The 63,654-nt window shown below is 28.3% G+C and overlaps 5 protein-coding genes and 4 pseudogenes across 5 annotated transcripts; 6 read left to right on the forward strand and 3 right to left on the reverse strand.

Moving 5' to 3' along the window:
- Positions 1 to 20,140: 20,140 nt before the first annotated feature.
- Positions 20,141 to 21,202, reverse strand: LOC126553264 (uncharacterized). Its single transcript, XM_050208412.1, has 4 exons — positions 21,080 to 21,202; positions 20,698 to 20,856; positions 20,340 to 20,475; positions 20,141 to 20,259 (listed from the first exon to the last, which is right to left on the reverse strand). Exons 1-4 carry the CDS (start codon positions 21,200 to 21,202, stop codon positions 20,141 to 20,143), a joined length of 537 nt encoding a protein of 178 aa, XP_050064369.1.
- A 1,176-nt stretch (positions 21,203 to 22,378) lies between these two features.
- LOC126553259 (uncharacterized) lies at positions 22,379 to 22,912 on the reverse strand. The gene has a single exon (XM_050208408.1). The coding sequence runs from the start codon at positions 22,910 to 22,912 to the stop codon at positions 22,379 to 22,381; it is 534 nt and encodes a 177-aa protein (XP_050064365.1).
- A 7,832-nt stretch (positions 22,913 to 30,744) lies between these two features.
- LOC126553256 (uncharacterized) lies at positions 30,745 to 31,384 on the forward strand (the record flags this gene model as incomplete). The annotated part of the gene is made up of 2 exons (XM_050208406.1): positions 30,745 to 30,935; positions 31,178 to 31,384. Coding segments are annotated over 2 exons (282 nt in total), but the record flags the coding sequence as incomplete, so codon positions are not given.
- An 8,310-nt stretch (positions 31,385 to 39,694) lies between these two features.
- Positions 39,695 to 41,713, reverse strand: LOC126553263 (uncharacterized; annotated as a pseudogene).
- Positions 41,714 to 42,028: 315 nt separating this feature from the next.
- On the forward strand, positions 42,029 to 43,585 carry LOC126553260 (uncharacterized). Its single transcript, XM_050208409.1, has 3 exons — positions 42,029 to 42,567; positions 43,087 to 43,200; positions 43,501 to 43,585. The coding sequence occupies exons 1-3, from the start codon at positions 42,074 to 42,076 to the stop codon at positions 43,583 to 43,585; spliced, it is 693 nt and encodes a 230-aa protein (XP_050064366.1). The 5' UTR covers positions 42,029 to 42,073.
- Positions 43,586 to 43,916: 331 nt separating this feature from the next.
- Positions 43,917 to 45,260, forward strand: LOC126553262 (uncharacterized; annotated as a pseudogene).
- Positions 45,261 to 45,341: 81 nt separating this feature from the next.
- Positions 45,342 to 47,187, forward strand: LOC126553257 (uncharacterized). Its single transcript, XM_050208407.1, has 5 exons — positions 45,342 to 45,556; positions 45,739 to 46,002; positions 46,071 to 46,448; positions 46,825 to 47,007; positions 47,125 to 47,187. Exons 1-3 carry the CDS (start codon positions 45,457 to 45,459, stop codon positions 46,373 to 46,375), a joined length of 669 nt encoding a protein of 222 aa, XP_050064364.1. The 5' UTR covers positions 45,342 to 45,456; the 3' UTR covers positions 46,376 to 46,448; positions 46,825 to 47,007; positions 47,125 to 47,187.
- Positions 47,188 to 47,212: 25 nt separating this feature from the next.
- On the forward strand, positions 47,213 to 48,114 carry LOC126553258 (uncharacterized; annotated as a pseudogene).
- A 13,974-nt stretch (positions 48,115 to 62,088) lies between these two features.
- On the forward strand, positions 62,089 to 62,810 carry LOC126553255 (uncharacterized; annotated as a pseudogene).
- The last annotated feature ends 844 nt before the right edge of the window (positions 62,811 to 63,654 follow it).

A 63,654-nucleotide genomic window follows, 5' to 3' on the forward strand; every position in this document is an offset into this window, starting at 1 on the left:
GTGGTTACATACACTAACCACCGTCCACCATGCATACATAAACAACATATTTTTTTTTTATAACTCAAACTTCTTATTAACAAACGTAATATAATAAAAATAGATAATAACAACTTATGAATTCTGTTGGATAGGTACTTGAATAACCAATTAATAATCAAACATCTGAAAATGTAAATTCACCCAGATAGCAAAGAAATTTATTATCAACATTGCATTTAAGTTTTTTTACTAACGATTACAGTAAATACACATTGAATGGATGTTTCTTTTTGATTTTTTAATGTCTCCACAATATGCATGCAACTTTTATTGGCCACAGTTTTAATATTCATGCCATTTTAAACAATGAACATGCATATAATGATACATGTGTGTTGTATAACATGCCAGTGATATTTGTCTAATGCATTAAACATTTTTTGTAACCTATATGTAGTATACGATAAGTGTCGATTTAGAATGTATATAACATTTATATAATGTTTTATTCTCAAATGTTAATATAAATGTAATGAAGGGACAATATTGACAATTAACTATAGTAATTCGTAATATTGTAGTATTTTAATGTAGAATTATAATAATAATACGATTCAACATTCCTAAAATATATTATAAATAAAGTTAGATAAAAAAAGTCAAGTGGCACTCGGGGACTGCCGCGATAAAGCTATTGCAGTATTACATATTAACACGAAATAAGAAGTTAATAAAATTTAATAAAAAAATAATAATAATAATATAATATAATATTATTATATTATTATATTATTATATTATTTTTATTATTATACTGTATATCGTCGCTGAAACTGCAACACCGCATATCTCAAGATTTGACAAAATGCATTTGTTTTGTTGGTAGATAACAGTGAATAATATTAAACTAAAATAATAAATAAATGATAACGATTATTATTATTATTATTTTATTTTCGGTAACCATGGTAACAATTAACGGGTAACGGTCACGCTTTTTCGTTACGAAAAATATATTTTCAGTCACCACGCCTGCGATAAAAGCTATGCAATAGCTTAATATACAATAATATACCATTGCTTATTAAAAGGATTTTTTTGTCTTTTGAAGTGCACATTATTTTTGTGATAAACCCATAGGCTTATATATATATATACAAATACAACTCACATGGTCTGCCCACCTCACTATAAATAATAATTGTCTTCCATACCCACTGTATTTTTAATTTAAACTTCATAATTGTCTAAATAATAAAAATAAAATATCATAATTTTGCAAACCTTAGGTACAATAAAATAGAATATGAAAAAAAAAAGCTATTTTTATAATATGACATTATATATTATAACAAATCATATTAAAACAAAAAAAAAAAAAAAAAATCAAAATTGAGTAACTCACAATTTGTAACAAATTATACAAAATATTATTATTAACAATATATAAATCATTTTCTTGATAGTTATAATATTTATAGTAAACATAATAAAAAATAATAAGAGATGCATGAGAAAAAATAAAATTTTAAAAGAAAAAGGAAAGTTTTTATCATGTTTATATAATACATACAGCTGCATTATTACAATATTTAAAATTTAAAAACATATCATATTATACATATAATCAATATTATTATGCGACCCGCAGTTTGTATTACATACATTATACAAAATATAAAATTAAATTAGAATTAACTTTCTTGGTAGGTAAATACTGATAAAAAATAATTATAAAAAAAGATTATCGTTAAATAATATAAATGTATGCATATATATTTTTATAATAAAACAGCAAATATTTTAATTGGATGTAGTACCAATAATATTCTAACATTTTTGTTGTTCTCTTTGGAGTCTGAATGGCGCTTGAGACAAATATATCTTAATACAGTCTTCTATATCATTTAGTTGTACTTCAGAATATTTTGAATCTTTCTTTATAGATTCTTTAATGTGAATAACAATATTATATTATATTAGTATATGAACTAAAACTATTAAAATGAAATACTTATACAAATTACAATTGTATTATTATAAATAGTGTGTACCTAAAATCACTGCACAGATATTCAGTGTTGAAAATGGATCTTTCTTTCTAATTCCATGATAAGAAAAATGGCACAAAATGTCATCATGAAACAGTTTTTGAAAAATTATTTTTACAGATTGTTTGATTGTCTTCCCAGTTTGTTTAGATAGGCTATAAACCTATATAATAACATAAAAATATTTTTTTAAATTTAATGTATAATGCAGTGTAAATAACAAAAGTAATTTTTTTAATACCAATTGATTACGATAATCAGGATATAAATTTCCATGATTGACAATTTTTCGCTTTACCAAATTAAGAGAATCCATATCAGAAATATATTCGATTGTGAATTGTTCATAAAAACTATTATTAGTCATATTTGGATTTTTTGAAGCATTCAACTTATCTTCAATTATGTCAACAGCTTCCAGAACTCTACGAATATCATATGACATATTTGTGACCTGCCTATAGAGTTGTGAAATTTGACTATCTGAAAATGTTAATATAATAAATAACGAATTATATTTTATTTAGTTAATTAACATCTATAAAAATAAGTACATTTTTTTTCTAAATTTTTTAAAACATGTCCTATTTTAATTAATATTCTATAGAATATACATATAATTGTATTATTAATTATTATACATATAATAGCATATACAATAACTTACTCATTTTGGTTAACATTTGCATCTTTATTCCAACTTCATTTTCATCCGAAAGTACTGTTTTTATGCTTTGATTAGGAAGTAAAGGTGAAGATGATAGAATTATATTATCATTATTAACATTAGAGTTAACATTATCATAAAAGTTTTGGAGTATTTCAGATTGACCTAGTCATGTGACAAACAATACATTTTTATTTAATTATATTCTCAATAACAGATAAATAAGTAGTGTATTTTTTTTTTTTAATGTAAATTTAGTATTGATATTACTTGTATGTTTTGAAGTATTAACACAATCCAAGCCATTATTTTGAGATATTATTATTGAGTCTACATTTTTAGGAATAGTGGGATCATCAAACTTTTGTACAACTGCAGCATTAGAACTATGAATTGATGAATTGCTGCTTGAAATAGATTTTTGATCTTTTAAAGTAAACGTTGTATCTTCATCTGTATCATCTTTAAAAATAATAATATAGAAATATAGTTTAAACAATTTTATTTAATATAAAATATAAAATCAAATTATTTATTGATTTATACCTAATGATATAATAATATGATATAAAATATTAAACATAATATAATAATAAGTCAAACCAAAATTTGCAATCATGCAATGTTCAAAATTTTAAATACCAGCTATGATAATATAGCATTATAATTCATGTAAAACAGTGATTGATCATGGTATAAATTAAAATAATTAAAATTGTATATTATATAATATGTAGATATACATATATTATATTGTATAACACAATTTTCTTCAAATTTGTACAGCATCAGTGCCGGCGGTAGAGTCATTGGCGCCCTGGGCGAGTAAACAAAAATGCGCCCTTGGCCCCTCCCTATATAAATAGTAGTCGTTTTATTTTAAATTAAATATTGTAATTAAAAATTCAAGTGCCATGATTTTATGGTTTCTTTACTTACGTCAACTCATATTTAAAAAACATCACTTATGCTTGTAAATAAACATTTACTATATTATTTTAATTAAAAAAAAAAAAAAAAACAAAAACAAAAACAATCAAAAAAATTCAAATCATATTACAATTAACATTTAGTTATTTATTTATACTAATTTTAATAAAAAAAAAAGATTCTAACCCTTGATAAAAACTTTTTTGCTTTTAATTTTGCAAAATTTTTAATAATTTCTGAGAAATCCATCATTTGAGCTATTTCATTTTCAATAGAAAGAATAGCTAGAGATGTCAGCTTTTCGTTCCCCAATGTCGAACGCAGATACGTTTTAATAAGTTTTAATTTTGAAAAACTTCTCTCACCACTGGCAACAGTAACAGGAATTGTTAATACAATTCTCAAGGATATCCAGATGTTTGGGAATAGATCAGATGTATTAGATTGTAACATATATTCCAATACTGCTTTTGGAGAAGATACATTTTTTGGTAATAGAGTTTTAATATGTTCTAACTCAACACATAAATCTATTCCGTTAATATCATTTTGGTCTTCATTCTTAAGTGTACTATGTAAATCCATACAATGTTTTACCAAAGTATCATGATCAGGCAAATCAGAAATATTATATAAGAATACCCATGTATTTTTATGAGCTTCAAACTGTTCAAAACGTGACTGTATTGATGTTACACTTGTATCTATAAGACGATAGAAAAAATCTCTTTTAAATTCCTCTTCTAGGGTAGGTTCATAATTGTCTAAGCTTTCATATTGAAATTGTCTTTTAATTAGTCTATGTCTTTTTGGTTTAATACTTGGTTCCACATTTTAAGTTTCAGCGATGTCTTTAGCAGATGAAACAGCGGAAATATATCCTGTAATACGATAAGAAATAATATAATTTAAACAACCTTTAACAATTGAAATTGCTGTGATGATGTCCATAGTGATTCCTCGCATTGCTTTACTGGCTACATTGATTTGAAATAGTAAATCGTACCAAACAACAAGTGATATAAGAAATTCAAATTCACATAGGTTATCGACTAAACATTGAGCTTCATGACGAAGACCGGCTTCAGCATTTGATGATTCAGAAATTTCTATTAAAGCATTAACTATGTTATTAGTTTCATAACGCATTGCTTTAACGGCACTTACGCGGCTTTCCCAACGAGTTGTACATACTTGCTTAACTGTAAATCCTGATATATGACTTTTAAGAATTTCCCAACGATTCACAGACGCCGAAAATAATACATATACCCGTATATAAATGTATATAAATTAACCATCGTCTTATAATTGTTTCACCGTTTTCACAATTACGATATATATGCAAATTAGAAAAATGCCTTTTATACTCATCTAGTGGATAAGATATATTTTCAAATATACTTTTTGGACCGATCATTACTAATCTATCTATAATATGACGTTATATCATAACGTTCATATTTATTGCTAATGGCCACTTGGCTGGATTTTCTAAATAACTGACATCACAAACAGTACTTTCATTTAAAACACCTAAGCCGTCGTCAAATATGAGTTTATCAGATTGTGTTTGAATTTCTTTTTTTTCTATGTCTACATTAGGTTTTTGTTCATGGGTACCACTATCAATTAAATCGAAATCAGAAGTTTTTTTAGATTTTTCAAAAAATTCTTTTGGTTTATTATCAATGGGCTTAATGAACTTTTTTATACTATTTTGTTCCTTTTTTATAGCAGCAATTTCCTCTGCCTTTCGTTTTCTATTCTGGGCTCCCGAAAGCTTTTTTCCCATTTTAATTAAATATTCTGTAATATTATATGGAAAGTAATAAAAATATTTATTATAGAGAGGGGTAAACTGAAATAAATTATAATGAGTATTTTTATATTTAAATATAAATACCTACATACGTGTGAGCTTTACATAATCATTTGACATTTAACTTATTAGTATAACTTATGTAATAATGTTAATGATTTATGCTGAATAAATAAAAACTAAATACTAAAATATTACCCATGTATTTTGTAATTAATTAAAATTAAACTATATTTTGTATAGAAAAAAAATGTTATTGAATAAGAAAATAACTTAGTACGTATTAAGTATAAAATTAAATTTTAAAATATTTTCCTGTACTGGCTATCAATATCGTATTACCAGCAATAATATAATACAATATTTACGTTTTGCTAAATTTAACGGCAATATGTCGGAATACCGATGAAACTAATATTAAATAAACTTGAACGCACCTTTTCAATCCAATTGTAGTTGAGGTAGAAAAAAATTGAAATCGTAGTCAAGGTAGAGAAAAACAGTGAAACAGTAAACGTGTAAAACAAAATTGTACAAGATTTAATAATAACGCATGGCAGTATGATACTAGTACTCGTACAGTCGTACACTGTACACAACCATACACAAAACATACATGTTTAATCTATGACATAACTTACTAAATAACCAAATATGATATTATGTGTTATATACTTATATGTTATATTACAGAAATAATCGATAATGTTAATCGCAATGGTCAATGCATTTTATCGCGTCAGTTGTTATCTGATGCTACTAATATATATATATATATATATATATATATATATATATATATATATATTCCAAATAAATAGCGATTACGAACGGTGAATGACAATAATAATCATTTATCATCTATATTCTATACTATATTTTTTTCAGTTTTAAGTTTTAACATTATATCATTGAGGCGCCCCCCTTTCAACAAGCGCCCTGGGCGTAGGCCCAGGTCGCCCACCCCTAACGCCGGCCCTGTACAGCATACATTATAAATTAATACAAGATAGTTAGTTACCTATTTCTGAAGATGATGTTATAGTAGGTGATTTATATATAGGAGGTGAACACTTTTTTAAAAGCTTAGTTTTGTAAGAATTATGTTTGCTAGACATTTGTTGTCCTTTACGTTTTTTTTCAAAATTATTGAATTTGAAGTCGGATAAATCAGATTCTTCTTTTGCTTTTTCTCGTGCCTCTAGTAAGGAACCTATAATTATAATAACAAAATATAAAATAATGGTGTTTTTTAAAAATATATTATATAATATTGAAGCAAATAATTGAAATCAATCTGTGCAGGTGAAAAAGAATGAGAAATCAAATTGATGACCTAGGACAAAAATAGCTATTAATTATAATAAATTAAAAACAAAATTCTGTTTTTTTTTTTTTTAATATAGTGGATAAGTATACATATATTTTGCATTCAACAGATTAATGTTTAGTCATTATTAGGTATAATAAACACCAAAATTAATGTATAAATATTAAATAATGTACATACCAATATTTTTTGATAATAGTTTTGCTTTTATTCTTTTAAATTCCAATTCATTAAATGGAGTTTTTCTTTCAATATATTTATTCACGTTTTTTTTTTAAGTTGGCCATGCACACATTTTATCTTTGTACCAGGATGATGGAATAGCACATATCCCATCTTCAAACTGAACTACTGAGCACATTTTTGATCTGCATAGATTAAATATTAACTTACACTAAAGTAGTTGGAAAGGAGGTAATTATTTATTGATTATTTATATATTATATCTAGCTAGCTATATGATGTATAATATAACTTAGAAGATATGAGAAATATTTTTATTTAAGTATCCTACTAAAATTTATAAAAACAAATAAAATAATATACATTATTTACATATGACAAATTATTTAGATGAAAATTATTTTTATATAATTTACTCGGTATGAAATAAAGGCATTGCTATTTTTTCATTTTCAAAATGAAATAAAATATATTTTCTAGATATTACATTTAAACAATAAAAATTTATTGAGGATGATAAATTATTTACAATAAAAATTCCCAATTTACTTGATTTAATTGGAGTTTCATACAAGTTTTTTTTTCAGTAAAATATTTACCTAAGACAATGACCGATTCTCCTTAACAATATTAAAAACTTTAACAATATGGCCATCATTTGTTCCAAAGTAGGAATCAGAATCTTGGTTTATTTTTAAAGTAAAACCTTTAAGTTCCAAAATCATAACATTGTACTGTACACCATAAACATTTCCTGGTAAAGGTCCTTTTTTGTGTTCATTTTTTAAAATAATGTTATCGGGGTTGTGTATAGTAGATACATTACATTGAAGTTTGTTAATTGTATGTCGTGTTTCATTATATCTTTTTACAACTTGCTCTAAAGGTTTATCAGGTTTTCTTATCATTTTTTAAGAGTTTTCATAAAATTTTCAAATGGAAAACAGCTAGAATTGTCCAGTGGTCCAAATATTCTGTACTCATCTACCAAATGTAAAACGCCATGAATATTGTGAGAAATAAACAGTGTTCCATATTCTTCACCAAAAGACTTGACAAAATGTCTTAATAAAATGTTAGCAAAATTTAAATACTTTCCTAAATTACTACTCAATAAAATTATCATTGAAATATTTAAACACATAAAATTTGTGTAGCATGATTTGGTTAATATGTTTTTTAAAACTATAGGGCCAGTATACAGTAACAATTGTCTCAACTCGGTTGCTTTCCATCTATTTATTTCTTGGATATCTCTAGGTTTTCTACAAAATTCTATTGGTATATATTTTTTAATTAAACTTAGATTTGTCGATATGCATTTAAGTTTTGCACTATTAAGACGTACATTTAATGGGCCCTTATTCATCCACAGTAAAACAAGCTTACGCATCACCCCCAGACATGTTAAATGCATATAATCTAAGGGGAAAATATCAATTATATTTATGTTGGGAAGTTCGAGAAGTATTGTATTTGTTTCACTTATATGATATTCTTCATTAGTTCTAGATACAAAATCAGCATGAGTTCTTTTAGTAGAATGATCAGTATATGCAAAGACTGTACGCCAATGTAAATATTCACCTTCTATTGTACATTTAGAGCAAGAATTAAGATCTGTATGGCCTTTTGTTTTGAGAACAAAAGACTTTGCAGGGACATAGCAATAAATTCCATTAATCACAACAGTTACATGATTATTATTAAATTCAAAACCATGAAGTAATAATTCAGTAGCTTCTGTTACAAAGTCTTTTAAAAATGTATTACTGTCTTTTGGTTTACCATGACCCCCACCACAAACCAATTATGAACACATTTAATTTCAATGAATGGGAAATTTGATCTTTAGGTCGTATATATCCTAGAATGGGCCAAAATTGACTGGAACTACTATGCGATATAGGTAGTCCGTCAATACCAATTACAACATTTATTTTAGTTATATTTTCAGTGATATTTATGAATAATTTAATATTTTCTAATAATCCAAAATGAAAATACTTTCCTGGTTCTACAATGCGAATTGAATTAATGCTTATAGGCGTTCTCAATAAAGTTCTGGTATCCTTAGGGAAATGGTTAAAACAATCATGGGTTTTCAACAATAATAGTAATTTATTAAGAGAACTATGAGAGATATTCTCTTTAAGAGCCCACTCGGCTAGTGATTCTAGATTAAAATTTACATTGTCACACTGCTGAAACTGTGAACTTGTAATGTTCAATGTCGAGTTAATAAGACTAGGAAATGTATATGGTTCAATAATAGGTTCAATATTTTGTGGTACTTCATTTGTTACAATATTTAATAAATTGTTAAAGCCATTATTAGTTTCTAAAATTAAAGGTAGGTTAGTGGCAGTATTATAATCAATTTCAGAATTTAATGGATGTTTTTGGCTTTGATGAGTTTCAACTGTTGTATTTATTTCATCATTTAAACGATTAAATTGACTCGTTACGTCACGACGTTGGGTTCGTGTTGACGGGACATGAGAGTTAGTAGATCTACTTATTTTTAATTTTGGCATACCAAAGTATTAAAATTATTAAACACACAAAAACAGTTGTCACTTATACTTTATAGTTACTGTCGCGCTCAGCTCTTAACAAAAATATAAATACAAAAATACATCTTAGCTAAGGATGCCTTCACGACTGGCCGTTGGGAGAAAATATTTGCAGCGCTAACGGCCTGAATAATAAAAGAAATAATAGATTACCAGAATATCATATGTTTAAAGGGTATTTGGTACTAATAAAAACAAATAACAATATTATATAAAAAAAGGCTATGCTATATTATGGCAACATGTAATGAAAATGTTTGGTAAAACTTACAAAGAAATAATAATAATTCATGCTTGATTAGCAGATAAATATAAAACATGATATATAAATTAATGATTGATTATCATACATGAATGCAAAACAGAATAAGTGCAAGCTGCCATGTGGCATGATTAGCATGCAGTTAATATAAATTAAAATACTTGATTAGCACATGGCAATGTATATAATGTATACTAATATAAGATGCTTGATTAGCAATGCAATTAATGAATATAATAATGTGCTTGATTAGCAATGCAACTAATGAATATAATAATATGCTTGATTAGCAATGCAACTAATGAATATAATAATATAAAACAATACAAAATGCAACCTTGCTTGACTAGCAAGAAGCCAAGAAAAAATATAATATTAAATTTAAAAGGCTCGTCAGCCGATTACCTGCCAACTGGTGTCCGTTAGCGGCTTCGAACCAGAACGCTACCGTCTTGGGATGCACACACTTGTACAATAAAAAATAATACAATATAATAATAAAATGTGGCAATCCCAAGAACGTGCGACTAACGGGCCACCAGCTGAGACGAATAATTCACAAAAGGAACATGCAATTCACCAATATAATAATTCACGTGTTTAAGTATGTTTATGTGCGTCCTAGATTGGAAAATAATATTAATAAATGGTGTAGCCGAGTGGCTGAACGATACTTACAGAAACTTGAACACAAAAAAAATTGTTCCACGTGGAAAAGAAAACTCAACGACCTGACACACAACACGAGACCAAAAGACAACGAGCCAACAACAGAAAACAATGTATAAATAAATTGAGGTTGTGTCCGAAAAACTATATAAACATTGAAAACGAAAACACCAATAAAAATCGCAAACGAAAGATAAAAATTCAGTCAGTACAACAACTACTACATAATATATTAAAAATAAAATACAAAAATCAACGGTCGCTGTTCACTGTCAGTGCGATAACGGCGAACCGTTATCACAGTCGACACTGGAGCAGCGCACGCGAGCCCTGGTATTAAATTTTGGCGCTACAATTTAAATTTGTGAGCGTAGTGAACAGTTACCACCTACTATATTACATTCCACTTACAAAACAGTTTTGAAATTCGATACTCAAGTATCAGAAAGTACCTGCGACTGTATGAGCTTCTTAAAATAGTTACAAGCGGCGTATAACTATTATACGAGAAGCGAAAAACTGACTACTGAGCGAGTGGCGTAAAACTGTACGAGCGGCGTGAAACTGTGTGAGCGGCGTAAAACTGTACGAGCGGCGTAAAACTGTACGAACGGCGTCACAGACCTGCAGTAGACCAAAGACGAATAGATGACAATACTACTGTATAGTGAATTGTGCTTTATTTTTATTGTGACTGGTGCGAGATTTGATACAAATAGCATATAATGGAAGTGCGATACTGCAGAGTGCGGACGGCGAACTTGCAGCAAGTCGCGACTTCGCGCGTTTTTAAAATTATCAGTATTAACGACTTTACGACTTACGAAAACTTAGGCTTAACGTCTTACGACACGAATAGTAACTAACGACTAGACTAACGAGTAACGACGCCGACGAGACGTGTTAAATTGTTAATAGTGTTATACTGTTATTGAATATTGATCTGTATTCTGTGTTAGTGTATTAGTGTGTTGTGTTGATGGTCCCCCTCGTCCGTCTTCCAGCGTAGTGCGTAGGTATGTCCATATTTGTTTTATTTTTAAAATAACGAATAGCTATATTAACCAATATCGATAAGGATGATAGCAGTATACCGAGGAGCGCGCCGAGCACGGGCAACGCAGTACGCACACTATATAGTGTAACACGACTCGACGTATTGTCGTATTCTAATGTGTACTCACTCACTCACATTGACATACAATTGACTTTATCTGTACTCTATTTTAATAGTTATAAAATACAAAATCTATCAGGAAATATTATACTATTATAATATTAATTTTGATATAATAATATAATAATAATAATAATAATAATAATAATTTTTCTTTTTAATGCCGTTACATTATAATAATATACTATTTGTTGTATTATACCTTGCTATAGCACAATATTATATTCGTAATAACATATTCTATCTAATATCTGTATGTCTTGTAACTAAGATCATTTAATCAAGATAATTATTATTATTATTAATTTCGTAAATTTCGTTATTAATAATTATATATTATTACGTTTTTGACGTTGTTAATGTCAGTTTACGTAATTTAAGAAACATTTTTAAACATGAAGACATACGATAGGTATTAAAATATCAATATTCAATGTTTTTATAATACACTCGCCGGCCGCCGCCCACTATTATACAGGTCCCCATTTTTTCTTAAAAATCCCAATGCACATCCCTTCCCTCAAATACTTCTAGTTCTTCACAATATTTATCCTATTCGTCTACCTGGTATTTGTACAATTGTTTTAAAATAAAATTAGAGTGAGTTATTATATATATATTGTAGGTATAACCATTGATTATAAATACTATAGATTGCTCACTCGGCGGTTTTTTCGATAGCGTACAATAAAGCTCTCGGTAGATGGCGATAAGAACCAACAATATTTGTTGACGCCCAAATAGTATGTGATCGCGAATAACGCAGACTAGTACGCGACACACACACACACACACACACACACACACACACACACAACACACACACACACAACCTAGTTTCTATTTATTTATGTTTCTTTATTATGTTTATTATTGTCCGGTGAATTATTATATAATATTATGTAGATTAAAGCGCTATCGCGCGCCGCCAGATCGGCTGGCGACTATCATTTAACACGGCCGCCGTAATATTAAGTCAGTCTCGATCGTACCTTATTCGTGTTACGCATTGTTAACGTGGACCATATTTTACTGAGTAGCGCGAATCGCCGCTTATTTGTATATTTATCATTTTGTCGTGGCGCGAATCGCCACTAGTGCATATATTTTTTATAGAGCGCAAATCGCTACTATTATACACTCATTATTATAATATATTATTGTTTATAGGCGCTAATCGCCGTACCTAATTACTTGTTAGTTGTTACCTCTGTTATTTATTATACCTTAAATTATTTTGTGTATTATACAATTAGTTCGTGTTTGTGTGTGTGTGATCATTTTATATAGGCTAGCAGTGTTGCCAATTTAGCTGTTTTATAGCTAAAACTAGCTATTTTCAGTGGGCACTTAGCTATTAAATTCAGTATCTAGCAGTTAGCTAGAAAACTAGCAATTCTTTAAGGAAGCTTTGCTAGAATATAGCAATAGATAACACAACAAATACAAAAACGAATGATAAAGGGCTCATGGCTTATCCATTCTTTATAATCTATGGTTTATAATATAAGGTTCTATGCATAATATGAATATATGATAATATACCAACATTTCCCGCATAAATTTAAATAATATTATAACTATTATTTATTGTAAATAATCATAGGTCCCAAACGTTTTATTATGTTTGTTTTTTTGTATTAGTTGAATTACAGATTAATATAAAAATACTTTTAATGGTAATATAGTACCAATATGTATTATTAGTATTGGAATTACCAGTGATGTTTATATTTCAAAGGACAAATAGAATCTTATTCCCGTGTACATTTTATTTATCTGTAGAATGTACTTTTTATTAACATTGTGTTATTCACAGTAGATAAAATCGTAGTGATTCCTCGTATTCGTAATATTGAAGTGTAAAGTGTATTATTATTCAATAATATTCAAGTGCTAAGTGTAAAAGTATGGGTAAGCCACAATACTTACAAAAGTTTCGTAAAGAATGGCTTCAAGACAAAGACTTAAAAAATTGGTTACTTGAAATTGATACAAATTCCTCTAAAGCCAGATGTAAGTATTGCAAAACTGAAATTAATGCCAAGCGGTTTGATTTGTTGATGCATGCTAAATCAAAAAAACATTTAAATGCTGTTGGAGTGGTGTCGACGTCTAAGTCAATTTCAACATATGTTAAAGATTCAGTAGCCTCAAATGCAGCTGCAGGGAGTTTAAGTTTATTTATTGCTGCTCATTGTTCGATATTATCTGTGGATCACTTAGGAGTACTTTGTGCAAAACAGTTTAAAACTAGTGAAGCAGCCTTAAATTTATCATTGCACAGAACAAAATGTACTGCTATAATAAATTCGGTTTTAGCCTCACATTTTGTGTCAAATCTGAAGCAAAGTATTGGTGATAGTTACTATAGTATTTTAATTGATGAATCAACAGACATAAGTGTGAACAAATTTTTAGGTATAACTATTATGTTTTTACACAGAGAAATTGGTGAAGTTGTATCAACTTACTTAAGTTTAGTTGAAATAGAAGCTTGTGATGCACAAACAATAACAAATACTATTAAACAAACACTTATAAATAAAGGGCTGCCATTAAACAAATTAGTAGGCATTGGAACTGATAATGCATCAGTGATGGTTGGAGTGAATAATGGGGTATATAAGAAGCTAAAAGTTGATGTTCCTTCACTTATATTAGTACCATGTGTTTGTCACTCTCTTCAGTTAGCTGTGTCAGCAGCTGCAGCTGAATCATTTCCCAGACGTATGATTTTTTAATAAAGGAAACTTTTAATTGGTTTGCTCATTCGTCATTAAAACAAAATGAGTATAAAACTTTGTATAAAACAATAAACGATGGTCATGATCCTCTCAAGATTGTAAAGTCTTGTGGTACTAGATGGTTGTCAGTAGAATCCGCTATAAGTAGAATTTTGGATCAATGGCTGGAATTGAAAACATTATTTAATATAGTTCGATTTAAAGAACGTTGCTACACCGCTGAAGTTCTGTATAATATATATAATGATGAAACAAATTTGGCTTACTTACATTTTTTAAAACCTATTTTATATGAGGTACAGTTGGTAAACAAATTGTTTGAATCAAATTCAGCAGATTCAACAAAATTATTATCAGATTTGACCAATTTAGTAAAGTCAGTTGGAAAAAAATTAGTAAGTCCAACATGTAGAGAAAATGTATTGTCATGTAAAAACATTGAAAGTTTTGTATGTTCTAAACCATACTTGGGATATATGTTTGAAAATAAAATTAAAGATACGAAAATGGATTCAAATGCAGAAATGCAATTAAGAAATCGATGTCAAAAGTTTTTAATATTACTTTTTAAACAGCTACAACAAAGACTTCCCCATAACATTCAGATTCTTGAAAATATTTCAGTTCTTTCAATAAAAAACACTCTAATGCTGGGTTGCATAAACGTTCATTAAACATTTAATGAACCAATAGCGCGCTATTGAATGAATAAATTATTTAATGGATCATTAAACGTTCATTAAACTTATTGGTTCCTTAAACTAGAGGTTACCAGATCATTAAATTAGTGATCAGATTTCGGCTCACTAAATATTTAAGCAACGGTTTATATTGATAAAATAGACTTGTAAATTATAAGTCTATGGCCTATGTGTTTATCGCACAATTATATATTTTCTCAAATCTCAGGACAGATTATATGCCTACGTTATATTATGCTCTACGAGTTATACTAGTTATTACAATTTGCATATTATATACCTACATATATTATCCATCTATAGTAATTTTTTAGTAGTATATAATAATAAATCGTTTATCAATGTCAGTTAGTTCAGCAAGAAGTACATCGGATTCCGATGATGAATTTTTCTTGGATATGTTATTTCATCTACCAAGGCCAAGGCTTTTCCGAGATAGAATAAATCCTCTCGAAGAGTTTGATGACCTCGATTTTAAATGCCGTTTTAGGTAGGTAAATTTTCAGATATTATTTTTAATAGACCACTTATGATTTGAATTTTATAAATTAATGGTACTATTATACAAATATTTTTTACGACTTATAAATAATTCAAAATTACTTAGTGATTGCATTTGCTTAGGTCCAAAAAATTTTAGTTCTATATAAAAAGTGAAGTACCTTGTCATTTTCTAGATAATATTCTTATCTTTAAATTTGATAATAGGTAAATTTATTATAATATTAAAGCTAACGTTACAAATTATGTTTTGTCGAATGCAAATTTGTTATGATATAGCCGATATAGGCATGTTAATAAAACAAAGACAACACGTGTGTGGGTTTGGCGTCCTCTCAATAAATACAAAAATTAACAAGTAAAAAGCGGAGCTAACAATTTTTAGTATAACCTAAGGGCCCTTTGATCAGATTGCAGACTGAGCCTATTGACGCCAAACATACATACATTAGTGTATGTTTGGTTACGTCTAACATACATCAATGTTTGTTTATTACACTTATTATAAGAATAGGAAATCTCTACATTTATTATACATGCAATTACATCTATATAAAATAATACTATATTTTAATTAATAGGCTTTCAAAAGAAACTTTTGGTGTTTTAATGCATCTTATTGTTGAATATGTTAAACATGGAACAAAAAGAAATGTTGCACTATCTCCAGAAGTACAAGTTTTAATAACTCTTCGTTATTATGCTACTGGAACATTTCAAGTAAAACTTATATAATATATTAAATTACAATATAATAAACATAATAATTAAAGTTTCACTATAAAATAAATACATTAGGCGCAATTCCAATTTTATTCTTTGGGATGGAGGACTAGAGAAAATGTACAATATGTATATATGTATAATATATACTTGTCCTGGATTATTTCTTGGATTTGGGAAGGGGGTGAAGCTACGGCTAAGTTTAAGGTCTTAGCCTTACCCCCCTATTTACGCCTAGGATAAATAAATTTTAAAGCAATAAATACAAATATATTAGTTATACAATTTTAATTTCAGGCAGTTATTGGTGATCATATCAGAGTTAATAAATCTACTGTATGTAGAACTATTAAAAGAGTTTCAACTGCTATTGCTCTTCTTTGCCCTCAGTTTATTAACATGCCTCAGAACGCACATGAAAGAAGTATAGTTTCCACAGGGTTTTATAAAATAAGAAATTTCCCACGTGTTATTGGTGCTATAGACTGCACTCATATACGAATACAGTCTCCTAATAGTGATATTGGTGAACGGTTTCGTAATAGAAAAGGGTATTTTTCTTTCAATGTTCAGATTATATGCAATAGCAATATGGAAATTATGAATATTGTTTCTCGGTAAACATAAATTATTATACTGTACCAATAGACCAGATAGTATAATTAATAATTATATATTATAGATGGCCAGGATCTGTTCATGACAGTACAATTTTCGACAATTCTTTAGTCAGAGCAAAATTTGAAAACCATGAATATGGGAATAATGTTTTTTTGATAGGGGATGGTGGTTATCCATGTCGAAATTATTTAATGACTCCACTCTTAAACACGAGAACACCAGCAGAAGAAAATTATCAAGTAAATAAACAACTAAATCAATACTTATACTTACTAAAGAAAACTACTAATTACAAATGTACTGGGTGATTTCTTAAGATTTCTTTAACTCCAATTTTCTCTTTAATAAAATATTTATTCAAATTTTGAACATTGTTGCTATTCAAACCATAAATGTTACAATTACAAGGTCAATAGGCCACTTGTATATGTTCGGTACTTGTAAAGCCAACTTTTAGTATAGGGTAGGCACTACATTATAATATTACTTATGTGTACGCCATGTGTTAGAAAAATGTAACTTAGTAGTTATTACTAAAAGCAAGGTAGTAAAAAGGGGTTACTATTTGAAAAATATAAGTTTGTGTTATTCTTAATTGGTACAAACAATTTCAAGTAATATGGTATTCAAATGTATTTAAATATGTTTAAATTCCAACAATTTTAATTTGAATAAATGCAAAAATTCCTTAATGATTCTCCATTCTGTACTCTTCACCTGAATGAATGCATTTGTGACTTATCCCATATTCTCCTTGACTGCCCTGCCTTACAACTCAAACGCATTATTTTAGTTAATGAACTTAAGACTCTTGATATCCCCTTAAATATCCACTCCATACTTAATACAAAATATACTACCGCCATTAAATTAATAATTACCTTTATATTGGATGCTGGCTTTATTATTTAATATGTATTATAATGTTTAATGTTTAATGTTATTTTATGTATTATCTCTGTAATAGTCGAGCTGTCATAGTTGTAAACTAATAGCTAATAGCTAATAAAAAAAAAAAAAAAAAAAAAAAAAATTAAGTATACAAATAGGATGATGCAAGTAAAATTGTATTTTATATTTATACAGAGAGCACATATTAGTACAAGAAATGTTGTTGAAAGGGTCTTTGGAGTTTGGAAAAGAAGATTTCCTGTTTTAGCTGTTGGAATACGCACCAAACTAAGTACATCTATGAAGACTATTGTTGCCACCGCTGTATTATATAATATCTTATTACAACAGCGAGATGAAATGCCACATAATGAAGAGCCAATTAGACCGGAGTTCTTACATGAATTGAACGCAAATCCTATAAGACAAACTGGAAATTTAGTCAGATCACAATTAATTAATTCAGTTTTTTCTTAGTTGGAATAAATATTCAAAAAATAATATTTTACAAATTATTTAGCACAGTTAATTAAATAAAAAATACATATGTAAGTAATAATGTTAATAAGAAAGAAAAGTGTATTATATAGAATAAAATTTTAAGATTTGATTTAATTTTAAGTTTTAACAAATGTAAGAATAAAGAATATTAAAAACTATATTTAATCGATTAATAATTAGTAGGGAAGTCCATACATTTATAATGTCTATAATAGTGTCTAAAATAGTTAAGCTAAAAATAATAATAATAATAATAATAATAGATAGGGATAGTTATTCTATTCCCCACATTTTTTTTTTATGTTTTAATTCTAGTAATAAAATTTCTTCTTTTATTTTATTTTGACGAACATCACTTTCCATCTTTTCTGACTCATATTTAAATCTTTTTACCATAAGGTTGTGTTCTAATTGGCAAGTTTCAAATTCTGTTTTTGCTTTAAGAAGCTTAATTTTATGCATTTCATCCTCAAATTTTGATGTTTTCTCTGTTTTTTCTAGTCGTTTATCATTTAGAACAGCAAGGCCTTCATAAATTTTCTTGTTGCCAGTATTACTTGTTTGTTTGTTATTTAATGATGAGGTTGATGAGGATTCTGCATGCCTAATGTGTTGAGGAGTGTTAGAAGGTAAGGAAGTGGAAGTGGAACTGGAAGTTTTAGGTGTGGATCCGTGCAAAATACTCAGTTTTGAATTGTTTTGATCCAAATCAGCTGTTAGCAAGATTGAAAAAGATAGGAAGGAATTATTTTAAATAAAGAAAGGACTAATCATAGACATGCCCACAGGTAGAATTTAATTGCCTACTATTTGAATAATATGTATGTGTATACTTGTATGTGAATAAGTACAATGAAATTTGCTATTGTATATTTTATAGAAAAGGACCATATTTTGTTTTTAGTGAGATCATTTATAACATTGTCAAGGTCATAGAATATTGAACATTTTTCAACTGAAAAAATTTGTCTAAGCACGTCTATGAATTTATTGTAAGACACTCCAGTAATTATACTTGTATTACACAATAATATAGGTATGAAATAAATAGGAACACTAATAATGAAAGGATGCTAGGAATTTTTAATAGCTATTGATAAAATATTAAGAGGACATACCCATTATGTTATCCCCGTCTTACAGACATACAACATAGAAAATTTTCATTTACTAGTTTCGATAGCAGTTTTGATATTAGAGCGAATTGATCTATTATCATACTTTTTGGTAAGAACATAATCTGTGTTTTCTAGTAGGTTTTATTACAATATTTTAATTCTTATACAATTTATAGTCATTTTTAAATTGTAATATTTTATAAATTCATAAGTCATAACCAAGCCCGGATTAAGACCTTCAGGTACCCAGTGGCCAATACATGGTGGTGTGCCCCCACAAATGAAAACAACTCTTTAAAAATAATAAAAATGTATTAATTTGTGCCCGAGGGACGTGGTCTCTCTTTAACCAGATTTGCTATTAATGCACCTAAAAATTAAAATAAAACTAACAATACACTATCGAAACTGTTGAACAAAAATTAGTTATTTTGTATGTGTGTAGGATGCAGACAACACATGCGGGTATGACGTCCTCTTAATTGATAAAGAAGAAAATGGAATTAATAAACAAATTATTAAATTAAAATATAATATAAATTGATTAATATTTAAATGAAATGTAATAAACTATTGAAACATACCTGTCTTCTACCATATTATGTTCATATCTATTGGTTGTAATTATTGTTTATAAAATTTTTTTGTGAAGAAACTATACTGATGTAGGTACATGTTGAATGTCTGTTTAATGCATTAAATTTATTTTATTAATAATATACTTACTTGAGCAATGAAAACTTAATTCATCCCCTGAAATTTCTTCAACAATTATTTGGTCACCACTTAAAAATGTTATATCTTCACCTGAATAAAGTAGTTCATTAAATTATGTTTTATGTAATTTTATCTTATACTATTATTTAATGAAGTAATTTTTTACTAACTAGCATTATAGCCAGCATCACAATCAACATTGTTTAAAAGTGGATCCATCCTGTCACCGAGTAGACCTATTACTTTTTGAGTAACATCTGATAATGTTGACGCATTTTTACCACCTCCAGTTTTATAATGCTGCACCTAAATTAGATATTTAAGTACAAAATCACAAGGTAACATAGTAACATAGTATGCTGAGTGATTTCTCTAAGCCATAATTTAATGTTAATTAAATTGGGTGATTATACTAATGAATTGTACAAATTTAAATTGATGTAATATTGTCATTACTGATATAGATAGGTATCTAGATACCATAAAGATTCTAACAATTAATACTATAATTTATAAAATTATACAGACCTTGTACTGACTTTTTTCTTTCCTAGCTTTCCTTTTTTGTGTATCATACAAATGTTTTATTTGGGCTATATTTCTCACACCAGACGTTTGATTTGCATTATATGCTACAACAATTTCTGACCATGCCTCATTTTTTTTATTGTTCCACACAGCATCAGTCTATACAAATTATTTTAAATTAATGCAGAAATTGAATGGCAAAAAGATATTATTACCAACTAGTAAATATTAATATTATTTTAATACCTATATTATAAATTATTAATATTTTCATATTTTAATGAACAATACCTAGTATTAAAATACAATATTTTAATAGGTACCTACTTTATTACAACAAAAAAGTAACAATTCAGTTAATTTAAATAAAAATTGTACTTACTTTTACATTTTCAATAATGGCTTTATAAGGCAAAATCAGATCAATTAAGACCTCTTTTTCGTGTTCTGTAAAATTTTTACCTCGTTGTCTCTTATTAACGTCACACATCGTCACGTCTTCCATTTTTTTAGTTTTATAGGTACCTACACCTTTTTACAAATTCACAAACGAAATTATGAAAACGAAAGTAAATAATATACACCAGTCACAGGGCAATGACCGTAACAATTAACAATATAACAATTACGATAATATTATCATGATTCATATTTTATTCTAATATCATCTCGATTTGGTGATAACAAACTTAATCAAAAACCACATACTAGGTATAAACCAAAAACAATTTAATACATATTTTAGGCAACACAATCGGTTCATTAAAGTATTTAATCATTCATTAAAACAAACATTTCATTAAAATAACAATTCATTAAATAATCGCTTTTATGCAACCCGGCATTAGAGTAGTTAATAATAAATCACTTCCCGGATCCGGAAACAAATCTTCAGATTCAGATAATAATAAAAAATCTGCGTGTGAAATAATTTCATCCATCGCATTTAATATTAATTATCGTATAAATGTATAACAATAAATAATAGATTTACAAAAATAAACTATTAAAATAATGCTAAACACACTGAAACTGCTGCAGTAAATATATTACTTATAGTCCGCGACATGAAAAGTGGCCGATGACCGTCGCGAACCTAGCGGACGTTTCGACCTAGTGGTTCGCAATGTAATTAAACTAATTGCCGCCTTTTTTTGAATTAACCATTTCAACACGTATTATTATGTTATTTATTATCTATTTATTATTACTTTTTTTTTACACCATTATGAATTTTTAGACAGAAATCAGGACCAAAAGTGTTTAATATAATTTTATAAATCAATTTTTTTTATTTAAACCAAAAATAACAACAAAAATTTAAAAAAAAATTACAAGTACAAAAAATTGTATATTTAATATTATATAACTTATCAGTTTGTTTCTTCATCAACATTTTCATCATCACTCCAGTCGCTGTCATCTGGTAATATTGTCATGATTATTGGTTCAATCATGGTGTCCCTCATTATTTCTTTTTTGTTATCCTCGTCCTGAATTTGTTCTGCATGATGAACGCATTTCTTCCAGTCGTCAATTGTGACTGCATCTAATGCTTCGTGCGTTAATCGCTCAATATCAGCCATTTTGAACGTATTATTTAATTTTGCTACTTGGCCCTTAACTTGAGCCCAAATTAGCTCAATTGGGTTATACTTACAATGGTATGGTGGCAGACGGATTACCTCATGATCCATTTCCATTGCAATGTAATCCAACTCGTAAATTTTTTCACGTGGCAATAGGTTTTAACTTTTTGCCGAAGTTCAGCTAAAGTTTCCAATGGATGGAACTCGACATTATTTTCATTTAACCATTGTTGTACTTCGACTTTTTTCCAATTACTTTTGGGATATTTATCTTTGAGGATTGAATGGTAAGGTGCGTTATCCATAACTATTATTGATGGCTCTTCTAGATTTTTTAATAGTTGAATAAACCACTCTTTAAATACTTCACCATTCATCTGATTATGATAATCCGTCGTATTTCCGGTATTGCTTCGAAATACCAATTTTGACCCTTCTATGAACCCGTAGCGAGCACAACCTGCGTGGCATACAATAAGTCGGCCTCCTTTACCCGTCGGCACCTTCAGACCACTTGAATTATTTTCATCTTGCCAAATAAGGCTGCGTGAGTGGTTTTGGTTTACCCACGTTTCGTCAAGATAAACCACTGGCCGATCATCTTTATTTTCTCGCAACGTACTCATTTGTCGTAAAAATTTACACCGAAGTGCGACGATATCATTTCTCTCCATTAAAAATAAACGTCCATCATTACATTTTTTGTATGTAAATTTTAAATTTTTTAGGAGCCTTTGCAATGATCGAACGCACCCGGTGTAATTTGTTTTTTTTTGTATGGCATTTAATATTAATTGAGACGTTGGGTACTCACCTCGATCGTAAAACTCGTGGATAGTTCGTCTTACAACATCGGCATCGAAATCATCCAGCTCCGAAACAGTTTTCGCGCGTTTATACCCTTTACGTGGAGAAACAAACGTAGGACCCGCAAATGGTGTTTCTGGATTAACACTATTTTTTCCTTCAGCACAAATCCGTCGTACAGTACGATAACCCACACCACAAGCTTCGGCAGTAATAACTTGGGCATTTTTAAAAAAATCAGCAGTCAAATCTGGCTTATTCGATAATTGTTTTAAAAACAAATACACACTATAAATAATTTTTTTACTCTGACTGTGAGTATCTGAATCAGAAAACGACATTTTTAAATGGATTACACGGTAACGCAGCAGAAAAAAACAGTGTAAAAAAAATAGTTGTTTACGAGCGCACAGTAAACAACAGACAAAAAGACAGAACACGGTTGCCATCACACGTGTTTGTATTATGTATTATGTATCCCCACTACAGTATATTCTACAGCTGCCCTCCAGGCATTCCAGAAGATCCGCTAAGGGCGCAAAAAAAACCAGTCTACTATAATGTATGGAATTTATTTTGTACAGAATACAATAAAGGTACGGGCTGGCGCGCACCGGGCAGTAGGTGTCATAGGTTGAGAACCAATGGCCAACAGGCAGGGAAGCCGCAACGGGTCGCGGTACCCATCGGCCACTTTTCATGTCGAGGACTATAGCTATTTTATTTTGTGTATAAAATAAATGAAATTTAGTTTAAATGTTAAATAGACACTTCGTATAAAAATCACTGAATAATAGCTATAATATAGTTTGAGCAGTACATAGTTTTTTTTTTATACAAAAATGTACGTGTTTGTTGCAGTATGACATAGAACGACGTCAAAACTTGTATTCTAATTGGCTGACATTTTTTTTTATATTAAGTCATAGAACTTTTACTCATAGTTAAAGGTCTATGTCTTAAACTATAAAAAAACATTTTCTTAAATATAACGGTAAATGTTATTAACTCAATACCATTTCACAGTTGTTAAATAAAAGAAATATCGAATGATTGATAATATTTCATTGACATTAAGATGTTTTCCTTAAAACTAATACTATTATAGATTTACTTGAATTAATATATCCAATAGCATTGATTATAGGAAAAGTAACATTGATGTAAAGATTAATTGCGATGTATTCAATGTAATTAGCTATTGGTTTTAAACCATTTTGTTAAAAAATTAAATCCTATTTTTCATTAATTCAACACTTTTATTATGAGTAAAAATAAAGATATTTTTCACCGTTTCTAAGCCAGTTTAACATAAAGTAAAACATTATTTTTCTTCGTTTTAAAGAAAACCTAATAATAAAATCAACGGATTTGCTAAAAATTGCTTGTATTTTTTTTATCCTTAAATTAAAGAAAATATACTTAAATTGATTATCTTATTTTTGAAATGATGAAATTTGTCATACATTTTAAGAAAACAATAAAATATTAAATCAATGGAACGAAATCATAGAAATTAAAACTGTATTTTCTCTGAGTGTAATTCACCAAGGATATTCACTTTTCCATCGGAAACCACCCCCGAAGTTTGAAATTGAAGCATTATTTCGACTAGTTATGCTGTACACAGACACAAAAACAAAAAAAAAAAAAAAAACATACATCATTGTAAAACCAATACATTCATCACTCCGTTCAGAATCTAAAAAAAATGTTGAAAAAATTATTTCATAACCTATAGTAATTTTTAATACCATTTGTTATATATTTTTTTTTAACTTTGCAAAAATTATTATTACTCGTAATAACTAATTATTTATGTATGTATAATTTATTACAACTATTAGATTAGACTGATTAGAGTATCTACATTACAGTGCCTAGGTTTTGTAGGGCCCTAATTTAAAAAATGTTATGGAGCCCTTGTACTTATACTATTTACAATTAGTTTATTTACATTATTCAAATAGTCTTCATTTTTAGGTATACTATTACACCCAGTCAAGTATTCAAAAATTGAATACAAACATAAATACCTACTTGATTTTAATTTTGCAGTAATAATTAATTATTAATTTTATTTAAATTTTTATAAACAAAAAGTATAAGATGTATATTATACCAAATATGCAATACAAAAATATAATTTAATTTTTAATCATTAGATAATAGTGGTAAATAACATTAACTTACAAAAAGTCACAAAATTAGAATATAATAAACGCCTGTTCTTCTTTTATATATACGAGTATAAAAGGATAATATAATATAATATAAGGATGATAAATAAGTCCATGAAATAATGTATTTTTATTTTAAAGCTAATATTTAAAAGTACTTACCGTACATTCTTACGAACCCCATTACGAACTTCTTTCATTTTTTTTTTTAAAGAAGTCTTACATGATCGGGTTCCTTTCTTTGCGATGGCGCGAATTTTTTTTGGTGACATTATGTTAACAATAGTTTATATAATTTTGGCACGAAAAAATAAATGTGGTTAGATACAATAGCATAAAAATTAAATACAATTTATATAATGAGTAATTAATATAAAGGCCACTCTGATAATATTACTAAATTATAATAGGTATCGTAGTATAATATAGTACTTCCACAGCGTATTCTGTCATATGGTGACTACGACCGTCGACGACATGATCAAGTGTAGCTAGCAGCTAGCTTATAAATAAGTTTAGATATGGTCTATATTCATTATTCAAGATAATAATATTATGTCTTTCGAATTCTGATTATCGGAATTTTTATTTCTGTCACAATAATTATTCGTCCAGACACCAGACGGTCGTCCGGTGCGGGCCGATGACGAAAAACGCGAGTGCTTGAATGGTAGTAGGGGAAGCCGCGTTGTGCCGTTTTACGCCACCAGGGAATAATTCCATAATAATAAAAAAAATTATTTTACAATTATTTCACATACTAAAAATTGTTTTGCGCGGGACAACTTTACTCCTTCAATATTAACAAAAAAATTACCAACATTTTACATCCCTATAAAGAAGAAATTTATCTGTGTCGTAGCTTCGTTATTTTTTTGATAACACTACCCAATAATTTTTAATAGTTAGTTGAAAAATACAAAAAAACCTAATGTTCTCAAACCAATAACTTTAATCGTATTTATGTTATCCAAAAAATAAAAATGCTGCGACATAGATAAAATTCTTCTCTATGTGTTGTAAAATTTTGATTATTCTTTTATAGTTATGATGCGAGAAAAGTTGTCCCGCGCGAAACAGTTTTTACAATCGAATTACGAGTGGTGTGGCGTCCTCTTAATAATGATTTTAATTGCTGCTTGGCATTATTGGTTACGGTTTCTCGTCGTAACTGTAGAAGGTTTTTTGTTTTTGGAAGAATGTTGACAAGTGTAATCTTTTCTGTACAAATAATTGGTTTTATTTGGAAAAGTACTCTTAACAATCCAATTAGTTTTTGAATTATTCGAAAATAAATTAATCCACTCATCACAAGCAAGGCTATAAGTTTCTGTTTTTTGGTCAATTTTTGTACGAATAATTGCACTAAATTCATTTGGATTTATAATACTACGTTGCACTATAACACATTTTGAGTCAAAATCAAAGTAATTAAATTTTTACATATTTAAACTTAAGCACTTCAAAGTTTAAACACGCAACACAGAAATCTATCTAAGTAAAAACTTGAAATGACTTACTACAACACCAACTGAACAACCATTAACCAATATTTTATTTATAAATTGTATTTGATTAATAACAATAATAAAGTCCAAAATAATAATTACTTAATTTAGAGTATTGTCAGTAAATAGCAGTGTTTGGAAAGAACGTCGTTCATGAACGCACATTCTCACGTTCACATTCGCGAACGTCAATCGTATTATTTAAAAATAACTTAATAGTTAATACCTATATAAAGATATTTTTAATGAATTTGATTGATTTTAAAAACGCTAAGATGCATAGGACGCTTAATTTATCTACTATTTAATTCATATTTTATAAGTATGTATAATATGTTATTAGTTAAGTTTAGTTATATTGATTATTTATATTAGGTATACAATATATCCTATTAAAATATATTACGTTCCTGATTTTAGGTTGGGTGTTGAATCGCATATATTTATGGATTTAACTATTGACTACAGGTAAATAATTCATAGAAAAAAATTAAAATTAAATGAACGAGAATGACCCAATCTACCCAATCTACACGTTTATATTTTTTCAAAGATCGTGAACGAATTCATTTTTTTAGTGAAAGTTCCGAACACTGATAAATAGTACCTAATCTATAAAATATTTTAATATTTGGTGTGAAATTTGTATAAGACTAAATAAATAAATAATACTTTTAAATTGTAACATAAACTATTTATTCAAACATTATAAATGGGTATATGTCTAAATGCTTGATTTCTGTTCTAAATAAAATTTATTTTCCTTATTTTCATCAATATACATTAAACATTTCAATAGTACTAGTGATACTATTAATACTAATTATAATTTTTAAGCTGTTACTACTCTAGTATGTTTCTAATTACCTAGAGTATTGTCTATAAAAAGTAATCTATAGGTACACATTACTTGATGACCAACAATTATTTATACAAGTCTAACTTTTTTTTTTAAGTATACTAAAAAATAGATTTATTGTATACCTAGTTTTACTTTATTTCAATATTACCTAGTAAACATAATATTTCCAATAATTTTATCTAATTCAAAACGAATGTAGGTACGTATTTCTTAACCATTGATTTATTTTAATATATTTATTATTATTGAATACTAAAATATTTGTATGTTGAATGATTATTAATTTATGAAAATATAAAATTATTGAAGTTTTATCTGTTTAATCAGTTTGGCGGTAAATAATAATAATAATAATTATAATAATAGTAACAATACTTTCGCGCGTAATTCAAATATGCCCAATCAGAAGCGCGGATTTAATATCGTGGCTAGTTTCGAGTAGGGATTGTTAATACTCGTAACGTACACCTATCTGTCTATATTTTTATTTATTTTTTTTTTTTATAAAAATAATATCTATACTAATGATATATACTTACATTGATATTTTGTGAAGTTGAAATATTTGAAAAAAAAAATGAACTTTTTCCGTGTGTGTTTGTGTTGAGCGTCGTGATGTGGTATGATATATTATAAGTTTGTGAGACCGTTGTTCAATGTTTACGATAAAAATGTTGATATTATATAAGTATAAAAAAAAAAAAAAAAAGTTAACTTAGATTTATAACTATTTTATATTTTACGTTTAATGATATATACTTACAATGTTCTTTGAGAAGTTGAAATATTAAAAAAATTTCCGTGTGTCGTCTATGTGCTGAGCAGTGTGAGGTGAATGATATGATACGACACATTTACTCTCGGTACTTTTCGAAATAATAATTATTATAATTTAGGTTTGATTTAGAGTGGTGTGATCTCATCATAATAATCTACATATTTCCGTCTTATGAAATAATAATCATAATTTTGATTTGATTTAGAGCGGTGTGATCTGATTATAATAATTAGCATATTTATAAAAATATTATATTCGGTGTCAAATAATAAAAAATATAGTCGCACATAATTTACCATCTCTATCAAACAATATAATTTTACCCTTTCCGTTTCAGTGTGCTTCAACTGAAATGTATAAAATATATCACTCAATACAAAATAACAAGTCACTTTTAGAGAAAGTACGTAAATCCACTTAATAGCTACAAGTTATATCTGAATAAAAAAATCAAAAAAAATCTCATTTGTCAGCTCAGTAAATAGTAGTAATGAAGAATCGATGAACGAAAGTGATGTAAGTACAAAATAATTTGTTTTTTATGTAATTTATAATTATTAGTTATATTTTGAAGATGACTATATACAATATTTTTTTATTTTGTATAATACTGAACTATGTTGGTTCGAGGTATTATACTCGTACTTAAAGATATAAATAAATAGGTGTAGCGTATATATTTTTACTAGATTTTTAGTTACCAAATGTTATTTAGTTATGGTACTTGTTTGTTAACGCCCCGCCAGTGCGCCGCATAAAATTTATCGCCCCGCCACTCTTGTTTGTTATCGCCCCGCCAATTAAATAAAATAAACAAAATAATAAATAAATATAAAATATGTAATGTATGTATTATTAATAGTAAAAAATTTAAAAATAAATGAATAAAAATGTTTATAAATTTAAAAAAATATGTATAAATGATTAGTAAATAAATAATATAATTATAATTATAGTGGAGGCCAGAACTCGGATATATCTTTTAAAATGGTTTCAAATGCGTCTTGTTTTCCGAGACGTGTTCTCCACATAAATTCTGCTAAATATGATTCCAAAAAATTTCTGTTTGTTCCACGACGCTTTTATTTCCCCATTTAGCAGAACCCCACAACCTCTCGATATTTTGGGTGTGTGCCCCTGTGTCTGGATCAACAAAATTATATGTATGGTTTACAGTATTATGTTGGAATCCCGCTTGCTGCAAATTATTATACGCTTTCCAACAATCTGACAATATTACTGAGCCTGGTCTTATATATTTTTTGATTATAGGTAACAATGTTTTTTCCGATCAATCAGGTACACTTATTATAAAACATGCATTGGTTTCCCGACATATTCCACCGAAAATCCATTGCTGAGGTAGAATACGTCCAGCATTATTTTTCCGGCGCACAAATAAACTTTCATCTATTTCGACGATAAGACCGGGACCACCAATTTCTTTATTTTGGTCATTTTCTAACTTCCATATATATACTTCACGTAGATAGTTACTCCAATCAACCACAGCATTTTGTCCCATCTTTAGCTCATGTTTACAAAAAGTTACTGAAGACATTTCTCGAGCCCAGTAATATATGAAATGGACAATTGTATGTATTGGTAGTCTAGAACCAGTTAACCAATTGTTAACTCTTAAACCTTTTCCTTCCGACAACTTCTTTTCTGACAACGCCATCGCGACCCCTTGATAAACATTATATGGCCATTTTCACATATTTCACTAGTTTTAACTATATTATTTTTTTGTAAAAATGTAATTGCAGTATCATTGTTAAAAACAACTGTAAGTAATTCATTAAAATTCATTTTATAATATAAAAGAAAATAAATAAAAGAAAAAAAGAAAAAATAAATTTTTCGAATTGGTTTCAAACGAAGTTAAAGTTTAATAAAATAACGAAAGCCAGCAGCGTACTAATATGGTTTAATATAAAATGTACAATAGTTTTTCCATTTCCCAAAATAGATCATCCACCACGAGCTAAATACGATAATTGTAGGTAGAATAACGGCACACTATATGGCGGAGCGATAACAAACAAGAGTGGCGGGGAGATAAATTTTATGCGGCGTACTGGCGGGGCGTTAACAAACAAGTACCGTTATTTAATTTCAGAACGATTATAACAATATGAGTATGAATGATGAGGTTAAATCATTTAAATCAGTGAAAAAACAAGACATACGTAATAAAAATATAAAACAAGTCAAATCAAATAAGAATAAAACAATGGCTAAAAAAGTAAGTAAAACAAAACATTTACAGTAAAGTAAATTTTACATTTTTTTTTTTTTTTTTTTTTTGTTTTAGAATATTTCATATTTGGATAATATTGAAAAATTACTACAAAATGAAAAAATTGAAACTGATATCATAAATACTATTACGGTAAAACAAGATGATGATTTGATAAATGTTAAATCTCCAACTGACGAAAGAAGTTCCGAGTACTGGACCATCAGCCACTATAAGATCAAAAATATTAAGAATGTTGATAGCAAGAACAGGTAATATAATATATTATATTATTTATATACGGAGAGACCAGGACTATTTTCGGATAAACGCTTTTATAACGAATGTAAACTAGTGAATGATATTAAATTATTATCCCTACAAAGACGATACACATTGCTGACAACTTATATGCTCTTTATTATTTAATCACCAATATTCAAAATGTATTAACATTATCACTATGTCCAGCTATATATTTATATATTTTTTTTTTTTTATTTTTTTTTTATAGATGGAAACATGCTGAATGTAGCCTTAAAGTAACGATAACCGATCAAACAAAAGATCAAGAACTTAAGAATAATTTAACAGAGGTTGTATAAAAAATATTCACACGCTTTATGTCTGATCCAAAGAGGAAGATAACAAGATCTAAATTATCAAAGACATAATAATGTATTTATTAATGACAGTAGAAAAAAAAAATTGAATATATAATAGCTGGTACTATGTAAAATAAAAAAATTTTCAGTTTAAATATACTTGTGTTATATTTTTTATACCATCACTCACATTGTATATCAATTAAATATTATATTATATTTTATTTATGTATATAAAACAAAAAACTAATCGTACATTTATTTTAAAATGTAGTAAAAAGTAGTAATAAAAAAAAAATAATAATAATAATATAAATTACTGGTTAACAGCTGATTGAAAAAAAATTAGACTACTGCATAGACATAATATAGATGGACTGCGTGTTTAGCCCTTATCGTGTCAACAATAATAAACTTATGTAAAAGTTAAATAATCATGGGAAAATGTTTATCTCTACATCTTTCTTCCATGATACAGACAGTTATATTTTAACCGGGGTAATTCGATTTCGGCACGATTAAAACTGTGATTAACTGTAATGAGAGTTTCCGTGTTTTTTGCTTACATTTTTTCATTCTGTGGTAATATTATAGCTCAGAAATAATAAAACATATTCGATATTAATTCGAAGTAATATTATTAAATTAATTATATTAGGTTTATTAGTTTCGGTTGTTGATATTTTCTATAACAGAGGTAAAATGGTGAATATATGTTCTATAAAAAGCTGTAGAAACATTGGCAAGGATGGTATTCATATGCATAAGTAAGTTACAAATGTTTTAAATTTTTATTAATTTTAACTATTTGACATGTTTTTAAGATTTCCGAGTAATGAACAAACAGCCATGAAATGGACTAACATAATTAAAAAAATACAACCATCGTACATGCCTTTAAAATCATCAATGATTTGTAGTGCTCATTTTAAAACTTCTGATTACAACTTGAACTATAAAAAAATAAAAATAAATGATAATGCTGTGCCAAGTATTTTTTTAACAAGTAATATTAAATAATACCTAATTAGCTATTAGTTAAGTACACCTTCCTTTCATATTATATTGTACTATTAAATTATAATTTAAAACTATTATTTGTTATTTAGCTAGTAGAAAGTCATTGATGAAAATATTTAAAGATTTACCCAAGAACTGTGATAGTTTAAAATATAATCTGTCAAACAGCGGTAAGTAGTTTATTAAGAAATATTGTATAATATTAGACTATAAAATATGAATATGTTAATTTCCAGACGATACAAAAGTGAATGAAACTATTTCAAATACATCAGAATATTCTGAAGCAAGTACTAGCTTAAAATATAATCTGTCAATCAGCGGTAAGTAGTTTATTAAGAAATATTGTATAATATTAGACTATAAAATATTATAATATAATTACTATAATATAATTGTAATTGTTTCTAGACACTTCTTCAGTATTGGGAGTGGCAGATAATTTGCTTACAAGTTCATTAGTTACCAGAATGTAATACTTTTAAAAATATTAATAGGTTTATTTTACTAAGAAACATTTTAGATTTAAGACATTTTTTTCTAGAAAAAGAAAAAAATATTGGAATACCTCACAGAGAACATTTAATGAGTACAAGCGTAGAATAAAGAGCTTAGAAAATCGAAATCAGTACTGAGAAATAAAATCAAAAATGTTGAGCAGTTAATTTCACATTTACAGAAAACCAATAAAGTTTCTGATGAATGTTACTCAATGTTAAACGTATTATTTCCTAAACACGATTATTAATATTATGTTATGTGGTAATTTAGTTGTACAGGGTGTCCCGTGAGGATTTACCCAATGTGATATCTTCTATAAACTAGAAAAAATATTAAAAATCAGGAGATTAATGAAATAAAAATGTTGAAACATCAATATTTTCAAAAAAAAAATAACTCTATAAAATGGCTATTTTCGATTTTTTTGAAAATAATTAAATAAAAAAATATATTTTTAAGTTTTTTACCAAAATATTACAATAAATTAAACATAAAATATTTGTTGTTCTTGTCCCTGTGAGTCTTATAAAAAATCAGAATTATGATATATCCATTGTTTCAGGAGATATCGCAATGGGTAAATCCTCATGGGACACCCTGTATATGTATTTTTAATGTAATGTATTGTGTTGTTCTATGTTTAGTGTTTACTTAGTTAATATTGATAGTTTAATAAATTTTATTTTAACCAATATTTTTGAATTGCACTTTGTATGTGCTTTAAATGTAAATGTGATTTAACTTCTAAAAATATTTGTTTGTATAAAAATTATAATATTAATAATTGTTGTATTTAGTTTTGCATGTACTTTATGTGTTCTTAATTTTTATATATTTCTTAATGTGATATGCTATGTTGTACATAAAATATATTTATATTCTTAACTATATGTTTGTGTTTTGTATGTGTTTATTTTATTACTCTGGGATAACTGTCATATTTTTAGTTAGTAATAATTATAGTTTAAGAATGAATTTATAATTTATAGGATTCCCTTCCTGGCATCCAAAAAGAAATTATTTTAAAACAACTGAATATGACTACACAGAGATCTGTTACACCTGAATTGAGATCTTTTGCATTAACTCTTAATTTTTATTCATCAAGTGCGTATAACTATGTTAGAAAACAATTTAATAAATGCCTACCACATCTGAGCACACTTCGAAAATGGTATACAGTGGTAGATGGTTCACCAGGTATTACAAAAGAATCATTAGTAGCAATTGAGTTAAAAAACGATGAAATGAAATCTCGTGGTAAAAATTTAATATGTGCTATAATGCTTGATGAAATGTGTATTAAAGAGGACATCCATTTTAACGGCAAAAAAAATCAAGGATTTATAGATTTTGGCATGGGTATGATGGAAGACTGTGATAATTTACCTTTAGCAAGAGAAGCACTGGTGATCATGTTAGTTGCACTCAACTCTAATTGGAAAATACCAATAGCATATTTCCTTACAAATGGCTTATTGGGTCAAGAGAAAGCCAATATAGTAAATTTATGTTTAGAAGCAGTTCATCAAACTGGTGCTAAAGTTAAAACTTTAACTTTTGATGGAGTAAGTTCAAATATTATGATGGCTACTAAATTAGGAGCTAATTTAAATATTTCAAATTGTCAACCTTATTTTAAACACCCAATTACCAAAGAAAATATTCACATATTTTATGATGCATGTCATATGCTTAAACTTTGCCGGAACACACTTGGTGACTGGAAAGTATTTTTTGACAAGAATGGTGATGCAATTAAGTGGCAGTTTTTTAAGTCATTAATAGAACTACAAAATGAAAAAGATCTTCACTTAGCAACAAAAATCAGGAACAGACACATTAGTTACCATAAAGAAAAAATGAAGGTAAAATTAGCGGCCCAAGTATTTAGTAGCAGTGTAGCGGATGCTATTGATTATTCTAAAAATATCGGGCTGAAAGAATTTTCGAATAGCGAGTCAACCACATTTTTTTGTAGGATGATAAATAATATTTTTGATTTTTTGAATACGAGGAACTTTTTGGGACAAACTGAGTACAAAAAACCAATTAAATTAAAATTATAATTATAATAAAATGTATATATATATAAGTAAATATTTGTTTAGCAATAATTCATAAAATATATAAAATGAATCATACTTTAATTATAAATAAATGTATAAGTAAAACAAACTCTATATATATATATATTAAATAAGTAAATTCTTGTTAAGTATATTATACTATTTTTTTAAAAAAAATAAAACATAATTTATAACTATTTATATCAACTAAACTCTGTAAGAAAAAGCTAGTAACTATTTTTTGTTTATATATATATATATATATATATATATATACTAGCTGGCTCCGTGCACTTCGTTGCCCGTTAAAAATGCCAATTCTATATAATATGATTCGAATTTTGATTAATTTGTTATTTAATATTCGGTTTAACGGTGTTCAAAACTTATATATTTTCATTGACCGTTTTGATTCTCAAAAATCTTGTGAAACCACCACTTTAATATGCGAATTTTGTAAAATGCTTTCTTATTGCACACTAAATTTGTGGTACGATTTTACGAATGTACCGTGTAAATTTTAAGCATCGATCTATCATTGTTCAGGCTCTACGTTTATTAGTCAGTGAGTTACTCAAGTCATAATATTATAGTCATTCTGCTTGCCGTTGCCGTGAGACTCTCTTATGATTATGCGAGCAGTATATTATCATGTAGGCAATCCACACATGGTAGATTGCGGACCCCGCGAGATGTGTACGTAAGCTTATAATTTCTAACACTTAAGTTTCAAAGTTATATCATTTTTTTATTTTACTACGGTGGGTAAAATACAATAATGTGCCATCTCGTAATTTTTATATTGTTGCCTGTTGGTAAAACAATAAAACTTGGTATAACTTGTTATGTTAGTTTATTGCTGTGAATTTTAAATTTACTGTAGACATTGACTTATTTTGCTAATTCTTATTATTGTTGTTATGGTTTTAACAAAATATAACAACAGGTCTATAATTATTATATTCAATCATAATCAATAGTGACCTTAATATAGTTTATTTTCTTGCTGGACTGCAGTGACAGTTGTTGTTTTTTTACATCCCGATTCCGAAGTTTTCTGGTGGATTTTCCTAAAATTGTACTACATAAGCACCTTCTCTTGCGACCAATAGGAGCGAATCATCAGTGAAAAATGTTACAAAAATGGGGAAAATAAATAATAATAACAAAAAAATTGTTACCATGATTACCAAAAATAAAATAGTAATAATAATAACAGTAATAGTAGTCATCAGTATTTTTTTTTAATTTTCCGTGCAATTTTCTTAACTTTTTCTTACATAAGAACCTTCTCCTGGAATTTACGACCTAAACAAAATAAGATTGAGCGAAATCTATCCAGCCGTTCTCAATTGATGAAATGTTATACATTTTTGTCTCTATTTTTATATATATAGAAGATAGAAGATAGATAGATTATTGTGAACTAAAAAAAAATTCACTCAAAAAATTTCAAATTTCCAAACTAAAATAACTATAGAAACCATAGATTATATTGATTGTACATCGAGCTGATGTTTAGATGTCTACGTCTACTATAGAGTAAATAAAGACAATGGTATCGAGTTCAAATCCCAGACATCAATGAATAGATTTTGCACTTTTTCTACTTATTCGGTTGACTTTTTAAAAATTTTCTTTCGTAAAAACCTTCTCCAGACAATAACAAATACTCCTAAAAAATAATTAGCGAAATCGGTTCAGCTGTTCTTAATTGATGAATTTTTATACATTTTGTCTTCATTTTTATGTATAAAGATTTTTAATTTCTTTTTTTACTATGACAACGATTTAGGTTTGTATGTCTATTTGCATGCATTTTTAAAAACATTTTAAATAAATGATTTATTTTATTTAAATGGTTGCCATTGACTACCAAAAATAATTTAGTTGACTATTTGCTGGATAGATGGCGATTCTGTAATTTCATCACCACCTCGTCATATTTCTCTAACCCGATAACTTTCTCAAATTTTTCGTCCGTAAGAACCTTCTCCTGGCAATTACGTCCCAAACAAAAAAGAATGAGCGAAATCGGTCCAGGCGTTGTTGAGTTATGCGCTTACCAAATTTTGCGATTCATTTTTATATATAAGATATATATATATATATACCACAGAATATATTCCGTGTATATACCGTACATTTACTATAACTAAGCTGATTATAACAAAAAATAATAATAACTATAATTAAGTGTATAAGACGTAACAACACAAAATATTGTTTACGATGTATCTGTGTATATGTGGTTTGGAAAAAAAAAGTGAAGATATAAAATTATACATATTATTATTATAATAAATAATATACTTTTAAATGTTGTACTACACACTAATCTTTTTGAACTATTCAAAATGTTTCGTACTATACTCAATTTTAGGGCTGGTACAAATTACATATTTCATTTCGTTTTTTAACGTGGTGTAAAAAAAAAAAAAAAAAAAAAAAACTAACCTATTTGTGGTGCAAATTATGTAAAATACCATTATTAAATGGAATCATTTTTTATAGTGGAAAATTATAATAGTAAATATTTAATTTAAAGCTAGTTAATAGTAGTAAAGTAATAGTACTTACATTTCTGTTAGCGTGGAGATGCTTGAAAAAAAATATACTGGCTTCTAGTTGTAGTGAACCGGTCTTGGTGAAGATGGTTCAGCACGATTTAAGGGGCCGTTGCACGTCGTACCGGCAAAAATACTGTACAAAAACATGCCAATTTTGTTCCAATAATACGGCTTACTGAATGGTTTTAGAGCAAAATACCTTAATTAAAAGTTGTAGAGGAGAGTTATATCGGGTGACGTATAAAATTCGATTTTTGATATTTTAATTTTTTATACCAATTATTCGCAAGTAAAAAAATGAAAAAAACAGAAAACGCAAAATGGTTTTATCAATTTTGAGAATGAAATATCAAAAATCGAATCTTATACGTCACCCAATATAACTCTCCTCTACAACTTTTAATTAAGGTATTTTGCTCTAAAACCATTCAGTAAGCCGTATTATTGGAACAAAATTGGTATGTTTTATAGTAAAAAAATTGTAATTACGGCCGTCAAGTGCTGCTCTGCTAAGTATAGCGGCAGCGTTCGAAACAATTTTCATATTACCACCCCGCGCGCGACTGCAGCCGTACCGCACCATAGGTCTAAACTGGTTTTTATATCGCAGTTTATAAATAATTGTTGTTATTGTAATTATTGTTACGATAACAATAATGTTGGTGACCGAATAATATAATATATCGATACCGATATCGAATTTAATATTTACGTGTACTATTATTTTGCACGCCGCGTAGTGGTAGGTATTATATATCTCACGTCATCATTATTATAATTTGTACAATAAAAGTACGATTTGAATAATTATTTTTTTAAACTTGAATAAAATTTGATGATTTGTTAATTTTATTAACGCTGAACACACATTATGAAAAAAAATTATTAAATTTAAAACGATATAACAAAACCACCTTAGGTAATAGGTACCTACAATCTGCACGGTTACATATGAATAAATAATAGCCTGTTGAATAAAGTGACAAACGTAATCAATGTACTTACGATATAATTCGATAACTATAGTCTAAATAATAAGTGATTTAGATCTCTAATTATATTAATTATTTACATAAATCAGTCAAACACTGTATATATTTTTAATTAGTAGGTACCTACGTCTATTACAGATTATTAATTATTCATTAAATTTAATAAAAATAAACAAACGAATTGAAGCCAATTCAAAATATGACAAAACTAGTTGACACCAATATAAATTTATTTTTTATTAAATTATTAAATAATTAAATAATAAATAATATTTTCAATACATTTTTTCTCATTTTTAATAAAAAAATGTTAATCAGTACAAATTTCACCTATTATTAATAATTGAAAAAATGTTAAACAGAATATAAATGATGAATATTGTTTTATATTTTCCTATAATTTAATTATTCTTCTCGTAAGTCGTAATAGGTATAAGATAGATAATATATAGGTAAATAATAAATTTGTTAAAAAAATAATTTTAAATACGTAGATTCAATCAAAATCTGAAATATTATAAAATATTTGACTCTTATGCACAATATGTACAAACATATTTTGATACATGTACAATAAGCAAACATAATCAAACACAAAAGACGTAATATTAGTTGGTAGATATAGATATAGATATAGATAGATTTACCTATATATTATAGATATTATAATAGTAATTGTCATTTTTGATTTCTATCATTTTAAAATGATAAAAACATGACAAAACAATAATTAAAATAATTTTTATAATATCGGAATAATTATGTAAGGAAAAAACAAAATTTAAATGTTTAAAACTTTATTTTTTACATTATAATATATATATTTTTATAGGTACCTAAAATCATATAATTACTACAAATTAAATATTAAATTATAATCAATTGAATATTACTATACAAATATACAATTACAAACCTAATTATTAATCGTATAAATAATAGAGGTATTAAAAAGTATAATATATTAACTAATTATTAATTCACAAAAATCATAATTTAAATTTCTAAAACTTATATTTAACAGATATACAGATATACACTTAAAAATAAAATATGTATAGAATATAATATGTATTTTTAAAAAATATATATAACTATACTATTATACATAGTGCGAATAAATTTAAATTTACATAAAATATAATTTTATTTTTAAGTGTATTATTATGTTTGATCCGTGGACTTCAGATAATAACCTAAATTTATATTTTCTAAAGTTTTTTTTTTTTTTTTTATACAAAATTGTATACTTAAGTATAATAATATAACAGCTATTATCGTAATCAAATATTTATTTGTATATACAAATTCATAGGTTTTTTCTAATGTAAGTGAATTTAATAATTTTTCTTGTTGATCTAATTTTGCGTTTATTTTATCGAAAGACTCTTTATCAAATTTTTAATTTTTAATTTCATCTAAATGAATGGGTTTCGGATATAGTCGATTAACTGCAATATTACAGCACGAATCATTTAAAAGGCTTAACTGTAAAGGCTGTGTTACAAATGACGATTCTAATATTTGTTCTGTTATTATAACGCCCATAGCCGTTTGAGCAAGACAACCAGCTTTCAGGAATGATTTACCAGAACTTTTTAATGTTAGCCTACGAATAAAAGATCGTTTATGACAAATTATCGTGATTATAGTAGGCTTTTCACATACAAAGTACCAATTATTTTTGAAAAATGATGGGTACCATAACTATTTTTTAAATTCAGTGATATAAGTATCACATTGGGTAGGTTGGCTATAGAATTTTTTAATATTTCTGTTACACAAGTAGGATCAGTAACACTATTGTGTATGATTTCATTAAAACCACAAACAAAAGTATTAGCAACTTTTACAGTTATTAATATTGACCAAATAAAAATTTTGTCACCAAATCGTCTGTTATTAAGTACATTGGATTTTCAGTTATATGTATAAATTGTCCTAATTCATTGATTGGAACGTATATCGGTAGAATATAATATAATTTGAAAATGTCGATGGTACATAATGGAATTTTTATTGAAAATATTAATCTATCGTTCATTGGGCGAAGGTCTATGAGTAATATTTTGTATATTTCTTGTATATTATCTTCATTAAATTTTACAGGGAATTTTAAATTTTCCGGTAGGATATTTTCCATTCGTTTTATTTCTGACAAAAACTGATCTGGTGTAATTATGAAAACATCTAATTTATTCATTTGAACGTTTGAAATTATTCTTTGTAACCACGTTACAAATATATCTAATTCATTAATATTATTTTCAATCAGGGATATTAATTTTAAAATAATAATTTGTTTATTTTCGTCTGCTAATTGAATATCTATGGTGTTAATAGTTTTTTCAATTTTTTTCATATTTTTATCAAATAATAATTTATTGTCATTAAATGTTGTTATGGTTTCATTAAAATTTGTTATTGTGCTTCTTAAAATAGAAACTTGGTCTTCAACTATGTGTATCATATCTTTTTGATCATTCTCTAATTTGTTAATCGAACTATCATACCTTCTTACATCATCAGCGTCGGCAATGCCGAACATCCACTGTAATGCCGAACCCCCAGATTCAAATGATAGCCTAACCTTTTTACTATGCCTAGCCATTTGTCTAATAGTCTGTGTATCTGTGTTAATTTTTTTTACACGCTTCTCCAACTGATTTAGAGTTATTTGGTTGGAGTTATTAATTGCAAATGAGTTGATTGATTTTAACATGTTATTTACATCGATAAGGCTATTTATTAGATATTTTAAATCTATAAATTTATTGATGGTCCAACTACTTTTACATAATTTACCTTCTCCTATTATTTCGTACTGTAATCCTGGACTATTGGTGGTAAGAGTGAGGTTATAAAATGCAGCATCTTGATTTTTACTGGAAATAATATGATTGGTTAGCAGCAATAGTAGTATGGTACGACAAATCACATTCCAGGCATCCATTTTTGTTGTAATTCTATGATAAATAAAAAATTATGTATAATATGTAAATTAAAAATTGAATAAAAAAAAAATTTGTAAAAAAAAAACAATTTTCTTACCTGTTTCGATGTTTGAACTTCTTCGATCACTCGAACATACACAATAAAATATGAACAAGGTAAATATTGTAAAATAGGTACTTTACGTAAAACTCGCGGCGCCTGATGATAACCAAGTCATACGATTATTACCACTGATCCCCTTTGGTCATCACATTGTCCTTATATATTAATTATATTATATTGTTGATGTTATACCAGTTGTAATATTTTTGTAATCTTACCCTAGATACAACAAGCTTAAAAATGATTACCATATTAACTTACTGTTACATTGTTACACAATTATTGTTTTCTTAGCCAAGTTTTTAAATACCAACATTTTTTGTTATTACCTAGGTATGTTAATTTATATTTTTTTAATAAATAGTTTTACTTATTACGTATATGGTTGTTTTCTTAACCTTGTTTTTAAATATTATATCATATTTTATGAAATGCTTAAAACAACATAATATTTTAATTAAGGAATTAAAAACATTAAAATATACGAGTAACATTTTTATTGGACAATAAAAATTATAGTTCATATTTTATTCGACTACTAAAATAAGTGTGCGTGTGTTTTATTCCGTTAAAAAAAATCGTCGTTTCTTTATTGTATGAAAATGGCTTTGCAAAATATTTTTTTGTTATCAAATCGCTCAGCTCTTAACTTAAAAGAAGCAATTAAATTACTTAAAAAACCTAATTTAAACAGTGATGACATAGTACAGTGTTATAACTTGGAACCAAAACCAGGTTTTTGGTATATGTGTGCGTATAATCAAAGTTCTGCTGACAGTATTGAATGGCAATCAACAGGCACTCGTTTATTGCCTAATGAAAAAAATCCCATCGTACTGGTCGAAAACTTTTCATCATCCGAAAAAGTGAATAAAAGTGTTTTTAAATTAACGAAAAAAAACGAATATGACGCTACTTTGGTTAACTATTCAGATTTGGACCCTACAGTTGAGAATTTAAAAAGAACACATGTTTCTAAAAAAAGATCCATCAAAAATATTATGAAAAACCGTTTCAAACTAATTAAAAAAGATTGTAACTCTGTTTCTAATAAACTAATTGAAAATGAACCTGCAGAAAAATATGTCAGGTAGGTACAACTAACATTATGCGTTGTTTTTCTTATAATTGTTTTGAAAATTCAATATTCAATAAATTTTATTTTTATAATTATTATATATTATAGTAAGAATGTAGGATAACACAAACTTTATAATTTCATTATGATTGATGAATTATATTGATTTCTATCTTTCATACCGTTGAATATATTGTTACATAAGTATTGGCATTTCCTTTAAATAATTTAATTTTCTAAATCTTTCGCCTATTTATATGGAATTTGAAATATTTTTCCAAACTCTGAATATTATGTAGTATACCTGTATACTAGTATACATAACAATTAATTATGTTTAATTTTTTTTTTAAGTAGACGAAATTTAAATGAATCGATTAATTTATCGAGTAACAGTATAAATTCTGATACATCACACGAGTACATAGACTTTCAAAGGTAAATATTTTAAACACAATGACAATATTATAAATTATTAATCTTTTTTTTTTTAATATACTCGTATATTTTATTATGTTGTAATATCAATAGTACAAGTATTGAAGCAACACCTGTTGGAACAGAAATAGACTTTTTAGGAGCTGATAATGCTCCACCTGAATCATCATCAAGGGATGAACAAAATCTCAACAAACCTAGTATGAAGTATGTTTTAGATTAAGAATATAATATGTTTTCGATTTAAAAAAAATATAAAACATAACTATAAAAGTTATAAGCTTAGTAAATTTTACGTAATTCTTATCGGGTTAATTTTAAATTTTTTATTAGTGTAATTATTTAGTCTGTCTATATATAAACTATAGTATATTATATTAATATATTATGTATACGCGTAAAATATTTTGAATAGATACCTAATATTTATTTTTATGCGTTTTAAATTTATGATTATTCAATATTTTTGTAGAAATTAAATTTAAATATTTTTTTATTTATTTTTAGTTGTCTTCCTGGTGATGAAAATATTATTTTAACGCCATTGTCTAATTTAGAATGTGTAAGAAAAATTATAACACTCAAAATTTAGTTGGCTATAAAATACTTACACTTTATTTGATATGAAACACGTATTTAAAAGGTGTACAATATTTTCTTTAACATATATTAATTATGCTCTTCGAGCTACAAATCAAAAAACATTTAACATGAATAACACAATATATATTATACTGTCCCGTAATATGTCACACAAATCGGATACAGTAAGCTCGCGATGTATTTCTCGAGTGTGCAGGCGTTAATATCCACACGTGATATTCCAGACACACTGCGAGAAATAGTGATCGTGCAAATAGTAAAAACTCACGGTTCCTGGAGATGGTGGCGGTGTCGTCGTGAAAATACCGTACTGTAGGCAGATGACGGCGGCAACACTTGCTAACGGCGATGATTTGACTGCGGCAATACTCCTTAACGGCGTGCACGGCTCGTTAAGAGTGTTTTTTGACGATGACGGCGATTGACTGGACGGCGGCGAACTAAATCGATGACGGCGCGGATAGTCGGAAACTATAATCCGAATGCTGCCTGTAGTTACCAGGTCGACAGTTTATGTGCGAGGTCCAATATTGGTTTACAATATTCCTGCGCAGGGATAAACTGTACGATCTGGCTTTCGAGTGCAGTAGTCGAACTGGATACCTTTCTGGTCGTCTGGGCGGTTGTATTTATCACCTAGTATGGCGATAGTGATAATGCAGAAGGCTCGATGGCACTTTCATGTTTTTCGGTGTTTTATATGTCTTCATTTGTCTTGGATCACGCTTGTGTGGTCTCATATTATTATATATGTATTAATATATCTTTTGGTATTAATTATTATTATTTTACATATAATAATTAATACAAATTATACCCGACAAAAATATCTTTAATACGGGTGTCGTCAATAGCGCGATCTATTGACGACATTATGTATCTCAAGCGGCCGGAATACTGATTACGACGACGCGCTCCGCGTGAAAGTGTTACGTCGCGTAAACATCGCGTATTGATATCTCGTTACAAATGTAATGATGTCGATAAAACTTTTGAATCGTGAGTTGAGTATTCAAATTGATTATTAATAATCGATAATCATTAAAAATAATAATTTTTTTAATGATTTTTTTCTTTATACTCGCCATTATTAAACTTTAGGTCAACAAAGAAAAAATGTTGGTCTGGACGGCGAATTGTAGATATATACTACATATTTGAACAAATTAAAACGTGTGTTCACGAGGGAAGTTTTGGATGTTCATTTATGGATATGGAGTTTATATCTGAAAAGCAATATGGCCTGAGATCTACGTATACATTTAAATGTAAAATGTGTAATATTAGCGTAATTATAGAGTCAGAAAAAAAAAACACCGGATACGTATATTTCAATTAATTTAGCTGCGATCGGTGTTTCAATTTCAATTGGAATAGGATATTCTCAGCTCGAAGAAATGTTGGCTTCATTAGATATCCCTTGCATGAGTGATAAAACGTTTCAATCTTACCAAAATCAAATTAGTGAATCTATTCATCAGGTCGCTGAGGAAGCAATGAGAATCGCAGGGGAAGAAGAAAAAAAATTAGCTATTGAATCGGGAGAAATTGATATTGACGGGACACCTATGTGTGCCGTTGTTGCCGATGGTCAATGATCTAAGCGTAGCTATAAGACCAAATACAACGCATTATCTGGAGTGGTAAATTATATTTTAATTTAATATAATATATAGACATATAGGTTAACTATTCAATGAGTTATGAGTACCTAATATATTTTATTATTTTGCTTTACAGGCAACAATTATCGGATATAAAACCAAAAAAATATTATTTATCGGTATCCGCAATCGATATTGTTTAATATGCCAAAGAGCAAAAAATACGAATGTCGCTATACAAGAACATGTTTGTTTTATGAACTGGAATAAAGCTGCCACAGTAATGGAAGCAGATGCCGTTGCAGGTTTCAAAAGAAGCATTGAATTACACGGATTGAAATTTAATAAATTAATTGGTTAATTATTTATTAGTTATTTTATATTTAATTAATTGAAATAGATAAGTATAATTGGATGTAGAATATTTCGGCGCCGTCATTACTTTTTTAAAAATAAAATATGTATATAATAATAATAATAACAACAAATCTCGATATATTATGTTTTTTAAATAATCAAATGTAATGTTATTTTAAAGGCGACGGTGATTCAAGTGTCAGTAAAAGATTGACAGAAACAAGACCTTATGGACCTAATTTTATTATTGAAAAAATTGAATGCCGAAATCACTTATTAAGAAATTATGGTACAAAGTTAGCGGCAATTGGTAAAAACACAAAATATCCAATACATCTCAGAAAACATATATTAAATAATGCGAAGAGATTTAGAACTGCTATTACGAAAGCTATTGATTATCGTAATACATTAAATCAACAAAGCAAATATCAAAAAATTTCAGGTAATTTACTATTAATATTTATTTATCAATAACGAACAATTAAATAATTGTAATTATAATACGATTAGGTTTACGCAAAGATATATCAAATAGTTTTTGTCATATTTTGGGTAATCATGAGCAATGTGAAGAATATTTTTGCAAAGGTAAAAAATTAAATGAAGTAAACCTATACGAAGATGCGGAAAAATGTGGTCTTTACAGAGAAGTAAATCAAATAATCAAACGATTAGCAATGCATGCAGATAGTTTGTTAATGAATGTGGATAATAACGTATGCGAGCAATTCAACAGCATTATTAACAAACATTTGGCTGGCAAACGAATAAATTTTTCATTACGTCAATCATATAACACTCGAATTGAATCCTGAGTAATTTCATACAACACCTCAGGCCAACTATTGCGCTCATTACACAAACATGTAGTCCATAAAATTAGTCCAGGTAAAAATGTTTAATCATTATGACTAATATTATGATAACATAGGTAATACCTACATCCTACATACATATTTTATATTTTTATGTTTTATCTACCAAATTAATTTTGTATATCTGTGATGTATATATTTTATATTATGTTTCATTACTTTAATTTGAATTTCAATTATATTAGGCGTTAGATAAAATACGAGTACATTGATAAATAAATAAATATTACATATTTATATATTATTATTAGGGCTTAGATTTATATGTAAATATATATTTTTACTGTGACTAAATAATTTAATTAAGGCAAGAGATAAATTTATTTCAAATGATTTGTAATGAAATTAGCTATATTTGTATAGTAAAATTTATTTTTTATTTGATATAGGAAATGTTGGTAAACGTTTTTTAAAATCAAGAGAACGAAAAGCCGTGTTATTAAAAAACAGAAGAAAATTAATTCCTAAGAGGAAATTATTTTTAGATAAATCGTGTGGGGCCGATGCAAATTACGGTTTAGCTGAAGCACTAATTGACGAGTATACGCAGGACGATCTCGAACGTAAAAAAAGTAAATTTTTATGTAGTCTTCAATTAAATGAAAATGCAAGACAGTTATTAGAAAAAGAAACTAGAGACCAATACAAGTGTCAAAGGTGGCATAATGAACGAAAAAATCGTCTTACAGCATCCAACTTTGGACGGATTTGTAAACGAAGACCAACTACCTCATGTAAAAATATTATATATGATTTGCTATATAGATCATTTACATCAATCGCAACTGAATATAGTAAAGAAATGGAGCCATTAGCGATTAAAGAATTTGAAAATATAAAAGGCAAAACAATTTTACCTTGTGGTCTGATGATTGATCAAGATTTTTCGTATTTAGCTGCATCTCCAGGTTAATAATTGCATATTTTACTTTTTTTAAATATCCTATGGTATAAATATATTATACAATAGGTACAGATCTATTTAATAAAATAAACCATCTATTATATTATTATAAAATTATTTAATATAATATAATATACATATATATGTGTGTTTGTGTGTTTGTATATATTTCAGATGGTTTAACCGAAGATAATGGTTTAGTAGAAATTAAGTGTCCTTATTCAGCGAAAGATTATACAAATATTAATGACGCTATAATAGAAAAAAAGGTTGGTTACCAAATTTAAATCAAAACTTAGGTACTATAAAAAAAAATAATATTTCAGATAAACTTTCTTCGATTAAATTTAAATAAAGAACCCGAATTAAAAAAAAAACGCATGATTACTATTATCAGATACAAGGGCAGCTGCATATTAGTAAAAAAAAATATTGTGATTTTATAGTGTATTCTAGTAATTGGTTACACGTAGAAACTATTTATTATAATAATGAATTTTGGATAAATGTCATGCAACCTAAATTAACAAAGTTAGTCAAATACATTAATTTTTATTAAAATATACCTATTTTAATATTTTGTATTCACTGATTTTAGGTTTTACTTAAATTGCTTGTTACCAGAAATCGTGATACCTCAGTATGGTAAACGACTATTAGTTGAAGATATCAAAGACCCTGAAGAAATGAAGACATAAGATCTAATCTTATATACCTAGCTAGTAGCTACCTATGCTCTGTCCAGCGAGAGAACTATATTTATATAAAATATTTTTATTTAAATAATAAACTAATGAAATATTAAAATATTTTAATTATTTTTTATTATATTAATTCATATAATTTTTTATTACATATATTATTGAATCATAATAAAGTAATCTTATAAAAAAGGTTACACGTTAACATAGTTAGTACCTATAATAATGTATGCATAACAGTTGACATTAGCATTTAGCTAAGAAACTAATAAATATTGCAGGCAAACGCGTTATATTTTATCTCCTTGTAGGCTGGTTTATGAGTAATATATAGATAATGTTAAATTTTACATTTTTTTTTATAAGCATTTAATATTTAAATTTACAAAATAGAAGATACGTAAAAATGAAGAAAATGTGCAAATTATTTTATGTTAGAAATTCTTACTTCAGACGCTCGCGAAGCTTAGGCTGAATTTTATGAAATTATGAAATTATTTTATGTAAGTATAATGTTTAAAATTAAAATAAATAAATACATCAATATTTATTTATCAAAACTATTTAAAATGTTGCTAATATTTATTTAGGAAATTAAATTATCATACAAAAATTACTGCATGTCACTTATTACAACAACGTAAAATACGCAACACTTTTACTAAAAAATATATTTAATCGTAATAAAATTATTATTTTACATGTATTTTAAAAAGTAATTAGGTTAGAAATATAAATCAAGTTATGGTGTTTTATAATTTGTATGCTTATTTTATTGGTTTACATTTTTAAGCAAACAGGAGCTTTAATTAAAAAATAGTTTTGCGACTTGTGACCTAGGCGAGCTAGCGCACCGTATAGAATTCACGGGCGACAATTTACGTAACGCTCTATAATGATGCGAAACTTTCAGAATGACCGTCCGTGAAATAATAATGTACCTCTCCCGCAATTACAACACGCGGACCCCGTCGCGTACACGATGGGCGTGGTTACGGCCTACCGCGACGGCGGCGATATGGAATTCAACGCCATCTCTTGAGCGTTGTATACGTTTCACTTTTACTACGACGGCCTCTTAAGTAAAGTGCACCTTAATAATGCAGTCACTGCCGCGACATTTCTTCAGAAATCTGATATTCATCATAAACTTAATAAACAGATCAACAAAGAAGCTAAGAAATGGACCACTATTTTAAATATTCTTTTCGATACTGTAAGAACTTTTTCCAGTTTAGGCGTGGCTTTTCGTGGTCACCGAGAAAATATACAAAATTATGATTATCCTGGAATTAACTTGACTATCATTAAATTAATTTCGCATCATAATCCTATTTTATTCTCTCATATTGAATCACCAAATTGAATTGAGTACTTGAGTAAAAAAATGATGTACGAATTATTAAGTACATTAGCTGAAAAAACCAGAAAAATAATTGTAGATGAATGTAAAGATGCAAAATTGTTTACGTTACTTGCGGATTCAACAACAGATGTAGCATACCTGGATCAGATGGCCATTTTGTTACGATACGTCCTTATTCAAAAAGAAGATAAAGATACACCTAAAATTTACATAAAATTGAGCTTTTTATATTTTACTCAACTTAAAAAAGGAGATGCTGCATATATTTGTACTGAGATAATTACTCTGTTATTTGAAAAGTATGGACTGAAAAAGAAACATTTGTGTGGTCAGAGATATGACGGAGCAGCTGTTATGGCAGGAAAACAAGGTGGCTTGCAAGCAAAAATAAAAGAATTCGTTGGTAATGAAACATTAGCTCCTTATATTCATTGTGCAGCACATCAATTAAATTTAGTTTTAGTAAATCTGGCAGAAGAGAATACAAGTCCTTTAATTTAAGTGTTTTTTATGATCATTCAAACTGTTTTTAATTATTTTGCACATTCTCACAGGCGATGGGAGGTACTTCTAGATGGAAGTAGTCGCTCTTCGAGTAATCCAAACAGTTTTGGCATTCAGCTTCTCAAACAGCTAAAGAAAGAGATGTTCAATAAAGAAATAGAAAATGATGCACTTGACGCTCAAAATAATAAGCCAAGGGAACTCCATATAAAAAGTTTGAGTAAAACTCGTTGGGTGACACGTTAAAAGGCTGTGGAAGCCTTAATTCAAAATATTGAATGTATTGTAAACTGCCTGGAAAATGAGATATCAAGAGTCGCAGCATCTGGAGATGACATCATGGCTGCTCATATATTACTATCATCAATTAATTGGTTATTTTTGTTTAATTTGTTATGGTGGCATTCTGTGCTTGATATAATCAATCCCCCGCAACTACAACTTCAAAAAAAAGAAATTGATTTGATAATGGCTCAAAATTGTATTTCAGCAGCATTAACAAAATTACAAGATCTTAGAAATGAAAAATCTTACAATTATTTCATGACAAAAGCTAAAACAAACTGGGAAAAAATGGGTTGGGATTATGCTGATTTTCCAATAGTGAGAAATCGTCGAATTAAGAAAATGACTGGTGAAAAAACTACTGACTCTTCTTTGGAAACGTCTGATAAACATAGAATCAGTTATTATGAAGTTTTTGATACAATGTGCAGTGAATTACAAGAACGTGCTACAGGGTTTAGAGAGATCAACGAAGTTTTTGGGTTTTTGATGCCTAAAAATTTACAAAAACTGAAAGAAGGTGATTTAGATATTAGTGTCGGTATTTTGATTGCAAAATACGCTGATTTCTTTACAACTGATCTGAAATATGAGTTGATTAGTTTTATTGATTTGTATTTTTCTCAAAACAACGATTTTTTTTAATAAAAATCCACTGAATGACTTGGAATTTATCGTTGATAAAAATTCAATAGATAGCTTTCCAGAATGTTGCAGTCTTTTGAAACTATTTCCAACACTCCCTGTTAGTACGGGAAGGGCAGAACGAGTAATGAGTTCTTTAAAAAGAATCAAAGAGCATCGTCGTGCCACTCTAACTGAAAAAACCTTAAATGAATACTGTATACTTTTTATCGAAAGATCAATGGCAAATAAAATTAATCTAGACACAACCATTGAAATATTCGCTGAACAAAAAGCCAGAAGACAATTTACAATTACTGAATTCCATAGAAAATAAGCAAAAGAGATTGCAGTATACTATTTATTATAATACCTCATACAAGATACTGTCTTCAATAATATTAATTTATTTTTTTTCGTTTAAATTTATTGATACATTTTACTGTCAAAGCTTACATTTTTATATATTGTTTCAATGTTTCGTCATTACCTTTTTAGTTTAACAGTGTTTTAAAAGAGAAGGTGTGAGTAAAAGTCCTTCAAGAGTTAGTATTTTCACAATAGTTCAAAATTATTGGGCCCTTTACATCGTATTGCGCCTGGGCTTTTTTCCTTAAATCCGCCACTGCTCTACTTGAAGCCGCTTTTGCCTTTAAAATAAGTATTATAAAATATGTTACATATAGAGATATAATAAGATATATAAGAAATAATAATAATATAATATTACCTATGACACGGTCGTGTCGCACGAATACCGCGATCTCACCCGCTAGACCCCCTTGCCTAGGTATCACCACTCGTTCGATAATCAATCGGGACACCCGAGCGATTAATCGAACCAGTTTCTGAGTCGGCGATGAGCCCCGAAGCTCCCGCGGCGTGGGTGACGTCCACCGAGAGCTTCGGCGGCGTTTTTTGTCTATCGTTAACCGTTGTTACGATCGATCACCGCCCGCCGCCGTTCTACCTAAAGTCCGTGATTTTCCGCGACGTATTGCGTGTTTGATTTGTTTCTTTTTATTTTACTTTGTTATCACGCGAAAGTGATTTTTCCTTGTATAATATATATATATATTAATATATACATATTCTTTCGCGTCTACGTCGACTTTGTCCCGTCGGGATACTGACGTGTGTGGACTGTGCCGTCGCACATTAGTTTGTTATTATTTAAAAACGGAAACGTCTGTTTCTTTATTATTATTATTCCTGTTTACTATTATTAATATCATTATTAAAACTAAACATTCGTTCTATAGTTATATACCTTTGTCGTTGCTTTCTTTCTTTCGCTGTGTTCTCTTTTTTTTATATTATATTTATATTATAAATATATTATATTATATCGTGCTACGTGACACCTATAGCTACAATCACAATAATAAAGTATTATTTGCAGACATTTTCAATTTCCAATCTTTTTAGTAATGATATTATAGACTGATTGACCTTCTTTTTTTTAAAATATTTGTGTTCATATACCTAGACTGACATACCATCTCCGCTCAGAATCGTTTTTCTTATACAATGATAATGTAACGTGGTCGGGGATGACCCGTTAAATATATGATATTCAGGGAAGAAGTTGGTTTCCTTTGAATATAAGTTAACCGTAGCTAGGGAGCAAATGGTACTCAGGGTACAAATAAATGTGGATTGATCCAAATACTTATAAATATATCATCAAGTTTATTCTTACCTAAATAAAACGTTTACAAGTCGTAGGGCTGGCTTGGAGTTCGTGTTCGCTGGTGTTAACGCGGGGAACTGGCTGTCTCTTACATATATTATTATTTAGCCGTAGCTTTACAATAGTTAAATATGAGACAGCACAGGAGGGGCATAATGTACATTCATCATAATATATTTTACATGTTTTGGTCTACGATACACATACATATATATACCTATATACATATATGCACGTATACTATATAATATATAATATGTGTAAGTATATAATATGTACCTACGGTTGTATAATATTATTATGTTTATAAATAAATATGTAACAATCGTTACAATAATATATCAGTGACCTTATTTTTATTTGTTGGGTTAAAAATCATAAAAATGTAATACAAGGTTCCTGATATATTGTTACAATAGCAATTGAAAAATATTAAAAATACATAGGCACACATTTTTTTTAAAAGCATTTAAAGTTCGAATTTTGACAACATGTATCAAATTTAAAATTTTAAATTATATAGTTAAAAATTTATAAAATGTTCAACTTTTAGACTGACTGACCGTCTTCGCTCAGAATCGTTTTTTCGTAAATAATTAATTATAGTTATCGAGATAAAGTAGTACAATAATTTTTATGAAAAAAATCTATGACTTATTAATGGCTTACCTCCATTTGTCGTCACATTTACTTCTTGGCTATCCATTTTGTGTGTATGTTCAACAACAATTTTTGGAATTTTTTTTTCGAGATCAGTTTTTAACACTGCTCGACAGTTTAAGGACCGTACTTAGAGCATCGCCATCGAAGACAAGATTTCAGCTTGTGATGAATAACGTACATATAACCATTGTAGCATAGTTTTTCGTTTTTATTGTTTGATTTTATAATTTTCAGCTCTTCATTCATCTAAAGTTTTAATATTTGAATATTTAATTATCATTAACATCTAATATAGAATTTAATTACCTTTGATTCAAAATTATTGACCACTGATTGTAGCTCGCATACCTATACGAAAACGGCAGAAGTAAAGAACTGACTGACAGACGAAAAATAAAATATAACTAAATAGTCCAATATAGATTAAATATAACTGATATGTGATACTCAATTAGGAAATACCAAGTGTGTAATATTACGAAGTTGCAATATATAACATAATATAACATATATATTAGTACAAAATAGTATACGACTAAACCAGTCATATATTATTTTATAAAAGTTTTCGAATTATTATTGTATTATTATGACAAATAGTATTTTATATACCTACCTAACTGTATTATTTTTTTTTTTTAATGTGCTGTATAATATCGAATATGAATGTTTGCAATTTTTCAATTTACCTATAAATATGTTTTTTATTTCGAGTATTATTGCCACGGGTATTTTTTTTTTTTTATAAGCGTTTATAGTTCAAGTTTTTATGAAATCTGTCGAAAACGCGAACATTTGCAAGTAATTTTGAAGTTGAAAAATCATAAAATGTTTTGTGTTTATAACTAAGGATTAAAAATACAACACTTTGTTTTCCATAGGGTTTTCTTCAAGTACCTATAGAGAAAACTTGAAGCATCATTATAGGAAAAATTTTAAGTGCGTTTGAATTTTAAATTTTTACGAAATCGCGTAACGATAACGATTTATCCTCAAACGATTTTAAATATTTGTTATTATTCAAAAAGTATAAGTCGTATATACTTGAAAATTGTACCAGTTATTTTGATTGACATTTTCTTTACATGGTTTAATTTTCAAAATATTTTAAGTTTTTTTGAGCTATTTATAGACAACTGAAATTTTCAATTTTTCTGAAAAATTTTTTTTGAAGTGTCGATAAAATTTTTTTTGCCAAATCAAAATACTTGAAAATTTTATACAAAGTTCCTCATATGTTATTTTTATAGTGATTAAAAAATTATAAGAATACATAGGCACAATTTTTTTTTTATTAGCATTTGAAGTTTAAATATTGACAAAAATTCGTCAAAATCATGAATATTTGCAAATTATTTTGGAGATATAATTCATAAAAAATGTTGCATAAGTAGTTAAGAGTTGAAAATTTAATACAAGATTTTTCATAAGTTTATCTTATGATAATTATAAAAGAACTTAAATTTTGGTGTATTCAGGCCATTAAAACATATACCACCTTTTTCACCAACCACTGGAAATTATATCCTAGGCTGACAAATCATCTTCGTTCAGAATCGTTTTTCGTATTCAATGATAACTATCATTGGATTCAAATTTAACACTCTTATAATATATAATAGTGATCCACAAGGCACCTAATCTACAGCAGAGCAGTACCCACTTACCCGCTTTTTTATTTATGCATTTGTTTATGTTTTTTTTTTTTTTTTACGAGTCGGGGTTATGACAGATAATTAAATAGATAAAATAAAATAAAATAAAATATGGAATAATGTACTTAATAATAGATGATGGTAATTATATTATTGGTAACAATGGATGGTTCTAAAAAGTAACGTATGGATTGTGTTTTTAATTTTTTAAATTTTGTCGCTCCAAAATTCTGTCAGCTTTATAGCCTTGCTATTTGCGTCGTTTAATCTGTAACGTTACACTTGATTGGTTGATTGGACATTCGTTGCAGTTTAGGAGGTGCGACATTGTCTGGGCTTCTTCGCATACACAGCTCGTGTCTTCATTCCCATTGCTTATTCCCCATTTTTTTAGATTCTTCCTCGAACGTCCGACTCCATCAAGGGTAACGCCTAAATATTTAGGATGGGTTGTATGTTCTAATTTAACTCCTTCCCAGGTGATGTCCAACTTTCTAGACACTATTTCGTTCTTCAGATGGAACGCACATATTTGAGTTTTCGACGGATTAGGTTTCAGTTTCATGTTTTGGTAATATTTTGTCATAGTTTTAAGTGAGGCCTCTAGTTTAGTTTCTACTTCTTCAAAGTTGCTATCTTGAACTGCTATCGCTGTGTCATCGGCGTAGATAAAGTGCCTGGCGCCTGGAGTGATCGGTTGATCGTTCGTATAGATCAGGGGTGGCTAAACTTTTTTTTCAGTCACGATCTACTAAAAATATACTTCACCTTTGAGGATCGACTTCCGTAATTTTTTTTTTTTTTATTTTTGAATAACTATAATTATTAAGAAACATTTATAGAGCGTGGTCCTAAAAATAAATTCTAACATGATCGACTTTGAAATTGTCCGAGATCGACTGTTTGACCGCCTCTGGTATATATGTTGAATAGGATTGGGGCTAGCACACTACCTTGTGGAAGACCATTTTTTTGTCTTCTCCATCTAATTTTACTGCTTCCTAGAATTACGTAAAATCTTCTATGTTGGAGTAGTGCCTTTTTATCTACATAAAACCTTTGTCTTTAGTTAGGTTGTATATTTTATCTAATAAAATCTTATGGTTGACCATATCATAGGCTGCTGTCAGGTCTATAAGGGCTACTCCAGTGATATTTTTCTTTTCAAATCCATTTTCAATAAACTGGGTAATATTTAGTATTTGCCCTGTGCATGATTTACCTTTCATGAAGCCTGCTTGTTCTTGTATCAATTTTTCGTCAATATGTCTCACTACGTGGTTGTGAACCATTCTTTCGAAGGCTTTATATAAGTCACATACAAGTAATACCGGCCGGAAATTTTTGGGACTTGTTGATTCTTTACCTGGTTTTAAAAGGGCTATTATGTGAGCTTTTCTCCAAATTTTGGGCAGTTTGTAGGTAGATCTGATTTCATTAAATAGCTGTAGTATCTATTGTTAGGTCTTAGGATCGAATTCTTTAATTTGTTCTACACATATATCATCCAGTCCAGCGGCTTTCCTATTTTTAAGCATCTTAATGGCTTAGTTTAAGTCTTCTATGTTGAATTGCTCTTTAAAGTGTCCATATTCTTAAATTTTTGGTTGTGTGTTTTTTCTGGGTTCTCTTGTGGTTTGTTTCCTTCTGACCTTTTCCGTTTAAGAGAAGTTGGCGTTCGATTTGATCTGGTGTGGTTATGTTCTGTGAATTCCTTTGCTTTGGATCGTTATTTAGTTTTTTCATTAAGCCCCATGCTTTTTGGCTACTGTGTTTCATATCTATGCTTTCTACTAAATTTATCCAATTTTCTCTCCTTTCTGCGCCTATTGCTTCTGGCAAAAATTCACCTTTATTTATGGTTTCATATCCAAAAGGGTTCTTCTCATACATTTCTGTGTATGTATGCATGTGTTCTGTTAGCTCTGAGGAAAGACCCGTTATATACCATGTTCTGCAGCCCCTTGGGATATGATTTCTCGATACTTTTTTAACTATATTCACAAAAGCATCGTAATTTTCCGTGGTTGGTGCAAGGTTTGTGATCTCCGAGTCCAGATCTGTACTAAAATCATTCCAATTAGCCTCTCTGAAATTAAACCTTCTTTTCATTGGTACTATAATGGGTTAAATGGTGGCGTTTATTGAATATACAAATGGACGATGTTGGGAGCGTGAAATTGGTCTTGCCACTGTCTTGACACATTGCTGTCTTATATTTTCACTGACCATGATCAAATATGGATTATACCCCCTTTTCCACCTTGCACTATTAAAGGATGGAGGGAGCTTGGAGTCATGTATGATCGACAATTGGTTTCCATCTACTCATTGTTCAACCCGTTCTTCATCATCATTTGTATTTTCATATCCTCATTCTGTGTATTGGCTATTGAAATCGCCAATTATTATTTTTGTTCTTGAATTTTTAAAATCGTCAGGTTTGTGGAAAGTAAATGGAATATTTGGTGGTTTGTATACTGATGGAACTATGCACTTAGTTCATTCTATCGTTAAAATTTCTATCCCTTCAAATTTGTTACATTTGATGACTTTATTTCCAACATAGGATTAGTGAAAATAGCACTACCATGTTTGTCATGTGGTATTTCAGCTACCAATTTCATCCCTCGGATTTTTGGTTTATTCCGGTCTTTGCCTCTATGTGTTTCCTGGATACATATAATATCACATAGTGTTTCTTTAAATATGTTATGTTTGCTAGAAGTATTTCCTTGTCACTAGTCAAACCCTTGATATTTATCGAGGTTATCGTCAGGGCTAGCCCTGAAAATTGCCTTTTTGTAGTTGACTTTGAATTGGTATCTATCATGTTTGGTCTATAAGACCTGTGCCCCGTGGTGGAAAGATTAGCATTTTAGTGATATTATCACTAAATCGTTGCCTAGAGTGTACCGCGTAGAGGTTCTTTCCATACACCCCATTTGTTTATGTATATCAACAAAAATGAATAATTGTACATAACATAACACACTTTAAAATATTTATTAAGTAAAAAATAAAAATATTAAAATAAAAAACAAATTTAATTAATATCAAAAAAAAAAAAAAAAATAAAAAAAAATAGTCAAAATAGTTAAAATATAAATTAATTAATCACAATCACAATCAGAAGAACTTGTATCACCTGTTCCTTTCGTTAGAACATGAGGATCTTCTTCGAGTTGTTTGTCCATCACTGAATTCGTTGCGTCTTCTATGTCCCAAAACTTGTCTTCCACCTTTTTTATATGTTCGATAAAATTTTTCCACATTTCCGGAGTTACGTGTTCCACACCTTTCTTTAATAACTCGAGCACGTCTTTTAATTTGAAGGTGTTGTTATGCGTATGGACATAAATTTTTACAGACGACCACGCGAGCTCGATCGGATTTAGCTCGCAGTGGTATGGCGGTAATCGCAATACTATTTTTTATTTTATTTTGCGTACTCATCAATTACGTATTGGTCGTACTGATTTTTTATTTCGTTGAATTTTTCCATTAAATCGTTTTTTACAGTAGGGTGTTCAACGATCACACCTTTACTTTCAAGTCAATCAATACTGATTTACTGGTATCCTATGTTTCTTCATGGAGTGGTATGAGGCATTATCCATTACAATGATGGCATTTTCTTTGAGTAATGGTAGAGTTTTAACAAAACATTCATAAAACGTATCGCCATTCATCTCATCGTGGTAGTCCGTAGAGTTGGTTTTGGATTCAAAACACAAAAGGCCCCCCGGCACAAAACCGTCTGACGAACCGATGTGTAATATAATGAGACGCTTACCTTTGTCTGAGGGTTCCTTTTGTCCTGTGGTGAGGCCTCTGAGAAATGCATCTTTTGGTGATGTGACCGTGGTATCAACCCATGCTCTGTTATGCGTCTCATCTGCATGACTCACGTCTCATCCAAACAATATATTAGCCTGTTCTGTGCTAGATAATGACTTATTTTAAACAAATATCTTCGGCTCCAAGATATTAGATCTTCTCTTTCTATAAGAGCACTGTTCCGATTTTTTTTCACATACTCAAATTGCAAATCTTTCAATGTTTTTTGGAAAGACGAACGTTTTAGGTATGATAATGTTTTGTCTTCATTAATGGCAATTAACATTTTTGGTACTGTTGGCACCTCACGTTTCCTCCAAAAATCATGAATTTTTTTATTTGCCTCATGGAATTTTTATCAAATTCGTTCACTTTTTCAAGTATTGTAGGTTTCACTCTTTTTTTGTAGGGCGATGACACTGTACCTTCATTTTTATACTCTGCCAATGTGGTTTGTACCGTACGTTGCCCAATACCGGTGGTTTTTGAAACTGAAACGATCATTTCTCTGTAGGACAATTGGCGCATCTCCGGATTTTCAAGCTGTTGTTTGACTTAATCTGTATAGACATTTATGATCATTTTCTTTTGACCAGTACCAATTAACTAAAGAAAAAAATATATAAAAAATATATAATTAAAAATTAAGAATTTGCATTAGAAAAATAGTATACAACCAATTACTTTTCCTTGTGGGTTTTTTTTTGGCAGGAGAAACATGTGCGACGTCCATGTTGTATTGTGTAGTTAGTATAAAAAAACAATAAAATACTTATAACAAAAAACTGTAAAAAAAACTGTGAGTACACAAAAACGAAAATGTTGTGTATGTATGCAAACACGTAAAATTATATGAACACTATAATACGCGCTGTATACAAACACTGACACCGTGTCAAGGACGGTGGCGCCGTCGGTGGTAGTGACAGCGACAGTAGCGATGGTGGCGGCGGCCAGCGTTCAGGAAGGTTTAGTGGTGGGAATGAGTAAAATCGGATGAATTTTGGTCGCCGCCCAGTAGCGTTCTTACGATGGCTATACTATAGTAATAAAATCAGCTGGCGTTTTAAAGGTGCGTTTACATGGAGCCCGAACGCGAACGAATGCTAGCAAATGAATACAAACGCATATTCGCTAGATATATTTGGCTACGACCGTTTACATTGTTCGCTCTTTCACGTTCGCTTGTCTTCGCTCCCACAAAAATATTCGTTCCTAAATACAATTTTGATATTAATCATTAATACACATTTAGTATCGACCAAGCTGCTGTTGAGTTAGGACTGTTGCAAAGTTGAATTTTTTTAAAAATTTTATTAAGTGTTAAAGATTTTTAGCCTCAATATATTTGTGTTTAATTTAAATATTTGAATTTTTGTGATTAAAATGTCATCAAGTGAAGAAGATGATTTGTTATTAGCTGCTTCAAGTTTTGTGCTCATGAAAGCGTTGATAAAAAAAAAAAAATCTAAGACAAAAATAAAACGTCGATGGTGGATGACATCGTTGTATAGAAGTAGAGAATTAAACTAAGTGACTTACAAAAAGAAGGTGGTGATCATTTTAAAAACTGCTGTAGAATGTCATATGAAACATTTAACCAATTACTTACACTAATAAAGCAACAAATTCGAAAAGAAGATACACATTTTCGAAAAGCTAGACCCTCTAATGAAAGACTCGCATAAACATAAAGGTATTTGGTGACAGGAGATTCATTTGCAAGTTTGTCATAGGTTTTTAAAATTTCAAAATCATCGATTTCACACATTATACCAGAGGTCAGTACGGCCATAATTGAAGTTCTAAAAGACTACATACAGGTAATGTTTTTAAATATATTATAAATTATTACATAAGTATCTTACTATTTTATTATTTTTATGCTGACAGCCAATGTTTTGTGACTCACAGGTTATAATTTTTATGATATTAATTTCCTCAAATTTGTTTAAATATTTTTGGTTTTTAGGGTTCCGTACCTCAAAAGAAAAAAACGGAACCCTTATACTTATAGGATCACTTTGTTGTCCGTCCGTCCGTCTGTCAAGACCGTTTTTCTCAGGAACGCGTGGAGGTATCAAACTAAAATTTCTATGTGATACTCAGGTCTACTGTCCCTGAAAGCTGTAGAAAAATCAACCATCTAAGCCAACGCAATCAAAGATGCAGCCATTTAGGCCGCAAATTTCCGCAAATTTTCGAAACTCGCACGGGAATCAAAACCTACAGGGTACTTCTCGTGAACTTAGAATCTTGAAATTTCGTATGAAGTCACGTCTTATAGTACAGATATAGGAAAAATTACGAAAACCATAAATTTTTAGTTTCATCATATAAAAATAAAATATTTTTGACAATTTTGAAAATTTCAAAGTTACTACTTTTTATCTCATGAGCGCGTTGATAAATATAATTGTAGTTACCGCAATAGCCGCAACTTACCTCTATGTATTGAGAGGAGACAAAATTTTTCAATCAGCTTGTTACAATAAAATATAACACCCTGAATTACCCGTCGTTGCCGGGTTAAAGTATAAAAACATTAATAATAATTCAGTAAATTTGATAATATTTTCAAATATAAATAAATATCTTTGATAAAAAAGCTTGCCCTTGTTATATTATAAAATAAATGATAGATGTTAATATAAAATGAAGGATTACTGTAACGATAAAGATACCTTTGTCATAAATTTTTATGATCCTCCAGCTTTTCATATTTTAATGTTATAAATTTCATTTTGCAATAAAAATACCATAACTATGACTCGATTGTCGTGTTGGTTGAAATTTTACTTATATACCTACAGGTTTGTACATAACCTTTGGTGCGCTAGTCCAACTAGCACTTGACCGGTTTTTTTTCACAAAAAATCAGTTGCTAATTTAATTTACACGTTTTTATTTAATTAATTTAAAAAAAAAGTGGACTGATATTTTTGAATTTTAAGTAGGTACTTGTTTTTGGATATTTTAGATCATCTGACAAAAATATTACTAAAAAGTGTACACAGTTTTTTAATGCATAGGTACCTACTAACCTAGATTATAATTTTCTAATAATATAATTTATATTTTCTTTTTTAAATTATATAGACAAACCATGATTCAAAACTTACAGAACTTTAAGAGCAATTAAAAAGTGAAAAAACTTTTGGCAAGAGCAAACAAGATGAGACTGATGACAATTGTAAAACTAAAAAGTAACTAACATTATCTGATTTATTTTCTCGACAACATATGTTTAGCCAAAGTAAATTAAAATCTCAAACTGAATTTTTTTTGTAGTTACTATTTTCAAAACAGATAGCTAATTTTGTATGAGAAATAAATTATTAATATATTGTATAATATATGGAAAAAAGGTACATCTATACTCTACAGTTTATTTTATTTTTTAGAAAAGTTAGATTCTATGGTCACTGAGTTTGTATTCCTGGGTAATCACACATTTTCAATTGTCGAAGAAGGAAAATTTAAATATTTAATGAATATGGGTTTTCCTAAAAGGAAATGTCTAACAAGAAAAACGTTGATGGGTAGAATATCTAATATTTCACAGGAGTTAAAAATAGAACTTAAAGAGCAACTGATGTCTACCGATCTTAAATATGTTTGTGCCACTGCTGATTATTGGTCTGTCTACAAAAAGTAAGATTTTATTTATGAGATCAAATGTCAATTGTTATTTATTTATACTATTATACTCACTAAACACTTATTAATATGCATTATACTCACATACAGGGTCGGTACTTTTATGTCTGGTATAAAATAATAATATGAATAAAAAATAATAATAATAATGATAATATAAAATATATTGAATTTTTAAAATATTTCAAATATGAAAGTACAAATATATAGTCATTTTTTTGAAATAGTTTGTTTATAATTGCTTAATTGCTTAATAGTTTTTTTATTAGAAGCTACTAAGGAGTCACAGTTCATTGGTTTGACTCAATAACTATTGAACGAAAGTCTGCTGCTCTTGCTTGTCGGAGGCTAAAAAGTCGACATACTTTTGATGTTTTGGCAAAAGTATTACATTCTATATTTTGTGAATATGGAATAATTAATAAAATATCTAGAGTTGTCACTGATAATGGTTCCAACTTCATAAAAGCTTTTAGGTAAGGAATTTGTAAATTTAATATAATAATATATAAATTAAAAATGCTAAAACAAAATTAAAAATAATAATTATAATATCAACTTCATTAACTTATATCAAACTTTTTTTATTTAAAGAATGTAAATAAAAATCTATGTTTACCTTGTTATTAATTATAATTTTTTTTTATAAATAAGTGTTCAAATCTCTGATGATGATGAAGATGGTGAGATGACAATGGCGATGAAATAGATATGATAGAAATAGATGACATTTTAGCTAATGGTCTTGAAAAAAATCCCGAATATTCACTTCCACCTTATCATCACTGTGCATGTCACACTTTGAACTTAGTTGCAACATGAGTCAGTGAAAAAGCATTATCTAATGTCATTTATAAAAAGCAAATGAGATCATTGTTTGCAAAAATGCAAGACTTGTGGAATAAACAAAGCAGGACATCTGCAGTTGCAGATACTATTCATGACGCATTAAATGTGTATATAAATGTACCAAATATAACTCGATGGAATTCAACATACAATGCCGTAAAATGTTTGAGTGATCAACAACAAAAATTTGAAGCTAAGGTTCAACGTATATGTGATATGAATGTGGTATACCAAGATTTGATAAAAATGATCTTGCTTTCATGATTGATTATTTCAAAGTAATTATTGAAGTCTTAAATAAAAATAATTGTTTTTTAACATTTTATAATAATTATTATTTTTTGTTAATATTTAGGTTATGGAGCCTTTATCAAGGGCATTGGATATTCTTCAAGGAGATAAATATATGACTATGGACTATCTAATACCAACTATCAGTTGGCTGAGAAGGAAACTTAGGGAATTATCATTGGCA

The sequence above is a fragment of the Aphis gossypii genome, unplaced genomic scaffold (assembly GCF_020184175.1).
Source record: "Aphis gossypii isolate Hap1 unplaced genomic scaffold, ASM2018417v2 Contig00112, whole genome shotgun sequence".
Taxonomy (NCBI): domain Eukaryota; kingdom Metazoa; phylum Arthropoda; class Insecta; order Hemiptera; family Aphididae; genus Aphis; species Aphis gossypii.

Coding starts and splice junctions, on each gene's coding strand:
- LOC126553260 (XM_050208409.1), top strand. CDS start 42,074: ATGAAAATGGCTTTGCAAAATATTTTTTTGTTATCAAATCGCTCAGCT. Junction 42,568..43,086: donor CCTGCAGAAAAATATGTCAG/GTAGGTACAACT, acceptor TAATATCAATAG/TACAAGTATTGAAGCAACAC. Junction 43,201..43,500: donor CTCAACAAACCTAGTATGAA/GTATGTTTTAGA, acceptor ATTTATTTTTAG/TTGTCTTCCTGGTGATGAAA.
- LOC126553264 (XM_050208412.1), bottom strand. CDS start 21,202: ATGGAAGACGTGACGATGTGTGACGTTAATAAGAGACAACGAGGTAAA. Junction 20,857..21,079: donor CCATTATTGAAAATGTAAAA/GTAAGTACAATT, acceptor TAATTTGTATAG/ACTGATGCTGTGTGGAACAA. Junction 20,476..20,697: donor AAGAAAAAAGTCAGTACAAG/GTCTGTATAATT, acceptor TATCTAATTTAG/GTGCAGCATTATAAAACTGG.
- LOC126553257 (XM_050208407.1), top strand. CDS start 45,457: ATGAACTGGAATAAAGCTGCCACAGTAATGGAAGCAGATGCCGTTGCA. Junction 45,557..45,738: donor GAAATTTAATAAATTAATTG/GTTAATTATTTA, acceptor GTTATTTTAAAG/GCGACGGTGATTCAAGTGTC. Junction 46,003..46,070: donor CAAATATCAAAAAATTTCAG/GTAATTTACTAT, acceptor TAATACGATTAG/GTTTACGCAAAGATATATCA.
- LOC126553259 (XM_050208408.1), bottom strand. CDS start 22,912: ATGAGTACGTTGCGAGAAAATAAAGATGATCGGCCAGTGGTTTATCTT.